Source organism: Pelophylax lessonae (genome assembly GCF_965119305.1).
Source record: "Pelophylax lessonae genome assembly, chromosome: 4".
NCBI classification, from domain to species: domain Eukaryota; kingdom Metazoa; phylum Chordata; class Amphibia; order Anura; family Ranidae; genus Pelophylax; species Pelophylax lessonae.
In genome coordinates this window covers 321,813,566-321,885,654 of record NC_138771.1, presented here as the reverse complement: position 1 = coordinate 321,885,654, position 72,089 = coordinate 321,813,566, and positions in this window count along the sequence as shown.

Below are 72,089 nucleotides of genomic sequence, written 5' to 3'. Positions count from 1 at the left end.
TTGAAGCCACAGATTTGTATTTTTCTAACAAAAACAACCTTTGTACAACATTTAGACCATATACATCGACAAAGAGCCCATAATCAACAGATGCATGTGCAGATTGACAGAACAATACACAATTATGTTAACAGCAATAAATACTTACAGAGAGTCAACACACAACACAGCCAAATCTCACCTCCATAAATAAAAAAGGCCCCCAAATGTTTACCATAAAGCATGTGACACAAAAATATATTGGACCTCTTCGTAGGTCAAATCTTTCCTGATGTCTGAGTGAGCTATATATAATCAAAGCAAACACACACCCATAATGTTAACTCCCAGTCAAAAATGTAACGGTGTGTGTCCTGTGTGTTTTGGAGCATGCTCAGTTGCCAAAAAAAGGGAAATAGAAATGAGGAGGAGGAGAGAGACCTAAACAGCCCAAATCCATGTATGTATGTATGTATGTAGGTGTGTATATATGTGAATTGATAAAATTCTCTCTTCAAGTTTGCTAGTCATTATTTAGAATGTTTAGATACAGGAATACATACATATATATATACAATTACATGAGAGAGCGAGAGAGAGAGAAATATATATTTAGGGAAACAATTGAAACACACCTTTTGGGATTTGGGAAGTGAGATTGTGACGATTGAACAGATATGTAAGCCAACAATCTGACTCATCACTCATGAACATCCCTAATTTTGGCGTAGCAATTATATCAGGCGTTCTTATGGGCGTTTTGGCTGGCGTTTTCACAGGCGTTTTGACATGCATTTTTTGGGCAGGCATTGTTATATGAAATCACCTAAAAAAGCCCCAAAAACAGACCACAAACACGTACATGTGAACGTAGCCCGTTTGGGGGCGTTTGAGGGGGATTTGTACAGCTCAAGGATCAACTCCCAAAACAGGCAAAAAATCCAATCCTATTCAGTTCAATGGCCCCTGTTCCCATGTGAGCATTTTGACGGCATGAGGAAAACACCCAACGCTCACTGAGAAATAGCACAATGATTAGGGAGTCTGCCTTCCTGCTGTAGGTTTGTAAGTTCGAATCCGGAAGGTGCCCTCTGTATGGGCAACACTTGGATATCTCCAATCCTCCAAATGTTGACATCATTAATTTTGTTCATGTTTGAAAAAGGCATGTGTATCAGCAAACTTTTAATCTAAAGACATGAACAAAATACAAAAGATGCCAGTCAATATGTAGCAATATTGTGAGCTAAAGCTCTATTTGTTTGTTGGGCATACTTTGCTAATTAGCCAAGTATGAGGGATATATATATATATACCTTCAGTTAAATGTGTAGTAAAATGGTAACACTTGGCCATACCCATATGGAAGAAAAGGTAGTATTTGCAATATATTTCTAAAAAAATTCTTTGGAAATACATAAAATATTGTCAAAATTGTGACATTTCCTTGATATGTGTGAAATGCTAATAATCTTTCTTTGAAATATGTTTTACATCTATTTTTGTTCTATCTGATGACCCATTCCCCAATGTAATATTTTGTGGGTTTTTTCAGATAATGTGGAGGTTCTATATAAACACTGTAGATTTGACTGTTATGATTTCTGAGTTAGCAGGAAAGGTGTATGGAATGTGATGGTGTTTACTAAGGGATCCCTTGTTGGAAGTGTGCATGTTTTTCCAATTCCGCCGGTTTTTGCCATTTTCTATGGGCGAGACAGCGGATTTGCAATCAGTATTCAAAAAAAAAATTGGCCCAAAATCGCGCTGGCGGAATTTTTTGAGCCTATTTGGCGTTGCGCATGCGCACATTCGCGCGTTCGCAGCTCGGGGCTGGAGGAGCTGTTTAACCTTTCTACACTTTCGCAGATATCTCTCTTTCTAAGTCAGTTTTTTACATTTTTTAAAAGCAAGTCATCTCCAAATTGTCTTCCACACCTTCCACAGTGATTTGGGATTTTTGGGGGTACAGGGGAAAAATTGGCAAAACTTTAGTCGAGCTTTTAGCTGGCGTGGTTTTAAGTCGCGCTCTGACCATATTGCATCTTAATGAATCTCACACTAGGCGCTATTTTCCGCCCGCCGTTCTTTGAATACCAATTTCAGACTTAAACAATCGCCGGTTCGCAAAATCCCGCCGAAACGCCAATTCGCTGTACTATGAATCAGGCCCTAAATCTTTATTTAGGCAAAACTGTTTTGCCAAGAATATTGCGTTTTTGACCAAAGGGGTAACATAAAAATGTAATAAAAATACAAAAAAATAAAAACTTTGCAGGCTCGTCGACTCGTGATGATGCCAGTCATGCAGTGCACATTTACATGAACTTTAACAGGTCAAGATACTGAACAGAACACAATAAAAACTTTCAGCAGCTTTACCTGGTGTCAAAGGGACTAAAGTCAAAGTAAAGTCATTTTCTCTGATTATTCATTCCCCTTTCTAAATGTTTGGGGCATCCCAAAAAAACCTTGTCCAGAGATTCACTCCAGGGAAGAAAAAATAAGCATCAGCTCACTTCATCAGTCCTGTGTCATGCTCATGGCAACAGTAAAGCATCCTGAGACCTGAGACCATTGTGGGGGAGTTGCTAAGTTCTCAGCCAACAAGGGAGTGTGCTCACTTCTCACTCACAATTTTGCCTAAGAACACAGCCATGAATAAACAATGGTACAAAAACATCCTCAGAGAAGAGAATAACTTCCTTCCCACCTCAACCATCAAAGAACAGCTGCAGAGACTCCAGGGAAGAAAAAATAAGCATCAGCTCACTTCAACAGTCCTGTGTCATGATCATGGCAACAGTAAAGCATCCTGAAACCACTGTGTGTGTGTGTGTGTGTGTGTGTGTGTGTGTGTGTGTGGGGGGGGGGGGGGTTGCTAAGTTCTCAGCCAATAAGGGAGTAGGCTCACTCACAATTTTGCTTCCTGCCTCAACCATCCAAGAACAGCTGCACACTTGCACAGGCACTGTCACTGCCAGCCTGGCACTGGCACTGCATAATAAACCAATACTGTAACTTGAGGAGGGTAATGCTTATTTCTACAATAAGAACCCATTTACAGTGTCAGGCAGCTTATTATTTTAACAGTTCTAATTCTCAGATGTATTCAATAAAATACAATAATGCCATTAGGGTCTGATTTATAACAGACTTACCACTTTTTATCAACTCCTCTCTCCTCTTTCTCAGTCTCAGCATTCGCAATGACAATAGAGGTAAATATTACACTAAAAAGAACTGCAGCAGGATCCCAATGTAAGGCTGCCCTTTTTGACCGTTACTGATCTATTTTTCTTTTTCATTAGTGTGATATTTGTCTCTATTGTAACATTTGTCAATGCTAAGAGAGAGAGGAGTTAATAAGTGGTGGTTGTTGTTATTGTTTCACATACAAATGACATTTGTAGCCTGTGTGCATTTTTCCAATGAATTGAACTGACAATTACAACTGTTTTTGAAGCACAAGTATTAGTTATGCTTCTTATAGAAATAACAATAAAACATTTCTATTTGTTTCGATTAATTTTAAGGAAAGCACTTTGTGCCAAAATGACCCTTGCTCTATTCCGCCGGCCTCTAGAGAGGTCACCTGTGACACTGAATACCATCTCTGCTGAATACCCTCTCTGTGTAACGCTCCTTGCGTTTCTTATAAGGTGTGGATTTTCAGCTGCAGAAGTAGTTCCACGTCAGTAGTCATGTAGGAGATATGCTGAGATACCAATCCCAACCTCAATGACTCATCATGTATGGAAGGTCTTAATTCAGCAAGTAAATACACACAGTAATTAAGCTGGTTCCTAGTGTGACTTTATATACATGTGGTAAGACAATGATAAAGGTCTTAGGGATAGGTTTGAGTGGAAGTGGTAGGTGACAGACACTTGAGGTGAGACAGTGCAGATGGATGCAGGAAGGGTTAGCGATCATGTATGATAACAGATGACAGAGTAGCAGGTGCATACAGGAGAGATCAACCCAGTGCAGGAAATAGTAGCAGTAGCCTCAAGAGCTAGCAATCTAGTTATGCAGATGTAAAAGACAGTCCTTGCTATGCAGAGCTAAATAGTGTAAGCCTAGTACAAGTCTATAGAGATTTCCCCTGTGGGGTACTTAGCACTAATAGCAATAGCCGAAGGATCGCTCAGGAGATGGGGATGATCCAGTAGCAGGATGCAGGGATCAGCGCAGCGAGGTTCGTCAGCGAGGAGAGCTTGCAAGCATGGAAGCTTCAAGCAAGATTAGTATCCAGGTACTGGTGTTTGAACGAACACATGTGAGTGAGAACCGACGCCCTAAATAGCCATCTAGTCCGGCGCTGGGTGATGACAGCTTCAGCCTTAAAGGGAAACACACCTATATGTGTTTCTTCTGTCTAGGTAGATGGAAATCACCCGGAATAAATGTGATAGGAGGCACTGAGAGTGCCAGAACCTTACACTCTGCAAAGGCTTGAGAAGCTGGCATAGCCATCAGTTCTAAAGCAAAAGGTTTTAGCTGGTGATAAATAGTGTCAATCTTTGACAGCCAAAAAATCTGCTGCAGTGTTGTCCTCAACTTGATGCAAAAGCTCTTCCTTATATTTTCTGATCTGCTGTTTTATGCTGTTTGGGGAGATCCTCTGCCTGGGGCTTCTGCGGAATTTAGAAAGAAACCGAAAGATTGGCTGCTTAGATGGGGATGCCGGTGCTTCTTCAACTGCCTCCGATTTGTCAATATTCTCCTGTTCCACTAGTTCCACATCATCTTCAGACAATTCAAGATGTTGCGTGTGGGGCAAAGTTAATTTTATTATCACATACTCCTCTACCTTTTTAAGCAATTCCTGAATATTCTCATGATCTGCCACATCAACAAAGGTTTCACAGACAGTAGGGTTGACAAAACAATCAGCTGCTGTAAGTGGCGAGAACATTTCATCTGGTGGATCTAAAAATTAAGCAAAACGCTGGTTCACACTCCCTTTCATTTTCTGTGCAATTGTGGCAAGGTCTAGTGTTCTGTTTAAAGTCCTCAAGGTGGCTGAGTAGATCAAAGAGAGCAGGGACAGCCAGGGACATGTACTTGCAATCATGTTGAATGTGCTTGACCAGCGTGTGGGGCAGTCATTGAAAAGGGTCAGGCCACAATGCTCCAATATCTTCTGTGTTGCGATGGAAGACTTGTGGAAGAGGTTCACTATTGATCTTGCTTTATCCAGTATTCTCTTCACACTTGCCTCCTTCTGCAACATGTGGACCACTAGTTGTAAGGTATGCACTACACATGGTGTCCGGTCCATGTCGATCTGTTGGTACCTAACAGTGGAACACAGCCAAATAAGCATAAAGTATAGAAAAGCTTTCTGTTCCATTCTATTATTTTAACATTTAACATCTTATGGGAATACTTTTACACAAGACTACTGGAAAAATAACAAAGATGCACCCATAGAGTAGACTAGAGCAGATAATAGTGCCCCCATATCAATCATCTCATATGCATGTGATAATTAACTGGCGTCAACCGAACCGTGTCATGTAAAATAATATTAAATTTGGCTCACCGCAGATCGTCAATTTTAGACTCCACCTCAGAGTCACTTTCCGTCATGGGGGAGTCTTCCTCACTAGATCTGGGTGGTTCTTCTGCTGCTGCGGTTTATTTAAATGCTGCCACCATATTGCGTCTGTTATCACTGTGAGGATCTTCCTCTTTGGTATGTCCCACTCTTGCAAGCATTTGTCCACACATGTTTTAATTGACTGTGCAGTGTGTGGGTGGGCTACTTGTTCAAGGGCCAACAATATGTGTTCAGGTTTATGTTGTTCAACACAAAAGTAGCATGCAATTATAGCAAGGAATGAAGCCGAGAGTCCTTTTTTGGTCCACAAATCAGTGCAAATAGATACTCTCTGAGCATCAGCCAGTCTCTTTTTGAATTTTTGGTTTTCATCTTCATATTTTTTGTCAATCAGATTGCTTATTTTAGTTTTCTTTGGAACAGTCAGCTTTCTATCTACTGTCTCCATCATGCTAACAAAGTCCTCATCTTCAATCGTTCTGACTGGTAATCCTGAGCGCCCAATCCATCTTGCTATGGCCTCCTCGCTGGCCTGTTGTTCCTTAGAGTCAATTTTGTATTTTGAAGCACCTAAAAGAGCAGTGTAAATAGTTTTCTGTGGTCCACTGGCTTGACCGGGTCCATCATTTGAGGTTTTTTGTATCTGTGGGGTTAAATTAGGGGGAAAAAATTCCAGTTATTCTGATTTTACATTCTCTCTCACTCAGCTCCAAGTTATCTCTTTATACAAAAGTGGAGTTAAGTGCTATCGTGCACTGCTTACCTTTGTATGAATTTCGGGATGAGTTGTCCGCAAATGACGCTTCAAGTTTGTTGTATTTTTACCAGTTAGTGTCACTCCATATGGTGTGCAAAAGGTCTTGTTGTCCATAGCATCAAATGTAAAATACACTCATAGATCTTCTCTTCTCTTTCTACCAGTCACAGAGACAGACGCAGTCACGGACATTTCTCTGGATGATAGTACTCTGCGGATGACAGTGGTCATAGTAGGCCTGTAATGCTGCTGGACAGTGCTGGATGATGATCTTGGGTTGAAGGGATGGCCTGTAAATAATGCACAGTGCCCTGGATGCCTGCGGTGGTCAGACTCAGAGGAGGGCTAATGCTGCTAGACAGTGCTGGATGGTGGTCTCAGGTCTAAGGGATGGTCTGTAATGCCCTTGGATGCCTGTGGTGGTCAGGTCAGACAGAGGAGGCCTGTAATGCTGCTGCACAGTGCTGTAGCCTAGATGGTGGTCTCAGGTCTAAGGCATGGCCTGTAATCTAATGCACAGTGCTGGATGGTTGTCTCAGGTCTAAGGGATGGCCTGTAATGCCCTGGATGCCTGTGGTGGTCAGGTCAGACAGAGGAGGCCTGTAATGCTACTGGCCAGTGCTGGAGCCTGGATGGTGGTCTCAGGTCTAATGGATGGCCTGTAATCTAATGCACAGTGCTGGATGGTGGTCTCGGGTCTAAGGGATGGCCTGTAATGCCCTGGATGCCTGTGGTGGTCAGGTCAGACAGAGGAGGCCTGTAATGCTGCTGCACAGTGCTGGAGCTTAGATGGTGGTCTCAGGTCTAAGGAATGGCATGTAATCTAATGCACAGTGCTGGATGGTGGTCTCAGGTCTAAGGGATGGCCTGTAATGCCCTGGATGCCTGTGGTGGTCAGGTCAGACAGAGGAGGCCTGTAATGCTGCTGGACAGTGCTGGAGCCTGGATGGTGGTCTCAGGTCTAAGGGATGGCCTGTAATGCCCTTAATGCCTGTGGTGGTCAGGTCAGACAGAGGAGGCCTGTAATGCTGCTGCACAGTGCTGGAGCCTGGATGGTGGTCTCAGGTCTAAGGGATGGCCAGTAATCTAATGCACAGTGCTGGATGGTGGTCTCAGGTCTAAGGGATGGCCTGTAATGGAGGTCATGTCAGACAGAGGAGGCCTGTAATGCTACTGGCCAGTGTTGGAGCCTGGATGGTGGTCTCAGGTCTAATGGATGGCCTGTAATCGATGGCCTGTAATGCCCTGGATGCCTGTGGTGGTCAGGTCAGACAGAGGAGGCCTGTAATGCTGCTGCACAGTGCTGGAGCCTAGATGGTGGTCTCAGGTCTAAGGCATGGCCTGTAATATAATGCACAGTGCTGGATGGTGGTCTCAGGTCTAAGGGATGGCCTGTAATGCCCTGGATGCCTGTGGTGGTCAGGTCAGACAGAGGAGGTCTGTAATGCTGCTGGACAGTGCTGGAGCCTGTATGGTGATCTCAGGTCTAAGGGATGGCCTGTAATGCCCTGGATGCCTATGGTGGTCAGGACAGATGAGGCCTGTAATGCTGCTGCACAGTGCTGGATGGTGGTCTCAGGTCTAAGGGATGGCCTGTAATGCAATCAGTGCTGGATGGTGGTCTAAGGGATGGCCTGTAATGCACAGTGCCCTAGATGCCTGCGGTGGTCAGAGGAGGCCTGTAATGCTGCTGGACATGGACAGTGCTGGATGGATGGTGGTCTCAGGTGGTCTAAGGGATGGCATGTATGCATTGCACAGTGCCGGATGCCTGCGGTGGTCAGGTCAGAGAGGAGGCCTGTAATGCTGCTGCCTGCAGTATACACAGCACAGTGGCTAGGCTTTGAAAAAGTCTCACACATGTGGTGTCACCATACTCAGGAGGAGTAGCAGAATGTATTTTAGGGTGTAATTCTTGGAATGTCCATGCTGTGTAAAAATATCTTATAAATTGACAACTTTGTGTAATAAAAAAAGTTGTTATTTTCTTTCCACATTTTCCCCAAAACTTTTGGAAAAAATAGCATTTACAAATGACTCATAAATTGCAAAAGTGCAGCACAAAAAATCCAAATCACATTGCATTAAAAAAAGTACAGTCTCATTAATCAAGGTAAGGTGAACCACAAAGACCAGATCAAAGTCCGAGAGACCCACATGTGAGAAGACTGAAGTCCGCAGACACACCAATTGTGTGACAATCCCTTTACCACTGGGATGATTGCTTGCTCACCTTAAACCCTGGACTCCTGAGTAGTGTTGAGCGAACACGGACTGTATTATTCGGGTTCGTACCAAATAATTGGATTTTTGTTACCCGAACACGGACCCGAAAACTTTACTGTATGTTCGGGTTTAAAATCCGTGTTCGGTCATTTTATTTCCTGTTTTGTATGTAATGGTGCGCTTTTAATGGCGGGCTTTCAACAGCCAATCAACAAGCGTTTAACTGGTGTGCCTTAAGCCATCCCAGCCATGCCTACTAATGTATTAGTAGCTGTGATTGGCCATCTGAAGCATGTGACCATGTCTTTATAAGTTTGAGACCCAGCGCGCTGCGTCATTCTGCTGTAGTATTAGGGAGAGAGCACACATCATACGTGCTGGCTGCTGATTAGGGACAGACAGTGAAAAATTATGTCCAAAAAGAATGCAGGGACAGGTCGGAGTGTAGGCAGGGAAAGTTATTTGAGCATTTTAGGGACAGGCTGCAGAGATTAGGCACGGACAGTCTACATCGATTTTGCTGTGTGGGGGGTGGTGCAGTGAACGATCTTTTTGAGCATTTTAGGGACAGGCTGGAGAGATTAGGCAGGGACAGTCTACATCGATTTTGCTGTGTGGGGGGTGGTGCAGTGAATGATCTTTTTGAGCATTTTAAGCACAGGCTGCAGAGATTAGGCAGGGACAGTCTACATCGATTTTGGTGTGTGGGGGGGGGGGGTGGTGCAGTGAACAATATTTTTGCCCTCACTTGAGCCCACTGAGGAGGAGGAGGAGGGAGAAAAAAAATCTATTTTTATCAGTCAGTTGTGTGCAGCGTTCATCAGCTATATTTTACTACAAGGGGATTTTTTTTTCCCCCCTTCATAGCCTGCTTGCTGCTGACTCTGAGCTGACCGTGACATAAGACACTGCTGTGTTCGCATGTGCTATTGAGTGATTTTCAATTTTATACACTTTTTTCTATTCCACTATTCAATATATACCCTTTTGGGTTAAAAAAAATTAAATTGTGGCATAGTCTGTACTAATCTATTTAAAAATTACAAACTTAAAGGGGAATTTTCTTTTTTTTCCCTTCATAGCCTGCTGCAGAGCTGACCGTGATATAAAACATAAGACACTGCTGTGTTCACATGTGCTATTTAAAAATCACCAATTTTATATCATATTTTCTATTCCGCTATTCAATCTACACCCTTTGGGGTAAAAATAATTACATTGCGGCATAGTCTGTATCGGTATGTGTGAGATACACCTTCCAAATTTCTGGGGCGCATCTTCCACCGCTGAGGATTGCAGGGTGCTTCAGTTTGCCTCCTGTTCCGAACTCCTCCTCATCCTGCCTTTAGGGTACAAAAAATAGTAATCGGGGCCTAGTCTGGGTCTGTACGTGTGAGATACACCTTTTGATATCATATTTTCTATTCCGCTATTCAATCTACACCCTTTGGGGTAAAAAGAATTAAATTGCGGCATAGTCTGTATCGGTACGTGTGAGATACACCTTCCAAATTTTTGGGGCGCATCTTACACCGCCGAGGATTGCAGGGTGCTTCAGTTTGCCTCCTGCCTGTTCCGAACTCCTCCTACTCCTCATCCTCATCCTGCCTTTAGGGTACAAAAAATTGTAATCAGGGCCTAGTCTGTGTTTGTACGTGTGAGATACACCGTTTTATAAATTTTTTCTTATTCCGCTATTCAATATACACCCTTTTGGAGTGTAAAAAATTAAATTACAGCATAGTTTGTATCGGTATGTGTGAGATACACCTTTTAAATTTGTTTGGCGCATCTCCTTCCACCGCCTAGGATTGCAGGGCGCTTCAGTTTGCCTCCTGTTCCGAACTCCTCCTACTCCTCTTCCTCATCCTCATCCTCATCCTGCCTTTAGGGTACAAAAAATTGTAATCGGGGCCTAGTCTGTGTTTGTACGTGTGAGATAGTGATGTCGCGAACATAAAATGTAATGTTCGCGAACGGCGAACGCGAACTTCCGCAAATGTTCGCGAACCGGGCGAACCGCCATAGACTTCAATAGGCAGGCGAATTTTAAAACCCACAGGGACTCTTTCTGGCCACAATAGTGATGGAAAAGTTGTTTCAAGGGGACTAACGCCTGGACTGTGGCATGCCGGAGGGGGATCCATGGCAAAACTCCCATGGAAAATTACGTAGTTGACGCAGAGTCGGGTTTTAATCCATAAAGGGCATAAATCACCTAACATTCCTAAATTGTTTGGAATAACGTGCTTTAAAACATCCAGTGTGTGTATAGGATCAGGTATGATGTTGTATCGATCGGGTAGTGTAAGGGTTACGCTTGCTTCACAGTGACAGACCAAACTCTGACAGACCAAACTCCCCGTTTAACGCACCGCAAACATCCGCAAACAGACCAGAACCGACCAAAATGGGACAGGAACTGGGCTTTAAGGGTTAGGGTTAGTGTTAGGTTTAGTGTTAGGGGATAGGGTTAGGGTTATGGTGAGATACTTAGGGTTAGAGTTAGTAACCCTACCCCTACGCCTCTAACCCTAACCCTCTAACCCTAAGCACTAAAAATAACCCTAACCCTAGCCCTAACCCTAGCCCTAGCCCTAACGCTAATTCTATTTTTTTTCTGGTTCTGGACATGCTACAGAGCTGAAACTTCACAGGTACACTTTTTAGACCCCCCAGACACTAAATCACACAAAAAAAAAAGTTCTTAAAAATTGTCATTTTTGATAGAGAGCCAATTATTGGAAAAATTAAAAAAAAAAAAAAAATAAATAAATAAAAAATTTCTTTGGATTTAGTGTCTGGGGGGTCTAAAAAGTGTACCTGTGAAGTTTCAGCTCTGTAGCATGTCTGGAACCAGAAAAAAATTACGAATTAGGGTTAGGGCTAGGGTTAGGGTTAGGGCTAGGGTTAGGGGGTTAAGTTTAAGGTTAGAGGGTTAGGGTTAGGGTTAGGGCTAGGGTTAGGTTTAGGGTTAGGGTTATTTTTATGGCTAGGCTTAGAGGGTTAGGGTTAAGGTTAGAGGGTTAGGGTTAGAGGGTTAGGGTTAGGTTTAGTGTTAGGGGATAGGGTTAGGGTTACAGTGAGATACTTAGGGTTAGAGTTAGTAACCCTACCCCTACCCCTCTAACCCTAACCCTCTAACCCTAAGCACTAAAAATAACCCTAACCTTAGCCCTGACCCTAACCCTAGCCCTAACCCTAATTCTATTTTTTTCTTCTGGTTCTGGACATGCTACAGAGCTGAAACTTCACAGGTACACTTTTTAGACCCCCCAGACAATAAATCCAAATAATTTTTTTTTTTTTTTAATTATTCGAATAATTGGCTCTCTATCAAAAATGACAATTTTTAAAAACACTTTTTTGTGTGATTTAGTGTCTGGGGGGTCTAAAAAGTGTACCTGTGAAGTTTCAGCTCTGTAGCATGTCCAGAACCAGAAAAAAAAATCATTTTTCAGTAGAGCAGGGATGATGGGAACCCTCCTTTTATAACTATATGATCTTTTTTTTCTGGTTCTGTACATGCTACAGAGCTGAAACTTCACAGATACACCTTTTTGACCCCCCAGACACTAAATCCCAAAAATTTTTTTTTTTCTTTAAGTTTTTTTTTTCCCAATAATTGTCTCTCTATCAAAAATGACAATTTTTAAGAACTTTTTTTGTGTGATTTAGTGTTTGGGGGGTCTAAAAAGTGTACCTGTGAAGTTTCAGCTCTGTAGCATGTCCAGAACCAGAAAAAAAGATAATTTTTCAGTAGAGCAGGGATGGTGGGAACCCTCCTTTTACACCTACATGATCTTTCTTTTCTGGTTCTGGACATGCTACAGAGCTGAAACTTCACAGGTACACTTCTTAGACCCACCCCCCCCCCCCCGACACTAATCCAGAAAAAGTCATGCCTGCCTCCAAAAATGCCTGATAAATATATAGAAAAAATATAAATAAAAGCAGACTGATATACCAGCCCTAAAAAGGGCTTTTTGGGGTGCTGTCAGGTGCTGTCCTTACAGCAAGAGTGGACACAGAACACTGGCCTATCTAATGATTTCCCTATCAATTCAGCAGCAACAGCAGCCCTCTCCCTGCTCTAACAAACTCTGCAGCTTCAGAATCTAAGATGGATGCTGCCCTTGCTCTTTTATAGGAGGTGGGAGGGTCTGGGAGGGAGGGTATGCTGATTGGCTGGAATATGTCTGCTGACTGTGAGGTACAGGGTCAAAGTTTGCTCAATGATGATGTATAGGAAGCGGACCGAACATCGCATATGTTCGCCCGCCCAGGCGAACGCGAACATGCGAAGTTCGCCGGCGAACAGTTCGGGACATCTCTAGTGAGATACACCATTTTATATCCTTTTTTTCTATTCCGCTATTCAATATACACCCTTTTGGGGTGAAAAAAATTAAATTGCGGCATACTTTGCATATTTGACTGTGAGATACACCGTTGTATTTGTATACTGTTTTTCTATTCCGCTATTTAATAAACACCCTTTTGGGGTAAAAAATATTAAATTGCGGCATAGTTTGCATATTTGAATGTGAGATACACCCGTGCGATACTGTTGTTGTTTTGTTCCGCTATTCAATAAACACCTTTCTAGGGCAAGATCATAAATTACAGAAATATGAGGAGACCGTCAAATAGGGGCCGTGGCCTGGGTCGTGGTGCTGCTGGTAGAGCTCCTGTTGCAAGGAAAGGACGTGGTCGATCTGTGCCCGCTACACGCACAAGTGAAAAACACCTTCCTCAAGTGTGAGTAGGCGACAGAACCTGCAGCAGTATTTGGTAGGGCATCATGCGCCTCTACAAGTGTTGAGGCCAGAACAAGTAGAGGCGATAGTAGATTGGTTTGCTGCTGACAGTGCCTCCAGTTCCTTCACATTGTCTCCCACCCAGTCTACTGCAGAAAGGTCAGAGTTGGCACCTGCAGCCGATGTCCAACCGTCTTTCACCTCACCCCCTTGCAAATCAGGCAAGCAGTCTGAGCCCCAAGTCATGCAGCAGTCTCTTTTTCTTTTTGATGACTCTGTCAGCAGGGTTTCCCAGGGCCATCCACCTAGCCTTGCCCCAGAAGTGGAAGAGATTGAGTGCAGCGATGCCCAACCACTTATTTCTCAAGATGAGTACATGGAAGGACCATCGCAGCACGTCTCCGATGATGACGAAACGCAGGTGCCAACTGCTGTGGCACTCAGAATTGTGGAGACCGACAAAGAGGGCAGGGGTGAAGACTGGGTGGAAGATGATGTGGAGGACGATGGAATGAAGGTCATGCAGGTGACCTGAGTAGTTTGGAGGAAGAGGCGGTGGTCGCACAGAGCCACCAGCACAGCAGAAGAGGGAGCAGGGTGCAGAAGAGGAGCGGCCGTGCCCTAGACACTACGCCTGCTACTGCCCAACGCAGCAAGGGACCGAGCGCACCAAAGCCAGCTCAAAGGAGTTCTCTAGCGTGGAAGTTCTTCAGAAAATGTGCTGATGACAGGACACGAGTGGTTTGCACCCTGTGCAATCAGAGCCTGAAGCGAGGCATAAACCTTCTCAACCTGAGCACAACCTGCTTGATCAGGCATATAAGTGCAAAGCACGATCTGCAGTGGAGTAGACACCTTCAAAACCAAGAAAGGTCTCTGGCTCCTCCTGCTTCCTCTTCTGCTGCAGTCTCGGCCTCTTCATCCACCTCTGTAGTTATACCGGCACCTGCCACCCCGCAAACAGACGATCTGTCAGCAACACCACCACCTGGGTCACCAACCATCTCCACAATGTCCCGTGGAAGCGTTCAGCTTTCCATCTCCCAAACAATTGAGAGGAAGAGGAAGTACCCCCCTACCCACCCACGATCCCTGGCCCTGAATGCCAGCATTTCAAAATTCTTGGCCTTTGAAATGCTGTCATTCCGTCTAGTGGAGACGCACAGTTTTAAAAGCCTTATGTCGGTGACTGTCCCACAGTACGTCGTGCCCAGCCACCACTACTTTTCCAGGCAAGCCATCCCTTCCCTGCACAACCAAGTGGGGGAAAAAATCAGATGTGCACTGCGCAACGCCATCTGTGGCAAGGTCCACCTAACTACCGATATGTGGACCAGTAAGCACGGTCAGGGGCGTTATATCTCCCTAACGGCACACTGGGTAAATGCAGTGGCGGATGGGCCTGAGGCAGATAGCAATTTGGCGCATGTCCTTCCACCACCGAGGATTGCAGGGCGCTTCAGTTTGTCTCCTGTTCCTAACTCCTCCTACTCCGCTTCCTCATCCTCTACCGCCTCCTCATCCGGTCAGCGTAACACCTTCACCACCAACTTCAGCACAGCCAGGGGTAAACGACAGCAGGCAGTTTTAAAACTTGCCTGTTTGGGGGAAAAACCACACACCGCGCAGGAGTTGTGGAGGAGCATGGAACAGCAGACAAATGAGTGGTTGCTGCCAGCGAGCCTCAAGCCCGGCCTGGTGGTGTGCGATAATGGGCAAAATCTCATAGCAGCTCTGGGCCTAGCCGGTTTGACACACATCCCTTGCCTGGCGCTTGTGCAGAATTTGGTGGTGCAGAGGTTCCTTAAAAATTACCCCGATATGTCAGAGCTGCTGCAGAAAGTGCAGGCCGTCTGTGCGCACTTTTGGCGTTCTCACCCTGCTGCTGCTCGCCTGTCAGCGCTGCAGCGTAACTTCGGCCTTCCCGCTCACCGCCTCATATGTGACGTGCCCACAAGGTGGAACTCCACCTTGCACATGCTGGAAAGACTGTGCGAGCAGCAGCAGGTCATAGTGGAGTTTTAGCTGCAGCACACACGCGTGAGTCACTCTGCAGAACAGCACCACTTCACCACCAATAACTGGGCCTCCATGCGAGACCTGTGTGCCTTGTTGCGCTGTTTTGAGTACTCCACCAACATGGCCAGTGCCGATGACGCCGTTGTCAGCTTAACTCTCCCACTTCTATGCCTCCTTCAAAAAACGATACGGGCGATGATGGAAGAGGATGTGGCACAGGATGAGGAGGAGGATGAAGAGGTAACATTTCCAAGGCTTTCAGGGCAGTCATTCGCAAGTGGCTCCGAGGGTGGGTTCCTGCACACACAAACGCCAGGTACACAATTGTCCAGCAGGGGCACAGTTCTGGAGGATGAGGAGGAGGAGATGGAGGAGGAGATAGAACCATGTTCACAGCAGGGTGGCACCCAGGCCAGCTCATGGCCATCACTGGTTCGTGGCTGGGGGGGATACAGAGGACACAGACGATACACCTTCCACAGAGGACAGCCTTTCGTTGCCTCTGGGCAGCCTGGCATACATGAGCAATTACATGCTGCAGTGTCTCCACAACGACTGCCGAGTTGCCCACATTCTAACTTGTGCTGATTACTGGGTGGCCACGCTGCTGGATCCCCGTTACAAGGACAACGTACCGTCCTTAATTCACTCACTGGAGCACGATCGCAAGATGCGCGAGTACAAGCGCACGCTGGTAGACACGATGCTGCTGGCATTCCCACCTGACAGCGGGGCCACAGTGGAAGCACAAGGCCAAGGCAGAGGAGGAGGAGGAGGAAGAGGTCGCCAACGCAACCAGGGCACCGCCAGCACCTCAGAAGGCAGGGTTAGCATGGCCGAAATGTGGAAAAGCTTTGTCAGCACGCCACAACAAACAGCAGCACCAGCAGCTCATATGGAACGTCTTAGCAGGAGGCAGCATTTCACCAACATGGTGGAGCAGTATGTGTGCACACGCCTACATGTAGTGAATGACGGGTCTGCCCCATTCAACTTCTGGGTCTCCAAATTGGGCACATGGCCTGAGCTTGCCCTTTATGCCTTGGAGGTGCTGGCGTGCCCTGCAGCCAGTGTATTATCTGAACGTGTATTTAGCACGGCTGGGGGCATTATCACAGACAAGCGCAGCCGCCTGTCCAGAGACAATGTGGACAAGCTCACGTTCATTAAAATGAACCAGGCATGAATCCCACAGGACTTTTCCGTACCTTGTGCAGAATAGAGATGGATACCGACCTTACCCAGCCATTGTTCTATTTTTGATCTTTCTCACTCTTTTGGGGTGTACCCTCATTTAAAATGACTGAAAAAAAGCAGTGTTGGCTACCTAGTCCCCCTCCACCGCCGCTTCCACCTACACCGCCACATCCACCGCCACCTCAACCTCCCTCCTACTCCATATGGGCCTCATCCTTCACAGATGAAGAAAATTGTTTTATTTTTCTGTTTTTTTTGTTTTAAGTTATTTCCCTATCCACATTTGTTTGCAGAGCACTTGCCTTGCTCTTAACTACGTTTTGCTGCCATTTGCAGCACTCTAGCCCTTTCCATTGGTGTTTTAGAGCCATTTTAGTGCCTGAAAGTTTGGGTCCCCATTGACTTCAATGGGGATCGGTTTCCGGGTAAAGTTTGGAAAAAGTCCGGGACACGGACCCGGACTTTTTTTTCAAGTTCGGCCGAACCTGCCGAACACAGACATCCAGGTGTCCGCTCAATTCTACTCCTGAGCTAACAGGGAGTCTATAGCGTTTGTCCCCTTAGGGGTAATAAGCGGCCAATACTGCAGACACTGATCCCCCGGAAATCCACAGGAACATGAAAATACAAGAAGATCTAATCGCTCTCTGTTTCCACCACATAAACTTTACTAAAAAGGATGATTGGCAACTTCCACATAAAAAGACAAATACCTGCTCGTAACACACACTAAGTGAGATCCATCTTACAGGATGGAAGTGTGTGACATCATCCAAGTGTAGCTCCTCCCCTGTACATGTTACATTCAATAGGACGTCATCAGTGGGGAGGTCCGTGATTACCTTTAAGTGTTCAGTTGGCATTTTATTAATGCATCTGTTTATGTGTTTGCACTGGTTGCTTCTTTCTGTATTTTACATATGCCTCATTATGCCTCATAGAAAACATGTTGGGGTGTTTGCTTTTCAAAATGTGGTCATTTTGTCAGTGTTTCCACTGTCCTGGTGCTCCAGGGCATTCAAAAATGTGATAGGTTGTTAGGAAATTAGAAGTGTAATTTATGCACCTAGAATGCCTGAAGGTGCTCCTTGGATATTGGATCTCTCTATGTCGCTAGGCTGTTAAAAAGTGTCACACGTGTGGTATCCCCTTACTCAGGAGGAGTAGCAGAATGTGTTTTGGGGTGTATTTGCAAGTATGCCTATGTCATGTGTGAAAACTAACTTGGTAATATAACAAATTTTTGAAATTTTGTTTTATTTTTTTTCCAAAGAATTGTGGGGAAAAAAGTACAACTTCAAAGAACTCACCATGCCTCTTACTAAATACATTGGACTGTCTAATTTCCAAAAAAAGGATGTTTGAGGGGTATTTGTACTGTCCTGGCATTTTAGCGCCTCAAGACATAAGAGCCAGTCAGTACATCTGGATTGATACATTTTCAATGATACATACCATAGCTTATAGACTCTATAATTTTTACCGAGACTAAATAATATACACTGATTTGGGTTCTTTTATACCAAACAAATGTAGCAGATTAAATGTTGACATAAATGTATTAAGAATGATTATTTGTTCGCTAATTTTGTAAAAGAAACTAAGAAAAATATGTTGTTTTTTTTGTTTCAAAATTTTTGGTCTTTTTCTGCTTATATAGCAAAAAATAAAAAACCCAGTGGTGATTAAAGGATAAGTTCACCTTTCATAACATGTTACATGTTACACCCATATTTGGGGTGTCACATGGTATGAATGTGCCAGCTACCACACCTCCCTAATCTCTGCTGTGACAGCTAGCGGGGGTTCTTCTCCACCTGTTAGCTGTCAAAATGTAAAAAAAAAACCTGACTGTGCTGGTCTCTGCCCACCCGACCGTGGCATTCATTCACATCACTCTTTGCAGCTGTTGGCTTGTAGTTTTCAATGAATTACCATGGCGATGTGAGCACTGTGGTAATTCATTTACTATTTAATAAGTTCCTTTACTATTTCATAAGTTCCTAAGGTGAACTTATGTGCAGTTATAATTTTTTCTGAGGTGAACTTATCCTTTAAATACCACAAAAGAAAGCTCTATCCATCTCAAAAAATTATAAAAAGAATTGGTTTGGGTACAGTGTTGGATGACTGAGTAATTGTCATTCAAAGCGTGAGAGCATTGAAAGTTGAAAATTGGCCTGGGTAGGGAAGGGGTTCAGATATGGGTTATATGGGGACCCTACACCAAAAGAACCAAAACAAAAAAGTATGGGATCCCCCCAAAATCCATAGCAGATCCTTATGTGAGCATGCAGTCCAGGAAAGGGGGGGGGATGAGTGCCTCTTCCCCACAACCCTGGCCCCAGTGATTGTAAGGGCGTGAGGAGTAACTTATCAGAATCTGTAAGCCCCCTTGAGGAAGGAGGCCCCTAGATCTTCGCCCCCATATGTGAATGACTATGTTGTACACAGTGCCACTATTTATTCACCCAAAAAAGTCAAAAGTAAATTAAAAACAGAAAAGACAGTGTTTGACAAGTCCTTTAGTAAAAAAAAATATCAACATGTCCCCAATGTCAGTAACGATGAACGCTGGCTGCCAACATGAATGGAAAAAAAATCTGCCCCCCACCGAACACTACTGTTCCCATTGACACACGCCAAATGACACTAAGTTAATAAAGGCATGGGTCACTAGCAACATAACTTGGTGACCCCGCTGCCATGATGTCACTCAGAGACCCATGATGTCGTAGGAGGTGAGGTTACCTGGTGACATCTCCAGTGACCCTGCTTCTCATGATGTCATAGGGTAGGATCTCAGGGGTGGCATATGTCATCCTAAGGGCAAAGCTACCCAGTGACATCACCGGGTGATGATTTCATGGTGTGGGTCTCTAAGTAATGTCATAGGGTGAGGTAACCCACTGACCCTACCCCTTTGTTTACTTATCTGCAGGGGAAGTGGCATTGCAATTCAGTGCGTGTCAAGTGATGGCAACAGTGGTGTTTGGCATAGAAATGATCTGTTATGAATTATCATTCTTTATTTGGACAGGAAATGATGAGAAATCTTATCCCACTGAGGGATACAGTTTGTAAAAAAATACTTATTTTTCAGTTAAAAGGAGAAGGGATTAAACCGCTCCCCTCATTCTTTTCCTGCTGTCCCAAGCTGTTAGTAGGACAGGAAATAAGGTAAAATCTCTGAATTAGTATCATAGACACCATTATAAAAATGACAGACATGCTGGTCACACAAATAGTCAGGGAAAACTTTGCTTGCATATTAACTGACTGACTGAAGATGTTACTAAGATGCCTGAGAGTGAGAGTGGAGCATGGGATGCTGGGATTGAGACCGTCACTTGTGATAAAGGGGCCTAATATGTCTCAGCACATCTCATTATATACGTTATTCACTATTACGTTCTTCACCCTACACTGCTTTTAATCCTATTGTACACCACTATAGAATTGGAGTAAAAAGCGTGGATGGCAAGGCTGTGTTTTCCCACCCATATATTTTTTTTGTTTGTAAGTGAGGATACCGGTTATGTTTGCTGGCCAAAAGGTCACTGGAGGAAGGAGGAGGTGAACCAAAGTGCAAGTATATCAGTTCTCATTTTGGGGATTTATGGATAATTTGGGAGTAATTTACAAGTGCTTGCAGGCATCTGAAGGGGCCTGTTCTAAGGACCTGAGGCCTCTAACCAAATAAGTTGAGCACACGGTGGGTTGTATCGTGAGACAGGTGATTATAGTCAACAAGTTTAGTACAGTCACACTGTATGCACTTTCACTAAATTTGGCAAACAAGTAACAAAAGAACAAACAGAACAATGGTAAAGCTGCCAGTACTAAATGATGCTTCTGGAAACTCGTATGTCGTAAAACAATTATCCTGGCTTAAAAATAATTACATTTCCTGCTTGGCTGTTTGACACACAATGCTGTTGTGATGAATATACCAGCTATATCCTAACCTATCAACTTAATGCAATGGGGTTAATTTACTAAAGGCAATTAGGCTGCTAACTTTGCAGGGGACTTTTTCAGTTTGCAAGGGACTTTTCTCTTAGGTTTGTGAATTAGATGAAGCTCTGCTGACTTCCATCACTCAATAATGTGCAAGCAAAAATATTGTTTTATTTAATTTTCCTTGCCCATGATCGACTCTATTGTGTCCCATTAGAGTGACACATTACATTTGTGACAACAATGGTAAACTGAATCTTTTATCCCTAACTGAAATACATTTCATATTTTATAATTCAATGTTTTTATTAAAGGTTTTCTCAAAACAAGAAAGAGATTTAAGCTTTAGTTTTGAACAGTACACAATATCCTCGAGATGGAATACAAGGGGTTATGTGATGTAACTACTCTAGTAAAGAGCAAAAGACATATAACAGCAGTCCTCACTTTGGTAAAGTATTGATCCCTCTAAAACCACTTTCTTCAATGCACATCTAAGACATATAGCCACAGATTGCAACTTGTTTTGCAGTCGACTGCAGTATAACTTTATAATTTGCAAAGAAACTGTAAAACATAAAAATCGTTGTGCATCTTTCTATTTTCTCTCTTTTTTTTTTCTCCCTCTCTTTTCTTCCTCCTCCCCTATTCCCATTAGTAACATTGTGATTTGGTGGACTTCGGAGTGCCTCCTCTGCATTGGGAGGTGTAAATCCCCTCAACCACGTAGAGAAGGATGCTCTATCCTCTATACCTGTGGAGGTATGCAGTCCAAATTCCTCTATTAGAGAGACAAAAACAAAAAAATAAAAAATGAAAAAGAAGAGAGAAAAAGGAAAGAAAAAAAAAAAGAGAGGGAAAGAGATAGGACTCTACGCCCTGGCTCGTATCCAACATGGGGGGTCCCAATCAGGCATGGTCGGGGGGTCAGGGGTCAAGTATCTAATCCATGGACCCCATATCTTTTTGAACACCTGTATTTTATCCTGTAAGGTAGCTGCTAACCATTTGTTTATCATAATCCAGGAAAGTTTGTGTATAAACTGATCAAATGATATGATAGCCGATTCCAATTTCTGGCAATAGTAATTTTAATGGAAACAAATTTAAAAGTGAGGCGTCGTCCCTGGTTATTTGAGGCTTCCTTCACTTAACTTCCCAGTAATGCATACTTTGGGGATTTAATCAGATTCATTTGTGTAAGGGTACAAATTAAATTATAAACTCTGATCCAAAACCACCTTACTTTGGGACATTGCCACCATATGTGGTACACTATCCCTTCCTGACCACAGCCCCTGAAGGACTTAGATGAAACACAAGGCACATTAGTAGCGAATCTGACCAGCACCTAATACCATCTCAGCAGTACTTTGTAGTTTGCTTCAATAATAGAAGTGTTGATGAGTGACCTCGAAGCAGCCTGTGCCAATCCTGAAGTTCAAGGCTTTCCTGGATGTCCTGTTCCCATTTGGCCATGTAACCCAGCTTAGCCAAGGTTTATGTTAGAATAGTGTATATTTCTGATACATGTCCATGGATTTTATCATTCTTGAGACATAAATGTTCCATAGGAGACTCATAGTTACAAGATTACATTTGTGAGATAAAGCTTCCGGTAATGTTTTATCTGATTGTATCGAAAATTTTCAGAGTCCGGCATTTGGCGCTTTTCTATCAAGGTTTGTTTAGACAGCATTCCCTTACGATCACATAGGTCCACTATGCGCGTAAAGCCTTTGTTGGACCACCATTCAAATGCAAGAGGAGTGAGGTGAAGTCCCTATTTCCTAAGAAGGGAGCTAATGGACTATGGGTTGACTTAAAGTTATGAGGCTTGGATAATCTGTCCCAAATACTAAGCAACACTGAAGGGTAAGGGCACAAAGTCGGATCCTTGTTGGCAACCACATAACATGGGAAATATGTCACTGTCGACAGAAATATGATTCTGCCGTCATCCATAGTGGGTAGAATAGCTGGGAATGGAATTTAGTAAGTTGTGCTAGCTGTGCCGCATAGAAGTATTTCAGGAGATCAGGAATAGTGATGGACGAACATCGGCCGGGGCGGTTCGCGAACGCCAGCCGCAAATTTTCTCAAAAGTCTGAGAACCGCGAGTTTTGCGGCGGGCCCCATTGACTTTAAAAATTTTGAAATTTAAAAACCTTTAGGTCATATTTGCAGCCACAAAAGACGTACTAGCTGTGCACAAATAGTCCCAGCACATGGACAATGTCATAACAGAAGTATTGCAATTGAAAAAGTTGCCCTAAATTTTTTTTTTTTTTTTACAGCAAAAAAATTTTTTTTTTCATAAATCAGCCAGAACTGACAGCAGCCGGTAAATACATTGTCTAATACATAAAGGGTCCATTCACAAATCTGTAAAATGAGTCCGCATCCATTCCACAATTTGGCGGAACCTTTACAGACCCATTGTTTTTCATTTCCAGTCTGAAAAATGAGGCATTCACAGGATAAAGAAGTAAGTGTCGGCAATTTCAGGCCCCTAAAATTAGCCCACGTGTGTTTACCTGACAGCTAAGAACGTAGTATTCTGTGGCTGAAGGTACATTAGGCATTCACAGGTAACAGAAGTAAGTGTCGGCCAGTATTGGCCCCAAAAATTAGCCCACATGGGTTTACCTGACAGCTAAGAATGTAGTATTCTGTGGCTGAAGGTACATTAGGCATTCACAGGATACAGAAGTAAGTGTTGGCCTGTATAGGCCCCAAAAATTAGCCCACATGGGTTTACCTGACAGCTAAGTACGTAGTATTCTGTGGCTGAAGGTACATTAGGCATTCACACAGTATACAGAAGTAAGTGTCGGCCTGTATAGGCTGCAAAAATTAGCTCACATGGGTTGAACTGACAGAAAAGAACGTAGTATATGATGGCTAGAGGTACAGTAGGCGTTCACAGTATACAGAAGTAAGTGACGGCCTATATAGGCTCCAAAAATTAGCTCACATGGGTTGAACTGAAAGCAAAGAACGCATTTTTTGATGGCTAGAGGTACAGTAGGCGTTCACAGGATACAGAAGTAAGTGGCGGCCTGTATAGGCTGCAAAAATTAGCTCACATGGGTTGAACTGCCAGCAAAGAACTTCGTTTTTGATGGCTAGAGGTACGGTAGGCGTTCACAGAACACAGAACCGTAAGTGTCGGCCTGTATAGGCTCCAAAAATTAGCTCACATGGTTTGAACTGACAGCAAAAAACTTCGTTTTTGATGGCTAGAGGTACGGTAGGCATTCACAGTACACAGAACGGTAAGTGTCGGCCTGTATAGGCTCCAAAAATTAGCTCACATGGTTTGAACTGGCAGCAAAGAACTTAGTATTTGGTGGCTGGAGGTACATTAGGCATTCACAGAAAAAATAATTGTCGGCCCTGAAAGGCCCCAAAAATTTGCCATTCAATGGACAGGAAATGCCTTTTGTGCCACTGTATGTAGCGAAGCCAAGGACCAGGAATTGTTGTGGGTGGAGGAATTTCGATTAAACCTGGTCTACTTGTCACATGTGTTGAATTCCTCAGAGATCCATGCCTCATTTATTTTTATAAATGTGAGGTAGTCTACACTGTCATGAGCTAGGCGAGTGCGCTTATCGGTCACGGTCCCCCCTGCTGCGCTGAACGTCCTTTCGGACAGGACACTGGATGGGGGGCAAGCCAACATTTCCATTGCAAATTGTGCCAGCTCTGACCAGAGGTCAAGCCTGCCCACCCAGTAGTCCAGGGGGTTCATCACTCCTCAGAGCGTCCACATCGGCCGTTAACCCAATGTAGTCGGACACCTGTCGGACACCTTTTTTTACGCTCCAACATTTGAGCCACAGAAGCCTGCCTTTTTCCAGAACAACGTGACAACGGCATCATGGAAGGTGGAGTGTTGGACAACTGGGAGAAGACAGGAGAAGGAGAAGGGGGAGGAGAAGAGGCTGGACGGTGAGAGCATGGAGTGTGGCTTTGTGGGTTCTGACAGTTTTTCTCCCACTGGGCTTGGTGATGGGATTTCAGGTGCCTTCTTAAGGCGGTTGTCCCTAGGTGAGTGTTGGGCTTACTGCGACTTATGCATTGACTGCAAAGGCTGCAGATGGCAACACTGGTGTCAGCAACGGACACATTAAAAAAAGCACACACTGCGGAGCCATGTGCCGGCGTCCTGGGAGCGCCAGATGTGACTGTACATGGTTGATGGCTCGCTCCTGATACATTTGCAGTCTGCTTTGTACCTCTTGTGCAATGCAATTTCTGCCTGCCTCTCCTCCCTATCTGCCGGTCTGTCAGTCCGCCAGTTCTACAAATAATTGGCCAGTAACTGTTGTCACTGTGTGTAGCACAGTTAACACAGCAAAAGAGGCCAAATGTTTGCAGGACTAAAATACACTCTTAGAAAATTATACTGTTAAATAACACCCCACTTCAATATGTGGCATTGGGGGGGGGCACAGGTTTATTACACCGGTTCTACAAATAATTGGCCAGTAACTGTTGTCACTGTGTGTAGCACTATTTACACAGCGAGAGGCCAAATTTTTGCAGGACTAAAATACACTCTTAGAAAATTATACTGTTAAATAACACCCCACTTCAATATGTGAATATGTGGCATTGGGGGGGGGGGCATTGGTGTAGCACACCAGTTCAAAAAATTGGCCAGTGAATTTGGCGCTGTGTGTACCAGACTTCACTCAGCAAACTAGGCAATATTGTTGCATGACACAAATACACTTGAAAAGGTTTACTCAGATAACACCCCACTTCAATATGTGGCATTGGGGGGGGGGATTGGTCTATCACACCAGTTATAATACATTATAAGTGCTTTTGTCACTGTGTGTAGTGTTGCTGCAGAAACGCTCAGTCTCACCACCACACCTGTCACAATGCTGCACAGTGCACAATAATAGTACTAATCCACTATAATATGCTTTCTACAAAGTATATTATACTGTGGATTACCCCCCCCCCCTTTTTTAGTGCACTGCACAGCAATAACAGAAAAATTGCAGCATTTTAAATGACTTTTGTGGACATTGACAGAGCGATTTCTGTGTGACTGCACCCGATCTCTAACTGCCCCTACAGCAACCACTGGATACCTCTCCCTATAGTAAAGAGACTGTAATAGACCCTAAAACGACATTGGAGCATTTTAAATGACTTTTGTGGACATTGACAGAGCGATTTCTGTGTGACTGCAGCCGATCTCTAACTGCCCCTAAAGCAACCACAGGATACCTCTCCCTAAGCTCAAAAGATACTAGACCTATACCAAAATACCAGCCCTCAAAAGGACTTTTGTGGATCTTCACAGCGCTATATGTGTCTAGCAAACTCTCCCTACACAGGCAGAAAGCGGAATATGAAATGGCCGCCAGATCGGGTCTATTTATAGGGTAGGGGGACTGTCCATGTGCTGGAATGTTTCAATTGGCTGTCCCGTTCCACCTGACAGCTGTGTCACGGGTCAAAGTTCTCCCCAATGTAAACAAATATGGCCACCGCGAACAACGTCATGTGTCCGAAAATTTGGCGGGTAGCGAACAAGCATAATTCGCCGCGAACCGACCGCCGGGCAAACCGAAAGGCCATCTCTAATCAAGAACTCCCAGTCCTCCTTCTGTTTGGGGGTAAACATTGAGCGTTTATTCACCCTGGGCCTCTTGTCCCCCAAAATGAACTGAAAAAGCTTCTTTTGAAATACAATCAGATCAGTCCTAACATAGGCCACCGGTATAGTACGAAAAAAAAAAAAAGTCTCGGAAGGATATTCATTTTTATAGAATGTAGTCTGCCAAATCACGATGGAGGGTGTAATTGCCATCTAGCCATGTCAGCCGTTAGGCATTTATACAGTGCAGAATAGTTCTGAGAATCTAAGGTGTTAAAAGAGGGCGTCAGGTGGATACCTAGGTATGGGAGTGCTGCTGACTCCCAACGAAACATATAATGCCCCATACACACGTGCAGATTATCAGAAGACTTTTGTCTTCAGATTTACCTTTTCTATGTAGTGCAAGGGCCTGCCGGATTGCATACAAATTGAAAGTGTTTAGGTTTGACCTCATATTATATGGTTTTGGTAAGTCTACAGACAAAAGTCTTCAGATAATCTGCACGTGTGTACGGGGCATAAGATTGTTCAAGAATCAAGAGCTGTTTGTGTACTGTCTTCTAAGGAAATATTTAGTGCCCATGATTTTTCATGATTAATTGTAAGGCCTGAGTGTTGCATAAAGGTTAGAAAGGGTGGGTGTGGGGGAAGAGATGACCATCAAGATGTCATCTCCCAATAGTGCACATTTGTGCTCCCTATCCCCGCAGTCTATCCCCTTTACATTTGAACAGTTTTGAATTTTAATGGAAAGGGGCTCTAGTGCCAAAACAAACAGCAAAGGGCATAAAGGGCATCCTTTGTATTGAGAGAGAATGTGCAGAGTATCTCTTTAGCTTTAGAGATGCAACAGGCGTGCTATATAATGCCTGAAGTATAGTCAAGAATTTCTGACTAAAACCAAATTGGGACAATGAAATAGATAATCCCAGGACAGGGAATCAAAGGGCTCATGTATATCCAAGGACAGCAACATGCCTCATCGAGACACTCTGCCATCCCAATCAGAATGAATGCCCAAAATGATATCTATAATTCTCCTGGTTTGGTCCGATGCCTGGCGATTAGGGACAAAACCTGCCTGGTCTGGGTGGATATATTGCTACAGAAAGGAGTTCAGTTTGAAAGCTTTGTCATTATTTTTGAGTCCACATTTGTTAAGGAGATTGGTCAGTGATTGGAACAATCTCCATGATCCTTTCCTGGTTTCGGTATGACATGTATATATGCCGCGTTCTCATGTTCTGGAACGCAATTACCCCGTCTAATGTAATGGAAGTAGGAGCATAAGTGGGGAATCAGAATCTCCTGATATTTTCTATAGTAATGGCCAAAGAAGCCGTCCGGGCCAAGGTTTTTATGGCCATAGTCATTTCTGATTCCGAAAATTATTTGTCCATAAGTTCCACTTGGGGTTGCTTAAGCTGTGGTAGATGAACAAGGAAAGAAGTTGTCTGCTCTATTTTATAGAAACCGATCTGGTTTATGATACAGATTAGAGTAAAAATTATGAAATTCCTGTGGGATCAATTCGGGATTTTGGGTCAGGTGTCTATTAGGTAATCTCAGTTTAGGTAAAGCAGGTGTATATACCGGTGGTACCAGTTTTCTATCTAACATCATGGTAGGTTTATCACCCATAGTGTAATATCTATGTCTTGACTAGCAGATTCCTTTTTTTTAGCCTGGGTGGTAAGACTCAGATTCAAAGCTAACCTAGCCGTGTCAATTTTATGTCTAATATCTACCTGTAGGGTTGCTTGCTGTTCATTCATAAGGCCTTCCAATTCAGCCTCTTGCTGTTTAATCATGCTTTCCTGAGCGCATTTGGTCCTGGCTGCCAGCTGAATAAGTTTGCCTTGAATGGTGGCCTTATGGGCTGCCCAATTTATTGCGGGGAATGTGTCAGATGAGGAATTTTCCCAAAAAAACACTCGCAACCCTGTCTCAATTTCAGCACATGTGACATAACTATTTAATAGGGAGACATTAAGGCGCCAGAGAGAGGGGTGTGATTTTTTTCCATAGATCAGTCAATGATAGCTTGAAGGGAGAATGATCTGACCAGGGGACAGGCAAGATTCTTACCGATGTAACATATGATAGTATGGAAATATGTACAAAAATATGATCTATGTGTGAGTATGTATTATGTACCTGTGAAAAATGGGTATAGTCTCTAGTGGAGGGGTTGTCCTCTTGCCAAGCATCAACCAAATCTTAATGATGCAGCAGAAGTGCCACTTTATTGCTGTTTTTGGGAACATTTTTGAAAACTGCCCTATTAAGATCAGACTTATCCAGAATCCAATCTATTTGGGATGTTACTGCCTCCACCCATAATCACCAGTCCCTGTGTCTTGGGCAGTAATGTTGCCAGCATGTTGCCAAAAAACTCCACCTGTACTGAATTCGGGAATAGAAAGAAAGTAGCAATATCAGTTGGTTGTGAATACCATCCACTGCCATTGCATATCTGCCATTCTTGTCTCTAATCATAGTGATAAGGGTAAAAAAAAAAAAAAAGCATACTCCCACTCTCCTCCTTTTTCTTAGGGCTCGATGACCAGTAAAACTGCGGATATCTAGAACTAAGGAATATAGGGGCTGAAGTTTTGGAAAAATTAGTTTCCTGTAGCAACAGGATATAAATGCACTGTCAGTGATAATATTGGAAAGCCTTAGATCTTTTAACCACTTTCCACCCGCCCGCCTAATTTTTACTGCAGCAGGACGGCTCAGCTGCGTCCAGTCACGTAGTACTACGTGACTGGAGTGCATGTGGTTTCGGTGGCGCGCACACGCCGCCGGAGCCATGCTCCCACTGTGTTTAAACAAAGGCTGACCGGGGGAACAGAGGCGGCGATTGCCGCCTTCCTCCCGCGATCATCCGGGAAGCGGAGAGTAGGGATGATCGAACGGTTCGGGTCGACCATCGGTTCGAACATTGGGTGTTCGAAATTCGCCAGAATTCCGAATTTTTTGCGGTAAAAGTTCGGAATTCGGGTCACCAGAACCGCCCAAAATGCAATGGGACAGGAAGTGGGCTTTAAAAGCCCGTGATTGGCCCTGAAATGTCAGTAAAAGCCAATGAGGGGGCAGGAGTCTGCTAGGAACGTGATTGGAGTGACTACGGGGACCAGAGGCCAATCAGGAGTGAATACGCCCCCCAGTATATAATATAGCCCCGCCTAACCTCTAGTACTGTAATACAGAGGCTTTGGAAGAGAGTGGAAGCATTTGTGTTTCTCCTGCTGTGTTAAACAACATTTGCTGCATAGCCAATTGCTTGTAAAGCTCCAGATCAGCAGAAGAAGCAGAAGAAGAAGCAGTCAGCTTACAGAAAGATTGTCAGTGTAGTTAGAAATACAGCGATTGTGCTGTTTGAGTTAGGGAAAAAAAAAAAAATTAAGGGACAGTGTCAGTTAGAAATTATCTATTGCTGTATGGAGCTGTTCTTTTAGTGTGAGGAAAGGGATATTCAGTGTAGTTAGGGTACTATATACCACTATAGTTAGATTCAATAATTTAGTTTTTGTAGGGATACTTTTAAGTGTCAGGGTTCCGTCTAGTAAGCACGTTGCACTGCTGATATATCTACAGCAGGTATACGTGCTTGCTAGTCAGCTATTGTGCAAAATACATTTCAGCGATACACACATCTGCTGTATTTAGCGACAACTTTGGGTCGCATAGCAGTGTGCATTTTGCAGGTGAATTTCACCGCGCAGAGTTGCCAAAGCCTCAGTGACAACTGAACGGCTGTTCTTGTTGTAAGCTTAAGTCCACTGCAAAAGGCTTTGCTATTCTGCGTCACACAAATCTGCTGTATTTAGTGACAACTTTGGGTCGCATAGCAGTTTGCGTTTTGCAGGTGAATTTCACAGCGTGGGAGTTGCCAAAGCCTCAGTGACAACTTAACGGCTGTTCTTGTTGTAAGCTTAAGTCCACTGCAAAAGGCTTTGCTACTCTGCGTCACACACATCTGCTGTATTTAGCGACAACTTTGGGTTGCATAGCAGTTTGCGTTTTGCAGGTGAATTTCACAGCGCAGGAGTTGCCAAAGCCTCAGTGACAACTTAACGGCTGTTCTTGTTGTAAGCTTAAGTCCACTGCAAAAGGCATTGCTACTCTGCGTCACACACATCTGCTGTATTTAGCGACGACTTTGGGTCGCATAGCAGTGTGCGTCTTGCAGGTGAATTTCACCACGCAGAGTTGATAAAGCCTCAGTGACAACTATGTCAGGTAGACCAAGGAAAGGCATACGTGGCCCTGCTGCGGAAAGGGGCACAGCTTCTAGGGTGTCTAGAGGCAAGGGTGGACATGGTGGTCAGTCTTCAGCCAGGACACCATTTCGATTGTTCTCCCGCAGTGGCCAAGCTATACGTCCACAGTACGTACAGGAGGTGGTGGACTATATTACCAAACCCTCATCATCGTCATCATCAGCAACTACAGTGACCCAGGCAGAGAAAAGTGGTCAGTCCTTTGCAGTTGGCAGAGCAAATAAAGATGAGTCCATGTCCACCTCAAGTCCTCCCTTAGACCCAACTTCAGACATGGCAGAGGAGTCAGCTGAGCTGTTTGACCACAGTGTCCGCCATCTACTCCTGCCTGATGCTCAGTCCTTTATGGAGTCTGATGTTGGGTCTGAGGTTCAGGAGGAGGCAGAGCAAGCAAGAGGGGAGAGCAGACGGCCCACTCCATCTAAGGCCACACCTGTTGTCTCCCGGGCCACGCCCGATGCTCAGTCCTTTATGGAGTCTGATGTTGGGTCTAAGGTTCAGGAGGAGGCAGAGCAAGCAAGAGGGGAGAGCAGACGGCCCACTCCATCTAAGGCCGCACCTGTTGTCTCCCGGGCCACTATACAAACCTCTTCTTGCTGGGCCTTTTTTGAGACATCTCATGCAGATCAAACAGTTGCAATCTGCAAGATTTGTCATAAGGGAATAAAACATGGCAAAAAGGTCAACCACTTGGGTACAAGCTGCCTAACCAGGCATTTGACAACCCACCACTTGGCCCGTTGGCAGGAGCATTTGAAGAACCCGCAAAAGGGCCAAAGATCGGTCAGTCGGCCTCCTAGTCCTCCTCGCGCTCCACCTGCACATCAGTGTGTCCCTGCTATAGTCACTCGTCACCTGTTGGCAGCCTTCACTGACAAGGATGATGATATAGCACGCAGTATCGCATCTACCTCCAGCACACCACCAGCTGTAACATCTAGACGGCAAATTTCGATTCCACACATGCTGGAATGAAAAAAAAAGTATACTCCCCGCCACCCACATGCCCAGCATCTAAACAGTAGTTTGGCAAAACTACTGGCTCTGCAACTCTTACCATTTAACCTGGTAGAGTCTGCTCCATTCCGCGACTTTGCAAAATGTGCAGCTCCACAGTGGCAGGTGCCACGTCAGCATTACTTTGCCCGTAAGGCCCTGCCATCCCTATACCAACATGTGGAAGGCAATGTAGTGTCATCCCTGGCCAAGTCAGTCAGCCGTAAGATACACCTGACGGCTGACACTTGGTCAAGCAAACATGGGCAGGGATGGTACATTTCTGTCACTGCTCATTGGGTGACACTGCTTGCCAGCGGAAGGGATTGTGGCCAGGGCTAGGTGCTGCAGCCAGTATTGCCTCCATATTTGCAAACAGCTGGTGGTGTCGCTGTTCCGGGTAGATCGATCACTTCTACCCCTTCCTGCTCCTCCTCCTCATCCTCCTCCATGCCCTCCTCTGCAGAATGGTCCTTTGAATATGATTAGGTACCACGTAAGCGTTCAAAGGGCTATTCTATGTCTCAGGCCAAAAGGTGTCACGCAGTGCTGCAGCTTGTGTGTCTAGGGGACAGGCAGCACACTGCCCCTGAGATTCTTGGGGCTCTGTAGGGCCCAGAGGTGGTTGACACCATGCCAGCTGCAGCCAGGAATGGTGGTTACCGATAATGGGTCAAACCTCCTGGCCGCCCTTCGGCAGAGAAAGTTGACCCGTGTGCCATGCCTGGCGCATGTCCTGAATCTCGTGGTACAGCGGTTTTTGAACTCGTACCCGGGAATGCAGGATGTGCTAAGGATGGCAAGAAGGGTGTGCAGTCACTTCAGGCGGTCGTACAGTGCCACTGCACGTTTGGCCGAAGTGCAGCGCGAGTTTGACCTGCTCACACGCCTGGTACACCACCTCATCTGTGACATGCCCACCCGCTGGAACTCCACCTTGGCTATGCTGCAGCGCCTGTACAGGCAGCAGAGGGCCCTCAATGAATGTCTCTGCGAGTACGGCACCAGCACTGGCACTTTTTTCGCCACGGCAGTGGCTTTTGATTAAGGATGCATGCGCTGTCCTCTCACCATTTGAGGAGGCCACAAAGATGGTCAGCCGGGACAGCGCATGCATCAGTGACACCCTACCGGTACTGTTTTTGTTGGAGCACACTCTGCGTGGCATTATGGACAGGGCACTGGAGGTAGAGCAGCAGGAGGACTTCCTTGTCTCTCAAGGCCCCCTTTATCCTGAGATTCCTGACCCCATTATGCCTAGCTCCCAGAGGCCCGAGCAGGATCCAGGGGTGGAAGAGGAGGAGGACGATTCTTCGGGAACTTTTGCAGGCTTTGAGGAGGAGGAGGAGGAGGAAGACATGCGGCAATCTGCTAGGCCTAGTTTGACTCCCTTGGGACACTTTGGAGTAGTACGTGGCTGGGAGGAGGAGGAGGAGCACGTTCAAGATCATGTCATTTTGAGTGACTCCGAGGAGTCAGCTTCTCAGGCCTTTGCAAATTTGCAAATTTGCAACGCATGACAAACATCATGCTTCAGAGCCTGCGAAAGGACCCCAGAATCAAGGCTATTAAAGAGACTGACCACTATTGGTTGGCCACCCTACTTGACCACCGGTACAAGTCAAAAGTCTCTTTTCCCATCCACCCAGAGAGTCCACAGGATCAAATCCCTTGAGGACAGTCTCAAGAGGATTCTGGTGAACACGTTCCATGACTCCCGTAGGGTGCAGGGGCGGGGACAACCTACCATGGACTCTACTGCGGGTCACGAGATGAGCGTTGGAGAAGGCGTGCGGTTGACGGATGCATTTCGGTCTTTTTTTAGTCCTCAGGCCTCTCAGCTGCCACATTGCATCGACAGCATCTGCATTACATGGTGGATGATTACGTCAGGGCACAAAGTGACACAGAGGGCTTTTCATGTGACGAATCCAATCCACTGGCATACTGGGTTTTAAGATTAGACCATTGGCCAGAACTGGCCCAGTATGCCATGGAGTTGTTGGCCTGCCCTGCTTCCAGTGTCCTATCGGAACCGGCATTCAGCGCAGCAGGAGGATTCGCCACAGACCATCGAACAAGACTCTCCACCGACTCAGTCGGCCGTTTGACATTCATCAAAATGAATCAGTTGTGGATATCAATCTATGATGCACCTGATGCAGACCTTGTAGACTAGTCTATTGTTGCGATGTGGCAGCTGAGCCTCAGTTTAAGCCTGGACCAGGGTGCAACCCTCCAACCCTCCTCTCGTTCTGTTTAGGTTCACAGAACCTCATTTTAGTTTCCACTAGAAAAGATTAATTTTTTTTTGGCCTTCTGCAACACCAGCCCTTTGGGCTTACGGTGGGGAGGCTCCGCCAACACCAAAAATACCATGTTTGCGCACCTGTTCCACAGGTGCACACCTTCATAATTTTTACGCCTTCTTCAAAACCAGCTTTTTGGGCTTACGGTGGGGAGGCTCCGCCAACACCAAAAATACCATGTTTGCGCACCTGTTCCACAGGTGTACACCTTCATAATTTTTACGCCTTCTTCAAAACCAAATCTTTGGGCTTACGGTAGGGAGGCTCCGCCAACACCAAAAATACCATGTTTGCGCACCTGTTCCACAGGTGCACACCTTCATAATTTTTACACCTTCTTCAAAACCAGCTCTTTGGGCTTACGGTGGGGAGGCTCCGCCAACACCAAAACAACAATTTTTGCGCACCTGTTTTCACAGATGCATATCATTGCAATTTTTTTCCTTACAAAGGCAATTATTGCCTTCATGACCAGCACTTTCATAGGGTTATGGTGTCAAGGCATTGTTGGCACCACCAAAGGCCCAATTTTTAAGCATCCTTTACTTCTATTCAAAGTCAAGAGACAACAGTATTCATCCAAAACATCTCTAATCTTGTTCACTCTGCACTACATTGTGGCCCCTACCCCTAACCCTAACCCTCAATGTATCCGACATATATGTCTGTTTCTTGTGAGAATTTAAGTTAAAGTGCACCAAACACCATTTTACATGAAATAAAGTGCATCTGCATACATCTTTTGACTTCTTGAAAACATTTGATAATAATAGACCCATTGTGAAAATACACCCGTTAATTATATCCACATTTTAAAAAAAAAACTCTAATCGTGTTCCCAGTGCACTGCTTTATGTCCCCATCATACACATTGGCTGCGCGGTTAAGCAAAAAAGTCATTTTTGAAGGTTTGGCATGCTATAATTCTGGTTCTGGACATGCTACAGAGCTGAAACTTCACAGGTACACTTTTAGACCCCCCCCAGACACTAAATCCAAAGAAATCTCATTTTTTATTTAATCATTTTTTCAATAATTGGCTCTCTATCAAAAACGACAATTTTTAAGAACTTTTTTTGCCTGATTCATAGTCCCTGGGACATGACCCAGAACCCTAGGCACTTTTTAGGGGCATTTATTAGGTTTTAGGGCTTCAAAATGGTGTTTTTTAATTCCCAAAGTTCGGGTCCCATTGATTTCAATGGGGTCCGGGAATCCGAACTGAACTTTTGGGAAATTCGGGTGTTCCGGTCGAGCCAAACTTTTCAAAAGTTCGATCATCCCTAGCGGAGAGAAGACCCTCCTGCTTATGTAAACAAAGTAGGTTGAAACTGTGATATGTCTGTGCCTGTCACAGAACCCCCCCCCCCCCACACACACACAGTGAGTAAGCACATAGGCATACATTTAACCCTTTTGATCACCCCCAGTATTAACCCCTTCCCTGCCAGTGTCATTTATACAGTAGAAGTGCATATTACTTAACACTGGTTACTGTATTAGTCTCACTGGTCCCCAAAAAGTGTCAAAAATGTCAGTTAGGGGTCCGATCTGTCCGCCGCAATTTCGCAGTCCCGCTAAAAATTGCAGATCGCCGCCATTACTAATAAAAAAATAAATAAATAAAAAGTCCAAAAATCTATCCCATAGTTTGTAAATGCTATAACTTTTGTGCAAACCAATTAAAATACGCTTTTTGGGATTTTGTGTTACAAAAAATATGTAGCAGAAAACAAATTGGCCTAAACTGATAAAAAAATTAAATTTTTTAAAAAATTTTATTGGGAATGTTTTATAGCAGAAAGTAAAAAATATGGCGTTTTTTTTTTTTTTTCAGAATTGTCGCTCTTTTTTTGTTTACAGCGCAAAATCTAAAAATCACAGAGGTGATTAAATACCACCAAAAGAAAGCTCTATTTGTGGGAAGAAAATGACATCAATCTTATTTGGGTACAGCGGCGCACGACTGCGCAATTTTCTGTTAAATAACGCAGTGCTGAATCGCAAAAAATGGCCCGGTCATTAAGGGGGCAAATCCTTTCGGGGCTGAAGTGGTTAATAGGATAATTAAATCCATGCACGTTATGAGTAACTATGAATTATTTTGTAGAATAAATCTTAGCCATCGTGGTAAGGCAGAGCACACTCACCTTGATACATGCATACAAGAACCAAAGTCCAAAAAATACTGGTCCTCATCATCCCTCGGATCAGATTGGCAAGGCCAGAGCACAGAGCCAAAATCCAGTGTAGGAGTTGGAGAGAGAGAAAGGAGAGAAATTGAATAGGTAAAAAAAACTAGTAAAATATTTGGCCAAAGGCCTGATATACAATGTGTAAAAACATCAAATAAAACCAACAGTATTGGGTCAAAACCCTCCCCGGGATTAGTGATCGCCCCTCAACATCTAACAAAAGCAAGCTCACTAAAGATGCACGTGTGTTCACCCCGGCCCAAAGTCCTGATGTTGAGGAGGTAAGATTAAGTACTAAACATAACTGCATGTGACTGAACAGACCCATCACTCAGTCCATATTGAACCCAAGAGTGCTCAGGATCAATCCTGACCATGTGTCATCCAACTGCTTTCTTGCAGGGGGACCCAAGACAGTCTCTCAGGTCAGTTCTCAACTCTTGATAGTTTTGAACGGTCAGCTGAGGATATGGCAGTACAAAGTAGAGGGTGAAAAAAAAAAAAAAAAAACTCACAACAGTTAGCTTGACACAGATAATCGAACAGGTATTATAATGGCAAAACCAATTATCGTCAACAGGATGATTCCAGCTGGTGGATCAGGGGATTGGTGATGATCTCCTAGCTGATGATGGTTGTTGCTCTGACCAGAGTGGTCAGAAGGGGCGGTTCACCTGGCGTGGTGATGAGATGGTCTGAGGTTCCTGAGATATGATGCCGAACTCCAACAGCAGATCTTAAATGTGAACGACAATATAAACAGTTTTTTTGAATTTGACAATTTGAAATTTGAATATAAATTGCCCATCTATATTTTATTTGTCAGTTCATTAGTTGCTGCAATAAAGGCTTCATATTTCTCCATTTCTGTACTGTGGATGAAGCCAGATCTGTGAAAAGCTGAATGGGTGCTCCAAACAGGGATAGATCCTGCCTGTTTCTAGCTGCCATGAATCATTTTTCCTTCATTCTGTAGTAGTGCGGTTTAATGCCCCTTTCACACTAGCGGACCATTCAGATCCGCCTGTCAGTTTTTCAGGCGGATCTGAACGGATGCCCCATGCATCTCTATGGGGCATCGGATGTTAGTGGAGACATGTCTGCTGACATCCGATCTGATCCAGTCCGTCAAATGTGGACTGATGGAAACCCTATTTTCTGTCCGTCCAGCGAATCGGATCGGATGAGAACGGACAGGCGGTCCGTTCCCATCCAATTCCCCCATAGAGAACAGTGGGGACCTGACAGCTCTGTCTCCGCACACAGCGCGGAGACAGAGCTGCCATCTGCCTGCTAAGGGGGGGATGGGCGGATCGATCCCCCGCTGAGATAAACTGAGTCCGCGACCGACTTCCTTGTGTGAAAGGGGCCTAAATATTACATACCGCAGCAGGCCACAAAATCAGGGGGCAGTCAGGGCATGATGAATTCTATCCACTTCCATCTGGCGTGGGGCTATATCTGGAAACAGATCTTTCATTAACTCCTGGATGGCTCCTCCAAATCAGTGTGAGTTTCAGGGAGCCCATTATATCGCCGCATCCTGATCTCCAGATCCTCAATTTTAGTGTAGGCCTCCTCTAATCTATCCTGAAGCTACGAGATCATGGCAGAGTTCTGATAAACCCTTGTCCTTGTGTTATCAACTTTGGATTAGTTAATATCAAATCTTTCTCTGATACTCTGGATATTCCCCTTAAGGTCGGTTGTAATGATGGTGCATGCTTTAGAAAGCTCCTGTTGAAGCAAAGCGGAGAAGCGGGCCTGAACTACTGTATCCCTTTCATAAGGGCCGGTTGTGAGGTAGACAGAGAGGTAGGTAGGTCCCGGTCAGGGCTAGGTTAACTGAACATCAGGTCAGCCATTTCTGCCATATTCCTGTCCATGGAGGACACAGGGGAATCTGCAAATTCCTGGGTGCCCATGGGAGTTCCAGGGGAGAAAGGTAACAAAAAGGACTAACCCTGATGATCAGTGTCCTGCTCTCCTGATGACTGAGAGGAGAAGGGGTCCTGTGCTGCCTCAGGCTGCTGCTTATGTTTAGCAAAGGATGTCTGAGACTGAGATGATCACGTGGTTCTCCCCTCACCGGCGCCATCTTGGGGGAATGTGTCTGCTTGGAGGGGGGGGGGGTGCGCCATTCTGCCTTGATTCCCCTGCATATACTGCATTTTTTTTTGGGCTGTCCTGCCTTTCACTGCTGCATCACACTACACAGATGTCTTGCAGGCTGGATGCGGGTGTCCGATAACGGTCCTGTAGCTGCTATAGCTGAATAAGCCTGGCAGTGCCCGGAGCTTGCTCAGAGCATTTCCAGTCTCGAGCCGGCACACATGCTCTCCCCTAATATTTTCTTTAAACAATTCTGTTTGTTTACTTCATTATATTGCCCTTATAACACCACTGTACTGTAAGTGCAAGCTGCATTTGCCATTCTAAATGACACAATATTAACAATGAAAATAAGTCACTGGGCAGCCCAAAATCAATGGTAGCCATTTGTAGTGTGTTCACTGTACTTGGTTACAAACAAGCTACTGTTGCTGAGTTTAAACATGTTTAAACAATTACAATAAATATACACAAGAGGTTAGGAGAAACCTTTCATTCTAAGCATCCTAATCCCAGGAGTAGTTGATGTCCTACCAAGTTTTTGCACTGCTTTTGGAACTCTGGCTATACACTTAGCCTATACAATATACATTTAGATGTGGTGGCCGCATTCATTTTTCTTTTGTATTGCATTTAGTTTCACCTAGTGATCCAACCAGTAATTAAGTTATTGTTTAACTGCCTTTAACAAACCAAGATGTCCAAAAAAATGTCAGTTAAAGGATTGAGACAAACACTGACAGGGGTGAATTGGTCATCTTTTATTCATTTATGTAAGACCTTTATTCCAAAAAGGAAAAAAAAATATGATATAACAACTTAAAAAGTGCTGTCAGGAGTTTGTTTATAATGTATTGGTTAAGTCCATCTACATTGGCTGGTGCATCTAAAGCTACCCTCTTACCAATACATTTTAGGTTTTGGTTTTAATACAGCTTTAAAGCGGAACTCCACATTTGTTGAGAAAAAAACATTCCCCTCTGGGTTATCAATGTGTATGCAGGAATTTTAACAAACTTTGTTGCAGATTCCTACCTTTTGTTATTCTGAAGAAATCATTGTTTGTTCCTCTGTGCCTCCGTGGGTCAAATGGGAGTGATTTCATAATTATCAATCAGCTGTGGCACCTGCAGGGCTCTGGGCCTGCATCCCTTTAAGCCTGTTTATATTGAGAGTATCTTACCAAAAATGACATTTTTGTTGCAGGGGAAGCCAAAAATCTGACTTGTACCTTAGGCAGACTTCTGGGAAAAATGGGGAACCAATCACACAAGCAAGAAATTATGTTTCTGGTGTGTGGTCGGTATACATTCTGTGTACAGAATAGCTCCAGGTAGCCAGATTGTATTTTCAGAAAATTACAACAGGTGCAGACTGAAAAGGAAAGGTCATTTTTAATAACATGAAATTACAATATGATTTGTGTCACAATTGTATACGCTATATTGTTTTGTCTTTATTTGCTGATTTTTTTTCCCCACGAAAGTGGAGTTACCCTTATTAAGTTACTAAAATGCACCCCATTGTGCATAAATGTTTTTTGTGTCATTGTGTCAGTAGTAAGTACAATATGCGCTTCCAATATGCCTCTATGGACAATTTATAACAATAATTTCCACAATCCATATTATTTCATCTATGGATATTAGATATGTGGTGGGTTACTAAAAATATTTGCCAACAGATTGTCAAGCAAAATTATTGGTAATGAAAGTGATATATGTGAATAAAAATGTTGCAGCGCTCAATATTCTAATAAAAAATTACACAGTATAAAAAAATCATTAATGTGCAGGTTCAATAAAGTGTCCCAGTGCTGAGATGGTAAACAATAAAATTACACAGTGAGAAAGTCTAAAAAATGAATTCATGTGCAGGTTCAATAAAGTGTCCCAGTGCTGAGATGATAAGCTGTAATCACTCGTGAATGTTATCCTCCCCTGTATAGATAAAATTTGCACTCACCAGAGCTATGTGCTGTCTAAATTTTAGGACAGCTACAGCGTATATATCTGTTGGTCTCTTAACCACGTAAGCCCTGGAAGATTTTACCCCCTTCCTGACCAGGGGGTATTTTGCGATTCGGCAGTGCGTGAATTTAACGGACAATTGCGCGGTCGTGCGACACTGTACCCAAATGAAATTGATGTCCTTTTTTTTCCACAAACAGAGCTTTCTTTTGGTGGTATTTGATCACCTGTGCGATTTTTTCATCATGCGCTATAAACAAAAAAAGTGCGACAATTTTGCAAAAATAACAATATTTTGCACATTTTTTTATATGAAATTCCCAAAATCAAAAATGTAAAAATCAAATTTTTTTAACATTTTAGGCCAATTTGTTTTCTGCTACATATGTTTGGTAAAAAAAAATCACAAAAGCGTATTTTGATTGGTTTGCGCAAACGTTATTGTGTTTACTAACTAAGGGAAAGATTTATGTCATTTTTGTTGTTTTTTTTTTAACGAGTAATGGCGGCGATCTGCGATTTTTTTTTGCGGAACTGCGACATTGTGGCGGACAGATCGGACCCTTGACTGACATTTTTGACACTTTTGGGGGTACCAGTGACATTACTTCAGTAATCAGTGCTATACATATGCACTGTTACTGTAAAAATGACACTGGCAGGGAAGGGGTTAACTTTATTGGAGAAGGAGGGGTTAAGTGTGTCCCTAGGGGCGTTCTTCTAACTGTATAGGGATGTGGCTGTTCATGTAACAGCAGAGATCTACAATCCTACATAGCAGGACCGTATGATCTCTGCTGTTACACAAGGGAGAGTGACAGGCGGCTTTGTTTACACTAGCCGCCTGCCTTTCTCCCTCTGTAACTGACGATCGCGAGTGACTGGCGGACATCAGTCACACTCGCGGGGATCAGAGTGAGCGAGCAGGGATGGGAGCGCGCCTCCGGCGGCGCGCGCTCGCTCCCTATTGGCTCGCAGGCGAGTGACGTACCGGTACGTCACTTTGCCTGGCCAGGGCTGACCGCAGCAGTATATGTACTTGCGGCAGTCGGCAACCGGTTAATCATGGAAAATCTTGAAGATCGAAACAACCACTGCGGGAGTCCTCCTCCAAATGGATGAATGTCTCAACATGCCACATATATGAATCCAAATAAAAAGGAAAGGATCATAGTGTAGTATGGATGTGAATAAAATGTAATAAAAACAATGCCAATATAGATAAAACACTGACCAAACAGTGCAATATAAACAAGCAAGATCCGATGATATAATACAAAGAGCAGACATGAACTGATCACTCACATCAAGAGCCACAACTTCAAAAGTTGGAGTGGTGGCTGTACCTTAGGCATGTATCAGTAGCTCTATGACCGTTTTGCGTCACACGGGTCATCAGGAGCTATACAGACAATGCCTCTGGTGGTATTATTTATATAAAACCTAGGTCCAATTAAATCAATATCAGGCAGCTGGGAACGCCAAAAACATCATTTCCGGTATCTGTCGCCATTTTGTTGAAGTAATTTGATAACAAATGTATTGACACAATCAAAAAATGAGAATATAAATAAACAGACAATAAATAAATCTGGCACAAACATGGTTAAATGTAGCAAATATTTCAGAAACACAAATTGCATATTGTTAACTGAGGCGCCTGTGTGTAATCAAACATACAGCGGTGCGTCACTTCCGGTTAAGCTGGGAAACCATACAGCGATACGTCACTTCCGGTTTCTCGTGATAGTGAAGACAAAGGAGGGAGTGGCACGTAATATCCTCCTGCCGCTCTACATCACTTCCTATTGAATACCACGCTGAATAAGGAAGTGAATTAAGCGTCATAACCCCATCCGACACCATTTTGGATGGGGGAACATCCATGCCAATAAGAGCTCAAGTTAGAAAAAAGAGACAACTTAAATAGTTATATTAACTGCCATATTAATAATGAAATGGTAATATTAATACTGTGATTATGTACCCCTTCTCATCAGTTTGAAGATAAGGGGATTCTAACAATAACAATAATAATAATAAATAGTCATCCTTGATGAACAGAAAAAAGGGGGCAATACACTAAAATTGGCATTACAATAAAATCAGAAAGAAAAAATAGGGGAAAGAATAAATATTATGTATAATTTAAAAAGCAATATACATGAAGGCCATAATACCATAACGGTGTTAATAAGCCAAAGTGAAAATATAGGGGCAAAAATAGCAAAAAGGTATGATTTTAATGTGAATCAATGAAACAGTTGACATCCCAATCTATATTTAATCCTAGAGGGGAAAATATTTTTAACTCATATGCCCATTTCATCTCCAATCTGGAGACCTCCCTAGTATGATGACAGTCCCTCCAATGGGGCTTCAATTTAGCTATGCCTATACATTTTAAGCAACTAGGGCCTCTATTGTGACAATATCTGAAATGTGCTGACAAGCTATGTTGTTTAAAACCTTTTTTAATGTTATAAACGTGTTCACATAATCGGTCCCTTAATCTGCGTATGGTTCTGCCTACATATTGATAATTGCAGGAACATTGGAGAACATAGACTACATGTGTAGATTCACAAGACATAAAATCCTCTATGTTATAATCTTTATTAGTAACAGTAAAGGAAAAATTATTAATGAGTCGTTTCCTACTAGGAGTGGTGTTACAAATGATGCATTTGTTGCAGGGATAAAAACCTTTTAACTCTTTAAAAAAAGAGGACTTTGGAGGAGGATTGATGGTATTAGGGGCTAATTTGGCTTTTAAATTAGGGGCTTGTCTAAAAATAACTTCAGGTTTATCCGGTAAGTGTGTCTTGAGAATAGGGTCAGCTAATAAAATGTTCAATCTTTGTTGACATTTTTTTTTTTAATTTGATAATATTGAGTTAAAAAGTTAGTAATAAATGGACAGAAAGGTTTGGCTCATTGCCGTGGGTTGTCAGACAATAAAGAATCTCTATTTAATTTTGCTACATCTTCTATGATGGAATCTAGATTAGCTTTGCAATATCCCTTTTCTAAAAATCTGTTTTTAAGTACAGTACATTATGTGTAATAATCATCCAGATTCTGCCAATTACGTTTTATGCAAAGAAACTGACCTTTTAGAACATTTTTCAGCCAAGTTGGATGACGGCAGCTCTCCAATGGTATATAGCTGTTCTGGTCAGTGGGTTTGAAAAATGAGGATGTTTGAATTTTGCCATCAATTATTTTCAGATTGTGGTCCAGAAAGTTCTCCTCATATTTACTGTGCATAAAAGACAAACGGATATAAAAGGGGTTATGATTCAAACTGTACATAAAATCCTCTAATGACTGTATATCCCCTCTCCAAATAAGGAGAATATCATCAATATATCTCCTGTACCACAGCAAATTGTTAGGCGGTTGATGGTAAATAGGGATGATCGAATGGTTTGGGTCGACCATCGGTTTGACCCGAACATTGGGTGTTCGAAATTCGGCCGAATCCCGAACTTTTTGCGGCAAAAGTTCGGAATTCGGTCACCAGAACCGCCCAAAATGCGATGGGACAGGAGTTGGGCTTTAAAAGCCTGTGATTGGCCCAGAAACATCAGTAAAAGCCAATGAGGGGGGCAGGAGTCTTCTAGGAACGTGATTGGAGTGACTATGGGGACCAGAGGCCAATCATGAGTGAATACGACCCCCAGTATATAACATAGCCCCACCTAACCTCTAGCACTGTAATACAGAGGCTTTTAAAGAGAGTGGAAGCATTTGTGTTTCTCCTGCTTCTTGTAAAGCTCCAGTGTCATTTTGCAATTATCTTCTGCTGTATGGAGCTGTTATTTTAGTGTGAGGAAAGGGATATGCAGTGTAGTTAGGGTACTATATGCCAGTATAGTTAGATTCAATAATCTAGTTTTTGTAGGGATACTTTTAGGTGTCAGGGTGACCGGAGTTTAGGGTGACCGAACTCTGCCATGTCAGGGTGACCGTAGTGTAGTTTAGCTGACTCTGCCATGCCAGGGTGACCAAACTCTGCCATGTCAGGGTGACCGTAGTGTAGTTTAGCTGACTCTGCCAAGCCAGGGTGACCGAACTCTGCCATGTCAGGGTGACCGCAGTGTAGTTAAGGGCGACCTGACTCTGCCATGCCAGGGTGACTGAACTCTGCCATGTCAGGGTGACCCCACTATGCAGATTTTGGGTTAGGGGTATATATATATATATATATATATATATATATATATATATATATATATATGTGTGTGTGTGTATATATATATATATACACAAACATATATATACTCATATATGGGTACGGAAAGTATTCAGACCCCCTTAAATTTTTCACCCTTTGTTATATTGCAGCCATTTGCTAAAATCATTTAAGTTCATTCTTCTTCCTCATGAATGTACACATAGCACCCCATACTGACAGAAAAACACAGAATTGTTGACATTGTTGCAGATTTATTAAAAAAGAAAAACTGAAATATCACATGGTCCTAAGTATTCAGACCCTTTGCTGTGACACTCATATATTTAACTCAGGTGCTTTCCATTTCTTCTGATCATCCTTGAGATGGTTCTACACCTTCATTTGAGTCCAGCTGTGTTTGATTATACTGATTGGACTTGATTAGGAAAGCCACACACCTGTCTATATAAGACCTTCCAGATCACAATGCATGTCAGAGCAAATGAGAATCATGAGGTCAAAGGAACTGCCTGAAGAGCTCAGAGACAGAATTGTGGCAAGGCACAGATCTGGCCAAGGTTACAAAAAGATTTCTGCTGCACTTAAGGTTCCTAAGAGCACAGTGGCCTCCATAATCCTCAAATGGAAGACGTTTGGGACGACCAGAACCCTTCCTAGAGCTGGCCGTCCGGCCAAACTGAGCTATCGGGGGAGAAGAGCCTTGGTGAGAGAGGTAAAGAAGAACCCAAAGATCACTGTGGCTGAGCTCCAGAGATGTAGTCAGGAGATGGGAGAAAGTTGTAGAAAGTCAACCATCACTGCAGCCCTCCACCAGTCGGGGCTTTATGGCAGAGTGGCCCGACGGAAGCCTCTCCTCAGTGTAAGACACATGAAAGCCTGCATGGAGTTTGCTAAAAAACACCTGAAGGACTCCAAGATGGTGAGAAATAAGATTCTCTGGTCTGATGAGACCAAAATAGAACTTTTTGGCCTTAATTCTAAGCGGTATGTGTGGAGAAAACCAGGCACTGCTCATCACCTGTCCAATACAGTCCCAACAGTGAAGCATGGTGGTGGCAGCATCATGCTGTGGGGGTGTGATTCAGCTGCAGGGACAGGACGAATGGTTGCAATCGAGGGAAAGATGAATACGGCCAAGTACAGGGATATCCTGGACAAAAACCTTCTCCAGAGTGCTCTGGACCTCAGACTGGGCTGAAGGTTTACCTTCCAACAAGACAATGACCCTAAGCACACAGCTAAAATAACGAAGGAGTGGCTTCACAACAACTCCGTGACTGTTCTTGAATGGCCCAGCCAGAGCCCTGACTTAAACCCAATTGAGCATCTCTGGAGAGACCTAAAAATGGCTGTCCATCAACGTTTACCATCCAACCTGACAGAACTGGAGAGGATCTGCAAGGAGGAATGGCAGAGGATCCCCAAATCCAGGTGTGAAAGACTTGTTGCATCTTTCCCAAAAAGACTCCTGGCTGTATTAGATCAAAAGGGGGCTTCTACTAAATACTGAGCAAAGGGTCTGAATACTTAGGACCATGTGATATTTCAGTTTTTCTTTTTTAATAAATCTGCAACAATGTCAACAATTCTGTGTTTTTCTGTCAGTATGGGGTGCTATGTGTACATTCATGAGGAAGAAGAATGAACTTAAATGATTTTAGCAAATGGCTGCAATATAACAAAGAGTGAAAAATTTAAGGGGGTCTGAATACTTTCCGTACCCACTATATATATATATATATATATATATATATATATATATATATATACACACACACACACACATATATATAGATATACCCCTATACAGAAGTTCAGATGTCATGCCTGCCTCCAAACGCCTGAAACAAAAACGCCTGAAACAAAAACGCCCAGGTGTGAAAGGAGGGTAACACCATCCCTGCGCTACTGAAATTCTAAGAAAAATAATCTGTTTTTTTTTTCTGGTTCTGGACAGGCTACAGAGCTGAAACTTCACAGGTACACTTTTTAGACCCCCAAGACACTAAATCCAAAGAAATCTCATTTTTTTTTCAATAATTTTTTCAATAATTGTCTCTCTATCAAAACGACAATTTTTTTAATTTCAATAAATTTTTATTAGAGAGTAACAAAGACAAATAACAATGGAAGTGATACAATAGTGAAGGCTATTTTACAACAAATAATGGTTGAAAAATGGAGGTCAACTGTAGCAGGTGGATACCCAGCCCTCAATGCTATGAAAACATCTAGGGTTAAGTCATGAGAAAAGTAGACAAACCTACATGCTATAAGAGAACAAAAAGTGGTCACCATCTAGTAAGTGCAGGGGATAGCCCCCAAAACCGTAGGGAGCCCCCACCCAAGACACCCCTAAAGGGAGCAAACTGTGTCTCGGAGGAGGCTCACCACGTGTGAACTGCAAAATCGTATAGTGACCCAAAAAAAAAAAAATAAATAAATAAATAAACTGCAAGGGAGAACAACCTACAAGAATGCCATCTACCAACCCTAGATGAAAGAGGCACGGGGCCCCAACTTCAGGTGTGTAAAGGTACGATGAAAGCTCCACCGAAATAAAAAAACATAGTCTCCAAATCACTTCCTAGAGTCCTAAACAATTCGGATTGTCAACAGTTGGCTATAAGTACAGTAAAACCAAGAGTTGAACAGGCAAAGGATAGGAAAAAGAAAAAGAGAGAAGAAAGAAGGCAGACAGCATACGAAGAAAGAAGAAAGAAAAGAGAAGGGAATGCAAAAAGGGGGGACGGAGGTTCCTGCGGACCAGTTCCTGAAGACACTGTGAGACATATTGGTAAAAGGGTAATGGGAGGGAAAAGGAAATAATTGTTACCCCACAGTCCAGTGCAAAGAAAACATCAAATACTAACATTCATGTATGCTGCCCAGGGTTCCCAGATACTTTCAAACTTCTCTCTGGAGTCGTCCAGGATACTATACATCTTCTCCTGTGCCATTATCCACGAAATCTTACACTTAGCCAAGTGGAGTGGAACCGAAGGCATCTTCCACTGCCTGGCTATCGCCATCTTGGCACCAAGGAAGATGTAGAAAATGAGGGATTGGGTGTGTTTAGGGAGCTTAGGGATGCGTTGGCTCAACAGGGCTTGAGCAGGAGATGGATGCAACGTGAGACCAGAAATCCGACGAACAATGCCGTAAATGCGCCGCCAAAACGACCTGATTTTGGGGCATTCCCAAAAGATGTGGAGAATGGTGCCAGCCAGGTCACATCCCCGGAAGCAGGTAGGGGATGTGGAGGGAAAGATGGTGGCCAATCTGGCCGGCACCATGTACCACCTCAAAATAACTTTAAGATTAGCTTCCATGAGGCCAATATTATGAATACCCCGGAAAGAGCGCCCAACATTAGCGTGCCAGTCAGAGAGGTCCCAGTCTAATTTGAGGTCCTGCTCCCATTTAAACATATAGACAGATTTGGTTTGTGCATCGTTCAGTAGAGCGTAAATGAGGGAGATTCCCCCCTTGACATCAGAAATTTTAGCACACCACTGTTCATAAGGTGTTACCCGTAGGGGTTCCGAGAATTTGGACCTAAGAGAGTTAATAAAGTGCGAAATTTGGGTAAGACGGAATTTCTCTACAGGCGGCATCTTCAACTTTGTGGTACAATGAGAAAGAGTGATAGGACCCGAGCTATCCAAAAAGTGGCCAATTCTGTACATGCCTTTGTCAGTCCACCATTTAAATGCCCCTATGTTTTCACCTGGAGGGAAGGCCGGATTATGGAATAGGTGAGTGAGGGGAGCCCAAGGCGAAGTAACTTTATGCGTTTTGTGTATGCGATCACAGATGGATAAAGAATGTGAAAGAGTAGGGGCCAGCACCGGGGGGCGGGCTCGAGCAGGTCTCCAAAGCAGGTAGTCAATGGTGTGTCGAGGGACTGCTTGGCGTTCCATAAAGTACCAGTCAGGCTTCCCCCCTCTGGAATAAATGACGGAAAACTGAGTCAGCTGTGCTGCCAGATAATATTTCCAAAGGTCCGGAACTCCTAAGCCCCCCTGTTTCCGGGAGCGTAGAAGCGTAAGTCTATTAATTCTATATCCCTTCGTTCCCCAGATAAATTTAAAGATGTGTCCTTGTAAGTTTTTAATGTGGGATTTCCGCACCGGGATTGGGAGCGACCGGAAAAAATAAAGAATACGTGGCAAGAGTGTCATCTTAACCGCATTGACTCTCCCTAACCAGGAAATGTGACAGCGAGACCAGTCAGAGAGATCCCGTTTTAGTCGTTGTATCAGGGGCGGATAGTTGGTCGAATAGAGTTTGTCTATAGTGGGAGTCAAGGAGACTCCAAGGTAAGGAATAGAATTCGATTGCCAGGAGAAGGGGAAATGGTCTTTCAGACGATCCACCAGTGGCCCAGGGAGAGTGATATTAAGGGCCAGCGACTTAGTCATGTTTACTCGCAAGCCAGAAGCCGCCCCAAAGGTGTCCAAGAGGGAAACAATATTGGGAAGAGAGATCAATGGGGACGTAACAAAGAGCATTATATCATCCGCGAACAACGCGCATTTGTGGAACTCGGACCCGCATTGTATGCCATGTATATCAGGGTGAAGACGGATCGCTGAAGCAAGAGATTCAAGGGCAACAGCGAAAAGGAGCGGGGAGAGGGGGCATCCCTGTCTCGTTCCCCTCCGGATCCGGATGTCTGCAGAATAGTATCCCTGCATTCTGACCTGAGCTGCCGGCTGGGAGTAAAGGGCTCGTAGTGTAGTGATGAAAGAGGGACCAAAACCCCATCGTTCGAGGGTACGGAAGAGGAACGGCCATGAAAGGGAGTCAAAGGCCTTTTGTAGGTCCAATGACAGGAGAAAACCAGGTTGGGAAGGGCCTCCGTCCCACCCTGAATTTAGCAGCGAGATGACATCAACAACCCTCCTTATCTGGTCAGGTCCCTGCCTACCCGGAATGAACCCCACCTGATCCTTATGAATGTATTTGGCAATAAAGCTGGATAAGCGATTAGCATAAATTTTGGTCAATATCTTTAAATCATTATTAATGAGAGATATTGGTCTGTAATTGCCCACATCGGAGGGATCCTTCCCCGGCTTGGGGATAACCGAAATGTAAGCTTTATTAGAGGCTTCATCCAGGCGAGCTCCGCCCCTGAGGGCATTGAAGAACCTGACCAGATAAGGAGATAGGACCGACGCAAATGTCTTGTAATAGGAATTGGAAAAACCGTCAGGACCTGGGGTGGAATTGGGTCGAAGGGACTTGATCACTTCCAGCACCTCCCGTTCGTCAACAGGGGATTCCAAAAGGGATCTATGCGTATCCGTGAGGCGGGGGAGAGGCACGTTGTCTAGGAACGAGTCAGGATCGTCCCCCTTATGGGGGGTGGGGGCCGCATAAAGTTGGGAATAGAAGGAGTGGAAGGAATCCATGATGGATGTAGGGTTGCTCGAAAGAACACCAGCGGGGGATTTTATTTTGGGCATGGAAATCGCCCGAAACTTTGGGGAGAGCTTCGATGCCAATTTTGTACCCATTTTATCTCTAAAAGCATAAGCGCGAGCCCCTTGCCAGCGCAGGGCCTTTTCGGCCCTGGAAGTTAGGGCCAGGTTAAGTGACAATTTAATCGCATCCAGTTCGGCAAGAGAGGAGGGATTAGGGGAGCGCTTGTGGGCTCTACGGAGGCGAATATATTCTGTCTCTAAGCGGGTGATATCAACTAGACTTTCCTTTTTAATTTTCGCCCCCAGCTGGATGAGGTAGCCTCGCAGGACAGCCTTATGGGCCCCCCATAAGGTAGTAGGGGATGTGTCTGGGAGATCATTAAGCGTGAAGTATTCGCGAAGCACGGTGTCTATCATGGAGCATCTAGCCGGATCGCTCAGAATAGATTCATTAATTCTCCATGGAGAGGGGCCTCGGGGAAATAGGGAGCAGGAGAGCTGAAGAGTGACCATGGAATGGTCCGACCAAGGGACTTCTCTAATTTTAGACTTCTGGGCAGAAGGGATATCCGTCGTGGGGATGAAAATGTGGTCAATCCGCGCAAACGTATGATGAGGGGCTGAGAAATGTGTGTAATCCCGAGTAGATGGGTTCAACTCCCGCCAAATATCAATCAGACCCAATGCATGGAGCGATCTAGCCACCCGAAGGCTCTGCTTCGAAGGTCGGCGAAGCCGACCACCGGAGGATTGGGATTTATCAAGGGAGCAGTCGAGGGCTAAGTTAGAATCCCCTCCAATGAGAACGCGGCCCTCAAAGTGGGGAGAGAGAAGGAGAAACATCTCGGAGAGGAATTTCGCCTGACCCTTGTTAGGGGCATAGTAAGAATTAAATGTGTATAACACTCCTTGTATGTGGCCCTTGACCAGAATAAATCGGCCCTGGGGGTCCCTTACGGTGTGCAGGTGCGAGAAGGAAAGGGATTTAGCAAAAAATATGGCCACCCCTCTCTGTTTGGAGGGGGCATTGGCAAGATAAAACAAGGGGTATTTATGGTGGACATATGTCGGTTGGTAGGATTCCGGGAAGTGAGTCTCCTGAAGCAGGAGAACCCCCAATCCTTGGGAATGGTAATGTTGGAATGCCTTCCTACGCTTAACAGGTGAATTTAAGCCCTGGGTGTTGTGTGATGCCACCTGTAGAGAAGAGACCGTACTCACATTAGGCTGCATGTTGCGCGGGGAGGAGGCACGCTGAAGTAGGTGATCCGGCGGGATCCCGAGAACATCCCCGGAGGAGACTATTCACAGCAGTAGCAGGCTTGTCAGGAGCAACAGGGAACCAGAAGGACCGCAGGAACCTAAGGGGAAGAAAAAGACACCAGTAAAGGGAGAAAAAGAGAAAAAAGAAGACAACAGAGGAAGAAGAAAGTAGCAAGTCCAAAGACTTGCCAAGGGATGAGAAAGCCGCAGGAAGGACCCGCAGCTCCTCATCACGTGTAAGGATGCGTCCTGAACCAGTCAGGGCACATTCCTGAGGGAGGCCAGATGAAATCATCTAACGTCCGACAGGAGGAGGCACATTAAAGCCTCTCCGGCCATAGGGCACCAGCCCGGCACCCTCATAAAAAAAATCAACAAAAGATAGCAAAATTCGAGCACGAAAATCACCCCTAGGTGTAGAAAATGGGGAGTTGCCCCAAAAGCATCAATAGGAGGTTAGGTCTAGGGGGGACAGGGGAAAAGGACAACATGGGGAGGGGAAGGTAGGCAGGGAAAAAAAAAGAAAAAAAAGAAAAAAGGGGGGGGGATAAAAATAAGGGGGGGAGGGGGTACTGGGGAGGGGGGGAGCTGCAAGCTGAACGACAACAGATTAAGCAGTAATTACAGTCCCAGTATTCAAAAAGAACCTGACCAGCGTGAAGAAAATAGAGGAGGTAAGTCAGATCAAAAATTGTAAAATAAATAGTTCGCTGGAAAAAGGGAACAAAACAGTCCGGAAACAGACCCAAAAAGGGGGGCCAAAAAATGGAGGCAGGGATCATCTCGGACCCCCATCAGGCGAGGAAGGACGAACTTCGACGACTGAAGAAAGAAGATTCCAGAGGAGCAATGCAGATATCAGGGAGGCTGGACATCACGGTGACGCTTCGTTTGCTGCTTGTTCCAAACTGAGGAGACAGGGCTGATCGGAGGGGGTCGCTTGGAAGATTCTCTCCTGGAAGTGGACGGGGCAGGATCCCTGGTGATGATACCCAGATGCAGGAGCATGCCTTCACCCTCCTGGAAGTTGGTGAAGTTGTACGTCTTGTTCTGGAATTGAAAGTTCAGCCGGAAGGGGAAAGACCACCAATATTTCAGCGCCCGGGCAGAAAGAGCTTGTGTAAGCGGCTTTAGAGCTCTTCGGCGTTGAATAGTGAAGGGGGAGAGGTCGGCGAAGAGTTGAATCTTGTGACCCTGGATGGATAGGTCCTCCCTACCCCTACTCACTTTCATGAGCTCCTCTTTAACCCCATAGAAGTGGGGTTTGACGATAACATCTCTGGGAAGGCCATCTTTGCGGGGCGGTTGTAGGGCCCTGTGAGCCCGGTCGAGCTCCAGGCGATGGTCCGAAATGTTCGGAATGAGATCCCTAATAAAAGCTTTAATTGTGGTAGGAATGTCCGTGATGGTTTCTGGGATCCCTCTGACCCTAAAATTTAGGCGTCTGCTTCTGTTTTCCATATCATCCAGCTTACTAAGCGCTGTGTCTAGTTGATCTTGGATAGTCTGGATGCATGCTGTGTTTTGATTGGCCCTTGCGACAGTCTGATCCACAGTGCTCTCAATTGCTTCAATCCGGGTGCCAAGGTTCTGGAGTTCCGCCTTAATGGATCCCGTGATTTGTGAGGCATTATGGGCCAGGCCGGCAGCTAGCATCTCCGAGAACCTAGTCATCAACAGTGTGATGTCCGGAAACTGTCCTGGGGAGGTGAGGCCTGGTTGGTGAGGGAAAGCCAGGGCCTCTGGTGAATGCAGCCCCATGATCCCTGGGGTCTGTGCAAGGTGTCTGCTGAGGAGGGATTCAGTGGAGGCTGGTGATAGTAATGGGGGCTGTGGCAGGTATGCAGGGGTCACTGGGGATGGCCAGGGATCGGGGGAGGCTGAGGGGGTGTCCATAGGGCAAGCTGGTATGTCCCCTACCTCCTGTGTGCCTCCGTCCTCTGAGGGAAGAGAAGGCGCGGTCGCCATCTTGGCTGTGTCCCGCTCCGGGGACAAGAAGATTAGACGGCGGGAGACCTCGCTCCGGGGACCCGCCGACATCCAAGGGTGAACCGCTGGAGGAAGGAGCAGCTATCAGTGCCGATTGCGGGGCTTCGTGCGCTCCGATGCCGGCGCTGGTGCCTGAATGAGACCGGGGAGGCGCGGAGCTCCGGGCTAAGCTGCCATGACGGAGCAGCCGCGCATGCGCCTGCAAAACGACAATTTTTAAGAACTTTTTTTTGCCTGATTCATAGTCCCTGGGGCATGACCCAGAACCCTAGGCACTTTTTAGGGGCATTTATTAGGTTTTAGGGCTTCATAATTGTGTTTTTCGATTCCAGAAGTTCGGGTCCCATTGATTTCAATGGGGTTCTGGAATACGAACCGAACTTTTGGGAAATTCGAGTGTTCTGGTCGAACCAAACTTTTCAAAAGTTCAATCATCCCTAATGGTAAATGGCTTGTAACTCCCAAAATGACTTGAATAAGTTGGCCGAACTTGGGGCAAATTTAGCCCACATGGCTACGCTTTTCTGTTGTAGATAATAAGTTCCATCGAACCAGCAATAGTTATGTAGCATTGTGAAGTTAAGTAAGTCTAGAATAAATTTCTGTTGTAAATGGGGAATAGTACTGATATTAAGAAAATGTTCGACAGCCAAATAGCCATCTTTATGGGCAATAATAGTGTACAGGGATAATACATCAGCTGTCACTAAAAAAGTGTTATCATCAACTTGTATATCTATCAATTCCCTCAAGACATGTTTGGTATCTTTAAGATATGCCTGAGATTGAGTTACTAAAGGTTGGAGAAACAAGGTTGGAGGTAAGAGAATTTATCCTACTGATCCTTCTTCCTGGTCGGTCCAATGGGTTTTTGTGTATTTTTGGAAGGAAATACTGTAGATGATAGGGATTTGGGAGCTTTCGGAACTAGATATTCTCTTTCTTTTTTAATCAGAATACTCAGATCATGACCTGTCTTAACTAATCGAGTTAGTAATTGTTTATATTTAAGAGTAGGATCTCTTGATAATCGACTATATGTATCTGTGTCGTCTAACATATTTTGTAATATGTTAATCGAATAAACTATCCATTAAGACGATACCTTCACCCTTGTCTGCAGGTCGTATGGCTAAATTGTGTCTTTGTAAAAGATTTTTAACTCCTATATGATCTTTCTCAGATTTTTAATATGTCGTTTTTCCAAATCATGTATGACTACATCTTTAAAGACATTGATATGATTATTGCTGTATTTGTTGTTACATTTTAAAGCACTGATATACTTTCTTTTTTACTAAATTGACATATGTGACAACCTAAAGCAACATTTTACTAACCCTTCCATTAAAAAGAAACCTGTCAGAGGACAAAGACAAGGCAAAAAAAAAAAAAGCACGGCACCATATTAAAAATTTCCACAATATCTAGGGCTCTGACAGTTATATATCAGGAGGTATATGATCTGGGTGAAAAAGACAAATGTTTAGACCACGATCTTGATTAAAAGAAAAAGGTCATGAGGAAGAGGAGAGTGAGGACAGTAAGATAATTGTCATTCATTGTGAAGGCACCGGTGGGGATAATGATAGTGATGAGGTTCTAAAGATAATACATTTATGCATTTCCCTCCTTTCCATATGGATCTGCTACCTGGAGGTATTCTGCCATGTTAGTTCATTGTAAGCAGTTCTTGTGCATGGTCTTTCTCTTCTCTGGCCTGCTATACCCAGCATAATTAGCACTCAGAATCATCCTGAGTCCTTATATTCATTTATTACTAGCACACCTTGTTTCTCAGAGGGATTATAGTTTAATTAGCATATGAAATAAAGCTACATTTTGGAGCCTTACTGGCAACAGTGACAATCCAGACACTAGCAAACATTCCTTAACTACTTTAAGACTGGCATGTTAAACCTCTTTCCTGTCCAGACCATTGTTCAGTTTTCCGTACTATAGTACCTTGACAGACAATTACTTGGACATGCAACACTATACCCACATTATTTTATATACATTTTTGAGACAGTCGGAGCTTTCTTTGGCTGGATGTAAAGCTAAACTTAACTCATAACAACTTGATAAAACAAAAATAATGTTCTTTAGCAAGGAACATACATTCCACATTACCTGCTTGCTGCCAGCAGCTGCAGGCGCAGCAACATAATAAGCATGGGGAGGTCTGTAGCAAAGCAGGGAGAAAAACAGCCAAATCTCCTAGTAAAAGCAACACATATCCCACACATTACACGTATTAGGCACATGGTTTAATTCTGGCTTGCTCCTTAATGTTAACCCCTTCCCATCCAGTGTCAGTACATTGACAGTGTTCAGTATTAGCACGGATCAATGTAATAAATAGTGTCACTATTGATGTCAGGGCCAGTTAGTCAGTTATTGTACCTCCCAGCCAGTATCAGATTTCCCGTCGCATTATCACATTATAGCTTCATAGCTGCGGAAATTCCAGTATGTATATCAGTGTTGGGGTAGTTACTCAAAAAATGTAACTAGTTACTAGTTACTAGTTACTTCTGTAAATTGTAATGAGATTACTTTACTAGTTACTGCATTTGAAAAGTAACTTCACTACTTATTACTTTACTTTCCTCTTTCTTAATTGACCGTGTAGAAGAAGATACATGACATTCTTTCTGCATAGAGTTTATTGTATAAACACAGGCTTTGGGAAACATGAGAACAAAACCTGAAAAAACAGAATAAAACAAAGTGCAACAAAAAGTCATAAACTTCATCCCTCTCTATTCTTCGAAATAACAATTGTATCGCACGGCTTGGGTAACGCAGGAAAGCGCGTTCCTATAGCCTAGTAAAGTAGTGTAGTTACCTCCTATAGCCTAGTAAAGTAGTGTAGTTACCAATATTAGTATTGTAACTAGTTACTTTACTTAGTTACCAAAAAAAGTAATGTAGTTACTGTAATCAGTTACTTTGTAACTAGTTACCCCCAACACTGATGTATATACCATATAAAAGAATACCTGGTCACCTACTGACTCAAAAGATATCTCTACGCTTCAGGAGGGGTCAGTTATTAACTGCAAAATTGGTAATACACACTGCTGCTACTTAACCAAATAACGAAGATATTTGTATAAACATGAAATAAAAGAATAGTAGCGCAAGAGTCAATATAAATTGGCTCACCAGGACTACATGTAACACATAGGAAATGTACAATCAACAAAAATGACACTCAACTTCCACTTTAGGTATCACAAAGTCCTTTTAAAATATATAAAAAAAAGTCCATTAAAACATCCGTCAGCTCGTGAAGTTTTAACACCTCTTTACCACCACCAAGTGCCGAAAGAGGGGTCAGGAGAAGTGGCAACTCACCAGATGTTGTTGCTCAAATGTTCTCACAGATGAGCAAAAACGCAGAGTTTAACAATGGGCCAGCAGGAATCTAAGAATGGTCCACACAGCTGTACAATTGCAATCGTCTCCTTCCCATGCAATCCTCATAAACAAAGTGACATGTAGGAAGAAATACCTCCAATAGTGTAATATGTCTATGACACACTTTATTGGTATATATAAAAAATTGCACTCACATTTAGGTAGTATAAAAGCAGGCACTTCATCAATGAGAGGCAAGGCAGAGAGAAAGCAACCGCTACACACCCTGAGCCAGCTCCACGCTAGCCCAGTTAGTTCCGGGGTGCTCCTCCGCCGTACCACGTGATGCCGGATATGTCGTCTGGTCACGCCCCGACGCGTTTCGTCATTTCCGACTTCAACTGGGGGCGTGACCTGGACGACGTACCACGGAATCTAAATACCCCGCTGGAGCGCAACTCCAGCCAATCAGCATCCCTGATAGCTGACCGGAAGAAGACCAGCGTCAAACTCAGCGGAAGTAAAGCCTCATATCCTTCAGGGCTCTGTCCGTTCTCATGTATCTTAACCCATGACCCCTTTTGCTATTTTAATGGATAACAGAAGTGCCGCCCACTAAACAAAATAGCCACAGAAAGAAAGAAACAGACATAAACTGTTAGAAATAAATAAATATATCCCCTAGACTTAAAACATTAAGCACCGTCCGGGCAGCTTGCAGTATGCTAATCTTAAAATATGTACATAATAGTACTCATGAATAGGGTTGAGCGGACACCTAGATGTCCGTGTTCGACGGGTTCGGCCGAACTTTAAAAAAAAGTCCGGGTCCGTGTCCCGGACTTTTGCCGAACTTTTCCCGGACACCGAACCCCATTGAAGTCAATGGGGACCCGAACTTTAAGGCACTAAAATGGCTCTAAAACACCAATGGAAAGGGCTAGAGTGCTGCAAATGGCAGCAAAACGTAGTTAAGAGCATGGCAAGTGCTCTGCAAACAAATGTGGATAGGGAAATAACTTAAAACAACAAAAAAAAACCCAGAAAAATAAAACAATGTTCTTCGCCTCTGAAGGACGAGGCCCATATGGAGTAGGAGGGAGGTTGAGGTGGTGGTGGATGTGGCGGTGTCATAGGCGTGCGCACAGGGTGTGCCGGGTGTGCCTGGGCACACCCTAATCACCTAGGGCACATAGCATTATCGCTCTGTTTGCCAGTGAGGAGATGGGAAAGATCTCCCTCGGACCTGCTCTGCTCTATTTCTCTTTGCCAGCAGGGAGAGTAATGTATCGGGGCCAAGAACATGTAGGCAAACACATGCATGTGTATTTCAACTTTGGGGTGCACACCCTAATGCAATAGGCTGCGCACACCTATGGGCAGTGTAGGTGGAAGCGGCGGTGGAGGAGGAGCAGGGCCGGATTAAGAGCATCATGGTCTTGGTGCTGAGGATTTTGAAGGGCCTTAAGGGCCGTGCCTTGGCATGCACCCAGAGGAGGAATGCCTAATTCAAAATGGGATGCTGTCTCTGAAGCCCATAAACACATCCATGCATCGGCAACTGTCCCTCCTTGTCCGGCCTTCGCGCTGTGTGGGGAGGTTCTGAGGGTGCTGCCTGGGGAAGCGAGCATAGAAGCCAGACTTCTGTGTTTACAAGTGACAGAAGAGCGGTAACAGTGAATATGGCCAACCCGGGGCCTATATAAAGGTAGGGGCCTCTATCTGCAGCTCCAATAGCTCCTACGTTAATCTGGCCCTGAGGAGGAGGATGAGGTAGCCAACACTGCTTCTTTTCACAAATTTTAAATGAGGGTACACCCCAAAAGAGTGAGAAAGAGCAAAAATGGAACAATGGCTGGGTAAGGTCGGTATCCATTGCTATTCTGCACAAGGTACGGAAAAGTCCCGTGGGATCCATGCCTGGTTCATTTTAATGAACGTGAGCTTGTCCACATTGTCTCTGGACAGGCGGCTGCGCTTGTCTGTGATAACGCCCCCAGCCGTGCTAAATACCCGTTCAGATAATACACTGGCTGCAGGCTACGCCAGCACCTCCAAGGCGTAAAGGGCAAGCTCAGGCCATGTGCCCAACTTGGAGACCCAGAAGTTGAAGGGGGCAGACCCCTCATTCAGTACGTCTAGGCGTGTGCACACATACTGCTCCACCATGTTGGTAAAATGCTGCCTCCTGCTAAGACGTTCCATCTGAGCTGCTGGTGCTGCTGTTTGTTGTGGCGTGCTGACAAAGCTTTTCCACATTTCGGCCATGCTAACCCTGCCTTCTGAGGTGCTGGCGGTGCCCTGGTTGCGTTGGCGACCTCCTCCTCCTCCTACTCCTCCTCCTCTGCCTTGTGCTTCCACTGTGGCCCCGCTGTCAGATGGGAATGCCAGCAGCATCGCTTCTACCAGCGTGCGCTTGTACTCGCGCATCTTGCGATCGCGCTCCAGTGAGTGAATTAAGGACGGTACGTTGTCCTTGTAACGGGGATCCAGCAGCGTGTCCACCCAGTAATCAGCACAACTTAGAATGTGGGCAACTCGGCGGTCGTTGTGGAGACACTGCAGCATGTAATCGCTCATGTGTGCCAGGCTGCCCAGAGGCAACGAAAGGCTGTCCTCTGTGGGAGGTCTATCGTCCGTGTCCTCTGTATCCCCCCAGCCACGCACCAGTGATGGCCATGAGCTGGCCGGGGTGCCACCCTGCTGTGAACATGGTTCCATCTCCTCCTCCAGCTCCTCCTCCTCCTCATCCTCCTCATCCTCCAGAACTGTGCCCCTGCTGGACAATTGTGTCCCTGGCGTTTGTGTGTGCAGGAACCCACCCTCGGAGCCCCTTGCGAATGACTGCCCTGAAAGCCTTGGAAATGTTTCCTCTTCATCCTCCTCCTCCTTCTCATCCTGTGCCACATCCTCTTCCATCATCGCCCGAATTGTTTTTTCAAGGAGGCATAGAAGTGGGATAGTTAAGCTGAGAACGGCGTCATCGCCACTGGCCATGTTGGTGGAGTACTCAAAACAGCGCAACAAGGCACACAGGTCTCGCATGGAGGCCCAGTTATCGGTGGTGAAGTGGTGCTGTTCCGCAGAGTGACTCACGCGTGCGTGCTGCAGCTGAAACTCCACTATGGCCTGCTGCTGCTCGCACAGTCTTTGCAGCATGTGCAAAGTGGAGTTCCACCTTGTGGGCACGTCACATATGAGGCGGTGAGCGGGAAGGCCGAAGTTACGCTGCAGCGCTGACAGGCGAGCAGCAGCAGGGTGAGAACGCCGAAAGTGCGCACAGACGGCCCGCACTTTCTGCAGCAGCTCTGACATATCGGGGTAGTTTTTAAGGAACCTCTGCACCACCAAATTCAGCACATGCGCCAGGCAAGGGATGTGCGTCAAACCGGCTAGGCCCAGAGCTGCTATGAGATTTCGCCCGTTATTGCACACCACCAGGCCGGGCTTGAGGCTCGCTGGCAGCAACCACTCATTTGTCTGCTGTTCCATGCTCCTCCACAACTCCTGTGCGGTGTGTGGTTTGTCCCCCAAACAGGCAAGTTGTAAAACTGCCTGCTGTCGTTTACCCCTGGCCGTGCTGAAGTTGGTGGTGAAGGTGTTACACTGTCCGGATGAGGAGGCGGTAGAGGATGAGGAAGCGGAGTAGGAGGAGTTAGGAACAGGAGGCAAACTGAAGCGCCCTGCAATCCTCGGTGGTGGAAGGACATGCGCCAAATTGCTATCTGCCTCAGGCCCATCCGTCACTGCATTTACCCAGTGTGCCGTTAGGGAGATATAACGCCCCTGACCGTGCTTACTGGTCCACGTATCGGTAGTTAGGTGGACCTTGGCACAGATGGCGTTGCGCAGTGCACACCTGATTTTTTTCCCCACTTGGTTGTGCAGGGAAGGGATGGCTTGCCTGGAAAAGTAGTGGCGGCTGGGCACAACGTACTGTGGGACAGCCACCGACATAAGCTTTTTAAAACTGTGCGTCTCCACCAGACGGAATGACAGCAATCAAAGGCCAATAATTGTGAAATGCTGGCATTCAGGGCCAGGGATCGCGGGTGGGTAGGGGGGTACTTCCTCTTCCTCTCAAGTGTTTGGGAGATGGAAAGCTGAACGCTTTCACGGGACATTGTGGAGATGGTTGTTGGTGACCCAGGTGGTGGTGTTGCTGACAGATCGTCTGTTTGCGGGGTGGCAGGTGCCGGTATGACTACAGATGTGGCTGGAGTGGCCGAGACTGCAGCAGAAGAGGAAGCAGGATGAGCCAGAGACGTTTCTTGGTTTTGAAGGTGTCTACTCCACTGCAGCTCGTGCTTTGCACTTAGATGCCTGATCATGCAGGTTGTGCTCAGGTTGAGAAGGTTTATGCATAGCTTCAAGCTCTGATTGCACAGGGTGCAAACCACTCGTGTCCTGTCATCAGCACATTTTCTAAAGAACTTCCATGCTAGAGAACTCCTTTGAGCTGACTTTGGTGCGCTCGTTCCCTTGCTGCGTTGGGCAGTAGCGGGCGTAGTGTCTAGGGCACGGCTGCTCCGCTTCTGCACCCTGCTCCCTCTTCTGCTGTGCTGGTGGCTCTGTGCGACCACCGCCTCTTCCTCCAAACTACTCAGGTCACCTGCATGATGTTCATTCCATGTGGGGTCGAGGACCTCATCGTCCTCCACATCATCTTCCACCCAGTCTTCACCCCTGCCCTCCTTGTCGGTCTCCACAATGCTGAACGCCGCAGCAGTTGGCACCTGCGTTTCGTCATCATCGGAGACGTGCTGCGATGGTCCTTGCATGTACTCATCTTGAGAAATAAGTGGTTGGGCATCGCTGCACTCAATCTCTTCCACTTCTGGGGCAGGGCTAGGGGGATGGCCCAGGGAAACCCTGCTGACAGAGTCCTCAAAAAGAAGAAGAGACTGCTGTATGGCTTGGGGCTCAGACTGCTTGCCTGATTTGCAAGGGGGTGAGGTGAAAGACGGTTGGACATCGGCTGCAGGTGCCAACTGTGACCTTTCTGCAGTAGACTGGGTGGGAGACAATGTGAAGGAACTGGAGGCACTGTCAGCAGCAAACCAATCTACTATCGCCTCCACTTGTTCTGGCCTCATCACTTCTAGAGGCGTATGATGCCCTACCAAATACTGCTGCAGGTTCTGTCGCCTACTCACACTTGAGGAAGGTGTTTCACTTGCGCGTGTAGCTGGCACAGATCGACCACGTCCTCTTCTTGCAACAGGAGCTCTACCAGCAGCACCACGACCCAGGCCACGGCCCTTATTTGACGATCTCCTCATATTTCTGTAATTTAAGATCTTGCCCTAGAAAGGTTTTTATTGAATGGCGGAATAGGAAATATGATCAAAAAAGTGTATGTATCTCGCACGTACACAACCACACTAGGCCCCAATTACTATTGTTTGTACCCCTAAAAGGATGGATGAGGAGTAGGAGGAGGAGTATGGAACAGGCAGCACCCTCAAATCTTCAGAAGTATGAGATGAACCCCAAAAACTTGGAAAGGTGGATCTCACACGTACCGACACAGACTATCACGCAATTTAATTGATCCCCAAAGGTTTTAATTGAATAGCGGAATAGAAAATATGATCAAAAAAAAAGTGAATGTATCTCACACGTACACCACCACACTAGGCCCCAATTACTATTGTTTGTACCCCTAAAAGGATGGATGAGGAGTAGGAGGAGGAGTATGGAACAGGCAGCCCCCTTAAATCTTCAGAAGTATGAGATGAACCCCAAAAACTTGGAAAGGTGGATCTCACACGTACCGACACAGACTATCACGCAATTTAATTGTTTATACCCAAAGGTTTAAATTAAATAGCGGAATAGAAAATATGATAAAAAAAAGTGTATGTATCTCAAACATACACAACCACACTAGGCCCCAATTACTATTGTTTGTACCCCTAAAAGGATGGATGAGGAGTAGGAGGAGGAGTATGGAACAGGCAGCACCCTCAAATCTTCAGAAGTATGAGATGAACCCCAAAAACTTGGAAAGGTGGATCTCACACGTACCGACACAGACTATCACGCAATTTAATTGATCCCCAAAGGTTTTAATTGAATAGCGGAATAGAAAATATGATCAAAAAAAAAGTGTATGTATCTCACACGTACACCACCACACTAGGCCCCAATTACTATTGTTTGTACCCCTAAAAGGATGGATGAGGAGTAGGAGGAGGAGTATGGAACAGGCAGCACCCTCAAATCTTAAGAAGTATGAGATGAACCCCAAAAACTTGGAAAGGTGGATCTCACACGTACCGACACAGACTATCACGCAATTTAATTGTTTATACCCAAAGGTTTAAATTAAATAGCGGAATAGAAAATATGATAAAAAAAAGTGTATGTATCTCAAACATACACAACCACACTAGGCCCCAATTACTATTGTTTGTACCCCTAAAAGGATGGATGAGGAGTAGGAGGAGGAGTATGGAACAGGCAGCACCCTCAAATCTTAAGAAGTATGAGATGAACCCCAAAAACTTGGAAAGGTGGATCTCACACGTACCGACACAGACTATCACGCAATTTAATTGATCCCCAAAGGTTTTAATTGAATAGCGGAATAGAAAATATGATCAAAAAAAAAGTGTATGTATCTCACACGTACACCACCACACTAGGTCCCAATTACTATTGTTTGTACCCCTAAAAGGATGGATGAGGAGTAGGAGGAGGAGTATGGAACAGGCAGCACCCTCAAATCTTCAGAAGTATGAGATGAACCCCAAAAACTTGGAAAGGTGGATCTCACACGTACCGACACAGACTATCACGCAATTTAATTGATCCCCAAAGGTTTTAATTGAATAGCGGAATAGAAAATATGATCAAAAAAAAAGTGTATGTATCTCACACGTACACCACCACACTAGGCCCCAATTACTATTGTTTGTACCCCTAAAAGGATGGATGAGGAGTAGGAGGAGGAGTATGGAACAGGCAGCACGCTCAAATCTTCAGAAGTATGAGATGAACCCCAAAAACTTGGAAAGGTGGATCTCACACGTACCGACACAGACTATCACGCAATTTAATTGTTTATACCCAAAGGTTTAAATTAAATAGCGGAATAGAAAATATGATAAAAAAAAAAGTGTATGTATCTCAAACTTACACAACCACACTAGGCCCCAATTACTATTGTTTGTACCCCTAAAAGGATGGATGAGGAGTAGGAGGAGGAGTATGGAACAGGCAGCACCCTCAAATCTTCAGAAGTATGAGATGAACCCCAAAAACTTGGAAAGGTGGATCTCACACGTACCGACACAGACTATCACGCAATTTAATTGTTTATACCCAAAGGTTTAAATTAAATAGCGGAATAGAAAATATGATCAAAAAAAAAGTGTATGTATCTCACACGTACACCACCACACTAGGCCCCAATTACTATTGTTTGTACCCCTAAAAGGATGGATGAGGAGTAGGAGGAGGAGTATGGAACAGGCAGCACCCTCAAATCTTAAGAAGTATGAGATGAACCCCAAAAACTTGGAAAGGTGGATCTCACACGTACCGACACAGACTATCACGCAATTTAATTGTTTATACCCAAAGGTTTAAATTAAATAGCGGAATAGAAAATATGATAAAAAAAGTGTATGTATCTCAAACTTACACAACCACACTAGGCCCCAATTACTATTGTTTGTACCCCTAAAAGGATGGATGAGGAGTAGGAGGAGGAGTATGGAACAGGCAGCACCCTCAAATCTTCAGAAGTATGAGATGAACCCCAAAAACTTGGAAAGGTGGATCTCACACGTACCGACACAGACTATCACGCAATTTAATTGATCCCCAAAGGTTTTAATTGAATAGCGGAATAGAAAATATGATCAAAAAAAAAGTGTATGTATCTCACACGTACACCACCACACTAGGCCCCAATTACTATTGTTTGTACCCCTAAAAGGATGGATGAGGAGTAGGAGGAGGAGTATGGAACAGGCAGCACCCTCAAATCTTAAGAAGTATGAGATGAACCCCAAAAACTTGGAAAGGTGGATCTCACACGTACCGACACAGACTATCACGCAATTTAATTGTTTATACCCAAAGGTTTAAATTAAATAGCGGAATAGAAAATATGATAAAAAAAAGTGTATGTATCTCAAACATACACAACCACACTAGGCCCCAATTACTATTGTTTGTACCCCTAAAAGGATGGATGAGGAGTAGGAGGAGGAGTATGGAACAGGCAGCACCCTCAAATCTTAAGAAGTATGAGATGAACCCCAAAAACTTGGAAAGGTGGATCTCACACGTACCGACACAGACTATCACGCAATTTAATTGATCCCCAAAGGTTTTAATTGAATAGCGGAATAGAAAATATGATCAAAAAAAAAGTGTATGTATCTCACACGTACACCACCACACTAGGTCCCAATTACTATTGTTTGTACCCCTAAAAGGATGGATGAGGAGTAGGAGGAGGAGTATGGAACAGGCAGCACCCTCAAATCTTCAGAAGTATGAGATGAACCCCAAAAACTTGGAAAGGTGGATCTCACACGTACCGACACAGACTATCACGCAATTTAATTGATCCCCAAAGGTTTTAATTGAATAGCGGAATAGAAAATATGATCAAAAAAAAAGTGTATGTATCTCACACGTACACCACCACACTAGGCCCCAATTACTATTGTTTGTACCCCTAAAAGGATGGATGAGGAGTAGGAGGAGGAGTATGGAACAGGCAGCACGCTCAAATCTTCAGAAGTATGAGATGAACCCCAAAAACTTGGAAAGGTGGATCTCACACGTACCGACACAGACTATCACGCAATTTAATTGTTTATACCCAAAGGTTTAAATTAAATAGCGGAATAGAAAATATGATAAAAAAAAAAGTGTATGTATCTCAAACTTACACAACCACACTAGGCCCCAATTACTATTGTTTGTACCCCTAAAAGGATGGATGAGGAGTAGGAGGAGGAGTATGGAACAGGCAGCACCCTCAAATCTTCAGAAGTATGAGATGAACCCCAAAAACTTGGAAAGGTGGATCTCACACGTACCGACACAGACTATCACGCAATTTAATTGTTTATACCCAAAGGTTTAAATTAAATAGCGGAATAGAAAATATGATCAAAAAAAAAGTGTATGTATCTCACACGTACACCACCACACTAGGCCCCAATTACTATTGTTTGTACCCCTAAAAGGATGGATGAGGAGTAGGAGGAGGAGTATGGAACAGGCAGCACCCTCAAATCTTAAGAAGTATGAGATGAACCCCAAAAACTTGGAAAGGTGGATCTCACACGTACCGACACAGACTATCACGCAATTTAATTGTTTATACCCAAAGGTTTAAATTAAATAGCGGAATAGAAAATATGATAAAAAAAGTGTATGTATCTCAAACTTACACAACCACACTAGGCCCCAATTACTATTGTTTGTACCCCTAAAAGGATGGATGAGGAGTAGGAGGAGGAGTATGGAACAGGCAGCACCCTCAAATCTTCAGAAGTATGAGATGAACCCCAAAAACTTGGAAAGGTGGATCTCACACGTACCGACACAGACTATCACGCAATTTAATTGTTTATACCCAAAGGTTTAAATTAAATAGCGGAATAGAAAATATGATAAAAAAAAAGTGTATGTATCTCACACGTACACCACCACACTAGGCCCCAATTACTATTGTTTGTACCCCTAAAAGGATGGATGAGGAGTAGGAGGAGGAGTATGGAACAGGCAGCACCCTCAAATCTTCAGAAGTATGAGATGAACCCCAAAAACTTGGAAAGGTGGATCTCACACGTACCGACACAGACTATCACGCAATTTAATTGATCCCCAAAGGTTTTAATTGAATAGCGGAATAGAAAATATGATCAAAAAAAAAGTGTATGTATCTCACACGTACACCACCACACTAGGCCCCAATTACTATTGTTTGTACCCCTAAAAGGATGGATGAGGAGTAGGAGGAGGAGTATGGAACAGGCAGCACCCTCAAATCTTAAGAAGTATGAGATGAACCCCAAAAACTTGGAAAGGTGGATCTCACACGTACCGACACAGACTATCACGCAATTTAATTGTTTATACCCAAAGGTTTAAATTAAATAGCGGAATAGAAAATATGATAAAAAAAAGTGTATGTATCTCAAACTTACACAACCACACTAGGCCCCAATTACTATTGTTTGTACCCCTAAAAGGATGGATGAGGAGTAGGAGGAGGAGTATGGAACAGGCAGCACCCTCAAATCTTCAGAAGTATGAGATGAACCCCAAAAACTTGGAAAGGTGGATCTCACACGTACCGACACAGACTATCACGCAATTTAATTGTTTATACCCAAAGGTTTAAATTAAATAGCGGAATAGAAAATATGATAAAAAAAAAGTGTATGTATCTCACACGTACACCACCACACTAGGCCCCAATTACTATTGTTTGTACCCCTAAAAGGATGGATGAGGAGTAGGAGGAGGAGTATGGAACAGGCAGCACCCTCAAATCTTCAGAAGTATGAGATGAACCCCAAAAACTTGGAAAGGTGGATCTCACACGTACCGACACAGACTATCACGCAATTTAATTGATCCCCAAAGGTTTTAATTGAATAGCGGAATAGAAAATATGATAAAAAAAAAAGTGTATGTATCTCACACGTACACCACCACACTAGGCCCCAATTACTATTGTTTGTACCCCTAAAAGGATGGATGAGGAGTAGGAGGAGGAGTATGGAACAGGCAGCACCCTCAAATCTTCAGAAGTATGAGATGAACCCCAAAAACTTGGAAAGGTGGATCTCACACGTACCGACACAGACTATCACGCAATTTAATTGATCCCCAAAGGTTTTAATTGAATAGCGGAATAGAAAATATGATCAAAAAAAAAGTGAATGTATCTCACATGTACACCACCACACTAGGCCCCAATTACTATTGTTTGTACCCCTAAAAGGATGGATGAGGAGTAGGAGGAGGAGTATGGAACAGGCAGCACCCTCAAATCTTCAGAAGTATGAGATGAACCCCAAAAACTTGGAAAGGTGGATCTCACACGTACCGACACAGACTATCACGCAATTTAATTGTTTATACCCAAAGGTTTAAATTAAATAGCGGAATAGAAAATATGATAAAAAAAAAAGTGTATGTATCTCAAATGTACACAACCACACTAGGCCCCAATTACTATTGTTTGTACCCCTAAAAGGATGGATGAGGAGTAGGAGGAGGAGTATGGAACAGGCAGCACCCTCAAATCTTCAGAAGTATGAGATGAACCCCAAAAACTTGGAAAGGTGGATCTCACACGTACCGACACAGACTATCACGCAATTTAATTGATCCCCAAAGGTTTTAATTGAATAGCGGAATAGAAAATATGATAAAAAAAAAAGTGTATGTATCTCACACGTACACCACCACACTAGGCCCCAATTACTATTGTTTGTACCCCTAAAAGGATGGATGAGGAGTAGGAGGAGGAGTATGGAACAGGCAGCACCCTCAAATCTTCAGAAGTATGAGAAGAACCCCAAAAACTTGGAAAGGTGGATCTCACACGTACCGACACAGACTATCACGCAATTTAATTGTTTATACCCAAAGGTTTAAATTAAATAGCGGAATAGAAAATATGATAAAAAAAAAAGTGTATGTATCTCACACGTACACCACCACACTAGGCCCCAATTACTATTGTTTGTACCCCTAAAAGGATGGATGAGGAGTAGGAGGAGGAGTATGGAACAGGCAGCACCCTCAAATCTTCAGAAGTATGAGATGAACCCCAAAAACTTGGAAAGGTGGATCTCACACGTACCGACACAGACTATCACGCAATTTAATTGATCCCCAAAGGTTTTAATTGAATAGCGGAATAGAAAATATGATAAAAAAAAAGTGTATGTATCTCACACGTACACCACCACACTAGGCCCCAATTACTATTGTTTGTACCCCTAAAAGGATGGATGAGGAGTAGTAGGAGGAGTATGGAACAGGCAGCACCCTCAAATCTTCAGAAGTATGAGATGAACCCCAAAAACTTGGAAAGGTGGATCTCACACGTACCGACACAGACTATCACGCAATTTAATTGATCCCCAAAGGTATTAATTGAATAGCGGAATAGAAAATATGATCAAAAAAAAAGTGAATGTATCTCACACGTACACCACCACACTAGGCCCCAATTACTATTGTTTGTACCCCTAAAAGGATGGATGAGGAGTAGGAGGAGGAGTATGGAACAGGCAGCACCCTCAAATCTTCAGAAGTATGAGATGAACCCCAAAAACTTGGAAAGGTGGATCTCACACGTACCGACACAGACTATCACGCAATTTAATTGTTTATACCCAAAGGTTTAAATTAAATAGCGGAATAGAAAATATGATAAAAAAAAAAGTGTATGTATCTCAAATGTACACAACCACACTAGGCCCCAATTACTATTGTTTGTACCCCTAAAAGGATGGATGAGGAGTAGGAGGAGGAGTATGGAACAGGCAGCACCCTCAAATCTTCAGAAGTATGAGATGAACCCCAAAAACTTGGAAAGGTGGATCTCACACGTACCGACACAGACTATCACGCAATTTAATTGATCCCCAAAGGTTTTAATTGAATAGCGGAATAGAAAATATGATCAAAAAAAAGTGTATGTATCTCACACGTACACCACCACACTAGGCCCCAATTACTATTGTTTGTACCCCTAAAAGGATGGATGAGGAGTAGGAGGAGGAGTATGGAACAGGCAGCACCCTCAAATCTTAAGAAGTATGAGATGAACCCCAAAAACTTGGAAAGGTGGATCTCACACGTACCGACACAGACTATCACGCAATTTAATTGTTTATACCCAAAGGTTTAAATTAAATAGCGGAATAGAAAATATGATAAAAAAAAAAGTGTATGTATCTCAAACTTACACAACCACACTAGGCCCCAATTACTATTGTTTGTACCCCTAAAAGGATGGATGAGGAGTAGGAGGAGGAGTATGGAACAGGCAGCACCCTCAAATCTTCAGAAGTATGAGATGAACCCCAAAAACTTGGAAAGGTGGATCTCACACGTACCGACACAGACTATCACGCAATTTAATTGTTTATACCCAAAGGTTTAAATTAAATAGCGGAATAGAAAATATGATAAAAAAAAAAGTGTATGTATCTCACACGTACACCACCACACTAGGCCCCAATTACTATTGTTTGTACCCCTAAAAGGATGGATGAGGAGTAGGAGGAGGAGTATGGAACAGGCAGCACCCTCAAATCTTCAGAAGTATGAGATGAACCCCAAAAACTTGGAAAGGTGGATCTCACACGTACCGACACAGACTATCACGCAATTTAATTGATCCCCAAAGGTTTTAATTGAATAGCGGAATAGAAAATATGATCAAAAAAAAAAGTGTATGTATCTCACACGTACACCACCACACTAGGCCCCAATTACTATTGTTTGTACCCCTAAAAGGATGGATGAGGAGTAGGAGGAGGAGTATGGAACAGGCAGCACCCTCAAATCTTCAGAAGTATGAGATGAACCCCAAAAACTTGGAAAGGTGGATCTCACACGTACCGACACAGACTATCACGCAATTTAATTGATCCCCAAAGGTTTTAATTGAATAGCGGAATAGAAAATATGATCAAAAAAAAAGTGAATGTATCTCACACGTACACCACCACACTAGGCCCCAATTACTATTGTTTGTACCCCTAAAAGGATGGATGAGGAGTAGGAGGAGGAGTATGGAACAGGCAGCACCCTCAAATCTTCAGAAGTATGAGATGAACCCCAAAAACTTGGAAAGGTGGATCTCACACGTACCGACACAGACTATCACGCAATTTAATTGTTTATACCCAAAGGTTTAAATTAAATAGCGGAATAGAAAATATGATAAAAAAAAAAGTGTATGTATCTCAAATGTACACAACCACACTAGGCCCCAATTACTATTGTTTGTACCCCTAAAAGGATGGATGAGGAGTAGGAGGAGGAGTATGGAACAGGCAGCACCCTCAAATCTTCAGAAGTATGAGATGAACCCCAAAAACTTGGAAAGGTGGATCTCACACGTACCGACACAGACTATCACGCAATTTAATTGATCCCCAAAGGTTTTAATTGAATAGCGGAATAGAAAATATGATAAAAAAAAAGTGTATGTATCTCACACGTACACCACCACACTAGGCCCCAATTACTATTGTTTGTACCCCTAAAAGGATGGATGAGGAGTAGGAGGAGGAGTATGGAACAGGCAGCACCCTCAAATCTTCAGAAGTATGAGATGAACCCCAAAAACTTGGAAAGGTGGATCTCACACGTACCGACACAGAGTATCACGCAATTTAATTGTTTATACCCAAAGGTTTAAATTAAATAGCGGAATAGAAAATATGATAAAAAAAAAGTGTATGTATCTCACACGTACACCACCACACTAGGCCCCAATTACTATTGTTTGTACCCCTAAAAGGATGGATGAGGAGTAGGAGGAGGAGTATGGAACAGGCAGCACCCTCAAATCTTCAGAAGTATGAGATGAACCCCAAAAACTTGGAAAGGTGGATCTCACACGTACCGACACAGACTATCACGCAATTTAATTGATCCCCAAAGGTTTTAATTGAATAGCGGAATAGAAAATATGATCAAAAAAAAAGTGTATGTATCTCACACGTACACCACCACACTAGGCCCCAATTACTATTGTTTGTACCCCTAAAAGGATGGATGAGGAGTAGGTGGAGGAGTATGGAACAGGCAGAACCCTCAAATCTTCAGAAGTATGAGATGAACCCCAAAAACTTGGAAAGGTGGATCTCACACGTACCGACACAGACTATCACGCAATTTAATTGTTTATACCCAAAGGTTTAAATTAAATAGCGGAATAGAAAATATGATCAAAAAAAAAGTGTATGTATCTCACACGTACACCACCACACTAGGCCCCAATTACTATTGTTTGTACCCCTAAAAGGATGGATGAGGAGTAGGAGGAGTATGGAACAGGCAGCACCCTCAAATCTTCAGAAGTATGAGATTGTGTTCACTGTACCCCACAAAGTTTGTGTTCACTGCACCCCACAAAGATTGTGTTCACTGCACCCTAAAAGGATTTTGTTCACTGCACCCCAAAAAGGATGTTGTTCACTGCACCCCAAAAAGGATTTTGTTCACTGCACCCCAAAACGATTGTGTTCACTGCACCCCACAAAGATTGTGTTCACTGCACCCCACAAAGGATTTTGTTCACTGCACCCCAAAAAGATTGTGTTCACTGCACCCCAAAAAGGATGTTGTTCACTGCACCCCACAAAGATTGTGTTCACTGCACCCTAAAAGGATGTTGTTCACTGCACCCCAAAAAGGATGTTGTTCACTGCACCCCAAAAAGGATTTTGTTCACTGCACCCCGCAAAGATTCTGTTCACTGTACCCCACAAAGATTGTGTTCACTGCACCCTAAAAGGATGTTGTTCACTGCACCCCACAAAGATTGTGTTCACTGCACCCTAAAAGGATGTTGTTCACTGCACCCCACAAAGATTCTGTTCACTGTACCCCACAAAGATTGTGTTCACTGCACCCCACAAAGATTGTGTTCACTGCACCCCAAAAAGGATGTTGTTCACTGCACCCCAAAAAGATTGTGTTCACTGCACCCCACAAAGATTGTGTTCACTGCACCCCACAAAGGATTTTGTTCACTGCACCCCAAAAAGATTATGTTCACTGCACCCCAAAAAGGATTTTGTTCACTGCACCCCACAAAGATTGTGTTCACTGCAACTAAAAGGATTTTGTTCACTGC